This window comes from Solanum verrucosum, unplaced genomic scaffold (assembly GCF_900185275.1).
Source record: "Solanum verrucosum unplaced genomic scaffold, falcon-dt-bn FXZP01000012.1, whole genome shotgun sequence".
Taxonomy (NCBI): Eukaryota; Viridiplantae; Streptophyta; class Magnoliopsida; order Solanales; family Solanaceae; genus Solanum; species Solanum verrucosum.
In genome coordinates, this window is record NW_026020063.1 from 2,621,495 (window position 1) to 2,693,583 (window position 72,089).

At 34.3% G+C, this 72,089-nt stretch overlaps 2 protein-coding genes across 2 annotated transcripts; both read left to right on the forward strand.

Annotated features, from left to right (window-relative positions):
• The first annotated feature begins 14,494 nt into the window (after positions 1-14,494).
• LOC125823480 (uncharacterized) lies at positions 14,495-17,705 on the forward strand. The gene is made up of 3 exons (XM_049502857.1): positions 14,495-14,647; positions 14,820-15,232; positions 15,353-17,705. Exons 1-3 carry the CDS (start codon positions 14,495-14,497, stop codon positions 17,703-17,705), a joined length of 2,919 nt encoding a protein of 972 aa, XP_049358814.1.
• Positions 17,706-31,733: 14,028 nt separating this feature from the next.
• LOC125823444 (integrin-linked protein kinase 1-like) lies at positions 31,734-38,422 on the forward strand. The gene is made up of 11 exons (XM_049502828.1): positions 31,734-32,183; positions 34,131-34,205; positions 34,284-34,388; positions 34,635-34,720; positions 35,069-35,189; positions 35,452-35,531; positions 35,682-35,744; positions 35,854-35,972; positions 36,214-36,299; positions 37,414-37,535; positions 38,287-38,422. Exons 1-11 carry the CDS (start codon positions 31,770-31,772, stop codon positions 38,420-38,422), a joined length of 1,407 nt encoding a protein of 468 aa, XP_049358785.1. The 5' UTR covers positions 31,734-31,769.
• Positions 38,423-72,089: the final 33,667 nt, after the last annotated feature.

The following is a 72,089-nucleotide window of genomic DNA, read 5'->3' on the forward strand; positions in this document are numbered from 1 at the left end:
TTGGGTGTGGGTTCCATGAGAGGACCATTGAATTGGGTTCCGTGAGAGGACCATTGAATTATGTTGTGTATCTACTTGTGATGATTACGGTCATATCTAATGATGATTGATATTGGAAGACTGTATGTTGCTTTAAATTGATAACCAATGTGTATTATTGTGAACGTGTGATGCTACATTGATCTTGGAAATATGACTAATATTGTATATGTTTGGTATATGACTGTTTTATAATGTTGTGGTTACTTGCATGTGTTTCACTTATTGGGATAGCCGCGTGATCCTACCAGTACACTGTGGTTGTGTACTAATATTGCGCTTGTTTGTTCTTTGTTGAGTACATGACATCTTCAGGCGGCTATTGATAGACCTCAACTAGGTGGCTATTGAGCGTGACCAGATTCAAGGGTGAGCCAGTTCTTCCAAGCTGTCATGGATCTTTCTTGTTTAAGTCCACTCTTTTCGGACTCAGACTATTTGTTTAAGGTGTTGTTTAGTTTCGGGGTCGTATCCCTTGTTCTTAGACTTGTCGTTCATAGAGTTTTGGTACAATGACTTTCAGGTTCTAGGGGTTGTTCTTCTGCATTAGTTTGGTTAGTTGTTTGTTAAAACCTTGGAGTTATGGGGACTCCATTTTTATAGTCATTTAAACCTGCTTTTGTATCTTTAAATGTCTTAGTTTTCATAAAATTTGTTTGTTTGGGTTGTAGTAATGGTTCTCCCACCGGAGGATTGTGTGGGTGCCAATCATGACGGTCTAGGTCGTGACAAAGATAAACCTAATGGGGAAAAAAACGAGGGATACCACATTGGTTATTGAATATTGGCTATTCTTTTGTTTTTTTTCTCATGTTTCAAGTATTACAACAGTTATATTGATGCGGCGAAATATTGTATTTTGATATTAAGTTTTCAACTTCTTAAATCTAAACTTATCTAATTTTTCATCCAAATTTGTTATTTTAAATATTTTTATTTTATAGTTGTATTATTTTATTTATTATTATTTGTTAAAATTTATGTATCTCATTATTGGTTATGTTATCAATTGAAAAAAAAAATTATTAGAAGAATTGGCTATAAAAGAACTATTAGTCAACAAAAAGCTAAAATAAAATAAGCTCAAGGTAAATTATATTAAAATTTCTTTTAAGTTCCCCAAATTGATTTTTGACTTTAGACCGACGAACCTTCTTGAGCCGCCCCATATTGACCCCCCCTCTCTTTCTCTCTCGGTCTCTTTTGCTATTTTAAGTAGGGAAAAGGCAAAAAATGTCGTTAAACTATGTGAAATGAACAAAAATATACTCTGTTTATGGCTTGGTCCAAAAATGTCTTTGTCGTCAATATTTCGGTCCAAAAATGTCCGTATTGTTATTTAATGGGTAATAAATGTTCATTTTTTCTTTTTAACACATTCGTTTTCTAATAATATTTTTTTTAATTACCAAATGTTTATCCTACTTCAATTCAGAAAAAAAAAATTCTTATTTTATTATAATTATTTTTTTGTCATTATATAAATAAAAATTAATGATAGATGTACTATGATCTTATATTTATGACATATATTATCCGTCGAAAGGGTACATAAAGTTATTCTATTTTAATTGATAAAATGAGATTAAGAAGAAAAAATTTATTTCCTACATTTTTATTTGTTAAAGTGATTTTAAAAGAATGAAAACAAAAATAGGGTTCTTTAATAATATTTTAATAGGGAAGAAGATATGTTTAAAAAGAAAAAGAAATAATATATTATTCGGAAAATGGAACTTTTGACTCATTTAGTAACTATAGGGCATTCATGGACCAAATATTGACTGCAAGGACATTTTTACACCAAAATATTGAAGACAAAGACATTTTTTAGCCAAATATAAACAAAATGCATTTTTGTTCATTTCAAATAGTTTAATAACATTTTTGACTCGTTTTGTCTTTTTAAGGGCCCATTTGGCCATGCGATATGGAATCATGATATGATATCATAATATGAAATCAAAAGATGAAGTTGAAGTTTTGTTTGGACATACGATATGAAATTTTTTGTGTTGTATTTTTTCTCATAAACATAAGAATTTCATAAGTTGTAAAACTATTAAAATAGCCTCAATTGTTTATTCAATCTTGTCAAATAAACAAAAAATAAAATAAAATCGCATAATAAATTATTACAAAGCTATTTGCTCTCCACTGTATTAATTGTTTCATCTAACTTTAATTAATTAAACTTTAATTCAATAAAAAAAATTGAACATAAATTGTAGTGTACTAGTCTTTAATATAATCCTCTTGCATAGTACGGACAATCTTCTCACGTTGAACTTATATTTTTTGATCATATGACCGAGAAGACAAACCAACATTGTTACTTTGACTCATTTGTTGGTCAATATTATTCGCAACTATATTTTCATGCTCATAAACCATAAATATTTCATTACTCCTTTGGTATTCTCGCAAATAATTATGTAACAATGTACAAGTTATGGCAATTTTCACTTGTGTGTCACTATCATATGATTCATGCCTTGTTTCACTTGTGTACAATTGCATATTTTCAGTGCATTAATTTCGTGCTAAAAATCAAATATATTGGAAGTAGTGATTATCAAACATACCTCACCAATTTTGTCTTTTTTTCATATTAAATTGCTTTAAACATTTTCATATGTAGCCGAAAGAGACGTTTTTTTTATTATGAAAAGTCAAAAAAGTATTACTCTCTCCGTTCTTATTTATATTCACCAAATCAATTTATACTTTATCATTTATATTCACCAAATTTAAAATAATAATAAATGTTATGTTGATGAGAATAATAGATTTTAAAAAGTAATGATGTGAATATAACTTTATTTACCTATGAAATAAATGGTTACTAGATATAAATGTGGGGTTATTTGAACAAAATATAAACCTGTGAGTCAATTTTTATATTTAAAAATCTCAAATCTTGATATGAAATTGCCATATCATGATTTTTGGAGAATATGAAATTTCATCTCATGATATGAAATCATGAGATGGAATAAGTGTGAAATTGCATGTCCAAACGTTGATTAAGTATACCTTTTTTAACGAGCATGATTAGTAATGGTCAACCGTGAGATTTAATTGTTGTGGGGCAAAGCCACTACCCACTAGGTAGTAGGTAGTTGGTAGAGTTAATATCTTTAAAGGTCATTGAACTATGAAAATTTATCTAGTAAAGTCATTAAACTTTATTTTATATCAATAAAATCACTCAACTTAAAGTTTTTATCTTCAAAAATCGCTCAACTACATTTTTCATTAAAATAAATTTAACAAGACAAAATAAGATACTTTATAAGTCATGTAAAACTCCAGAAATAAATAAAATTTCAAATATCATATTATGCATTTTCTCTTTTTTTTTAAAAAAAAAAAATTATCGTCAAAATAAGTTTAACATGACATATAAATTATTTTACATATCACATAAATATGAATTTCAGAAGTCAAAATCTTATATTCAACCTCCGGATAAACCCACATTTCCCACGTTGCTTCAATTTTCATTTTCTACATTTTGTGCCACTATTCGTAAAAGGTTTTTTTTTTTTTCTGAAGTAATTATTATCTATTGGTTACTTTGGTTAGATACTCCAGAGTCCAGTCTCCATATACAAATGTATTAATGATTAATATAAATAAATGAGTAATAGTGTATAAACCAAAACAATTAATGAGTAATAACGTGCGGTTTCTCTTTTCAATTCCTTGATGTGATTTATAAAATTTCATTACATTTATGTTGCTAGGCGCTAGCTGGTTGTAATGTGATTGGATCTCTTATGAATATGTATTTTACACCCAAAATTTAATTATTTTCATTTCTGATTGGACAAAGAACTGAATCATTGACAAACAGGAAAAATGGTTTTAAAAATAATTTATTTTGTTAAATTAAAGTTATTTTAATGATAAATGTAGTTGAACGATTTTTTTTAGATAAATGTCTTAAGTTGAGTGATTTTATTGATATAAAACAAAGTTCAATGACCTTGCTAGATAAATTCTCATAGTTCAATAACCTTTTAAGATATTAACTCGTGGTTGGTACTATCCACTTGCACTAATAAGGCATCTTTTAGTAAAAAGCATGTCGACATACAAAAAAATTCAAGTTTAACGTCCATTCTGTCTCTCAATTGTCAAATTCAATCTTTCATTTTCAACTCTTGTAATGTCTTTCTACTCCTTTTATCAACAGTAAATTAAGTAAACAACCCCTTTCATGTTTTTTTTTTTCATTTTTTTTTGTTTTTCTCGAATTGGCGGGTATGTTTTTTTTTTTTAAGATTTGGGAATTCTGAGTTTTTCAATCATGTGTTAATTTCTGGGTAAATTAGAAGTAGATTTCTAATTTGTATTCAGATATACATTTCTGCTACAGTAGAATTGAATTGGTCAAATTCTTAAATCACATACTAATTGTCTATGTTATCCAGTCTGAATCGTCTATGAAGTATTTGAAATGGAGCAGTTAAAGAGAGGAATATCGAGGCAATTCTCAACAGAGCTGTTTGGAACTACTCTTAGTATATATCGTCCCAAATGATGGTCAAGCTAACTTAAAGTGAAAGGAGCTACTCTTAGTATATATCTGACTGCTGAACTTGCCTACTAACATATATGAAAATAATTCATACTAGGAGTTTGGAACTCACTAGGGCACATAAGGCACGAATGTTCAGATAAGATTATACGAAAAGGGGCCTAAAATACCCTTAAACTATCAGATTTGGTACAAAAATATCATTCGTTTGCCTTTCGGCATTTTCGAACCGAAAGGTAAACGAAGGGTATTTTTATACCAAATTCAAAGTTTAAAGGTAGTTTAGACTCTTTTTTTCCGAAGATTATAAGATTACAAATCATGGCATGAAATTTCTAAGAATCGTCATATGAAGGAGACTATTGCCTCAAACATTTTTATCATATGGATAACTTACACTACTAAAAAACGACGGACAACATCTCTTAGTCCGTCACTTTTTTTCGCGGATTTTTGCGCCTAATATATATATAATTAATGTCGTTTAGTCCGTCGCTTTTTGGTCAAAATGAGGTCAAACATTTTTTAAAAAGCGACGGACAAAGAGACGTTGTCCGTCGCTTTTTGTTTAATTATATATGTTACAGCAGTGACAGGTTTTCCCCCAAATTTCCCATCTCTCTTTCTCTCTTTTCTCTCCCTTCTCTCCCTTCTCTCTAAGGATTCCGCCCGCCGCACCACCACCTGTCGCCGCCACCACCGTCCGTTACTGCCGCCATCTTCCTCGCTCTGTTGTAGGCCAAGGGAGTCTCCCATCACCCAAAAGAAATCCTTAACTGCCCCTCCTTCTTGTTATAAGGTTAAGGTTTAATTTTAGTTTTTTTTTTTCAATTCTTGTAATTATATTTGATTTCTTAGTTTGTATATTGTTTTAGTTTGTCGAATTGTGTTATTCAATTGTTAATTTATACATTTGAGTATTGTTAGTTAGGGAGAGTATTGAGGATTTTAGATTTTAGGGTTAGTTTTCTTTTAAATTGGGGATTTTTAAATATGATTGTAAATTATGTATTAGAAGTTAGAACTAAACAAATAATTAGAGATTAGATTAGTTGAATTTTTCCATTTGCCATTGTATTTGTGCTTATATATTATAATGTTGATGAAAATTGGGTTACTTGAATTATATTCTTGAACTTAGAAATTCTTGAACTTGGAAATTCTTGAACTTATTAGAAATTCTAGAAATTAGATATGAACTTTAAGTTGTGAACTTTAGAGAACTTGAATTTTTAATTTGTAGTATTTTAAAACTTTAGGTTGTGAAACGTTAGAAATCTTGAATTATTGTTAATTTGAAGTTAGAAGTTAGTAATTGATGAAGTTTGATGACTTTAGAACTTGAACTTGAACTTGAAATTAGAACTTGAACTTAAATATAACTAATTTTGTATTAGAAGTTTATGTATAACTAATTTTAGAGATTATATGAACTTGAATATAACTAATTCTTGGATTAGAAGTTTATATATAACTAAGTTTATAAATTAGATATATATGAACTTGAATTTAGAACTTGAACTTATAATTAGAAGTACTTGAATATAACTAATTTTAGAACCTTGATATGAACTTGACTTAGAACTTGAACTTGAACTTAGAACTTGAACTTGAAATTATAACTTGAACTTGAATTTAGAACTTTAACTTGAACTTGAATATAACTAATTCTTGATGACCTTAATTAATTAGAACTTAATAATTGAACTTGATTAGAACTTTGAACTTAATTTGTAACAACTTGAACTTAATTAGAATTAATATAATTAATTATTTGAAATCTTAAACTTAATTAAAATTTATGAATGAATTAAGCTTGAACTTTGTAGATCTTGAAATGTAGTATTTATGAACTAATTAATTAGATATATAAGTTATTATAAATATATATTAACAATATAAATTAGTTTAATGTAGTAAAATTATTATTGAATTTAATTTATAATATAATTGAATATCTGTATTTTTGTAGATAGATCATCGTTTGTGGATGTATAATATGCATTATGAAACTGGTGCTGGTTTGAAACCTGAGTTTATTGACGGGGTTAGAGACTTTATTGAACATACAATGACACTTGACATTTTCAAGAATAATGGATTGGTTAGGTGTCCTTGTAGTGCATGTAGGTGCTTAAAATCTTTTGAACTAGATATAGTTATGGTTCATTTGTACCATAATGGTTTTAAGGCTAGATATTTTGTATGGATTGATCATGGAGAAAGAGATGGATTGAATGGTATGTTTTATAATTCGATGCATGTGGATGAATATAATATACTTGCACCACATGACCAAATTAGGGTTGAACATGATAGGGTTCATGAAATGATCAATTATGCGTTCGGGGTTCAGGTGGGATGTAACCCGAACAATATTTTGATGAAGTTCCTAATGAAGAAGCAAGACGCTTCTATGATCAATTAGAAGAGGCTAGTCGTCCACTATGTGAAAGGAGTCCGCATTCTGCCTTGTCAGTTGCGGTAAGATTAATGAATATTAAATCAGATTGGAATGTTCCTAATGCGGCTATGGACTCAACGGTTGATCTTTTGGGTGAACTAGTTAATTCGGAGTTAACATACCTAAAAACGTCTATCAGGCAAAGTGTTTGGTTTCCAAGTTAGGATTGACTTATGATAGAATTCATTGTTGTGTTAATGCTGCATGTTGTTTTACAAGACTGATAGTGAATTAGAAAATTGTAAGTTTTGTGGACATGTTTGTTATAAGAGGACTTCGGCTAGAAAGATGGTCCCAGTTAAGGCGATGCATTATCTACCTCTTATTCCTAGGTTAAATTTGTTGTATGCATCGATGAGGTTTGTCCCACATATGAGATGGCATCATGAATATAGAAGGTCGTCGGGTGTCTTGTCTCATCCATCTGATGGTGAAACATGGAAGCATTTCGATAATGTATATCCTAATTTTGCTAGTGAACCAAGAAATGTTAGATTGGGGTTGTGTGCAGATGGCTTCACACCATTCTCTAATGCTGCTTCGCCTTATTCTTGCTGGCCGGTATTTCTTACTCCGTATAATCTTCATCCTGAAATGTGCATGACCAGTCCCTACAACTTTCTAAGTTGTGTTATTACTGGTCCCCGTAATCCAAAAAGTTTGATTGATGTCTATCTGCAACCATTGATAGATGAGCTCAAACAATTGTGGTTTGAAGGCGTTTTGACTTATGATATATCAACTAACAAGAATTTTATTATGCGTGTTTCTTTAATGTGGACTATTAATGATTTTCCTGCATACATGATGTTGCCTGGTTGAATGACAGCTGGAAAGCTAGCATGTTCGTATTGCATGGAAAGTAGTAAGACATTCACTTTAAAGCATTGCTGAAAAAATACATGATTTGATTGTCATCGCCAGTTCTTGCCAATGGACCATGAGTTTAGAAAGATGAAAAATGCATTCAGGAAAAATAAGAATGAAAGTGACCCCCCACCTCCATTACTCACAAGGCATCAACTTTGGGAGAGAGTTTCTCAATTACCTAAAGTTACAGATGTTGACACCCAATTTTGGTTCTCCACATTTAACTATAGTTATAATTATAATAATAATAATAAAATATATATGTTATGAAATTTTTTCATAGGAATACAAAAATTTTAATTACTTATTTGACATGATAAATTTATTTCTTAAATGTTATCTCTTATAAAAATTAAATATATTATATTACTACTTACTTTCTCATTTTTTTTTAAAATAAATGTTGTTCTTCTTAAGAATTGAATCTATTTTGATTCAAATATAATTCCTTTTGTCGCAATAGATATTTTTCGTACATTTATTAAAATTAGAAAGCTTAGTTAATTGATGATTTATTAATTTATATTAATTTAATTTTAAGAGTGACTAATTTTATCAAATAAGCTAATCTTGCAAAATAATTATCTCTTATGGCTATTTAATAAAGAAAGTAGTTATAATTTAAATAAATTTAATTTGAACAAATTTGGCAATCCAAGTCTCCTTAAACCGGCCAATCCGTGTATGCCACGTAGGCGAGCACATGGATTGTGCTTCTTTAGCTTAAATCTTGACCCTACGATTAAATCTAACAGTCCTAGTTAATTGAGCTTTTACCATTATTTAACATATATATATATATATATATATATATATATATATATATATATATATATATAACTTTTCCTTTTAATTTTCTGATTTATTTAACCGTCCGATCAAACGATCGGACGGCCCAAATTAATAAGACCTTTTTCTTTTCCCAAAATAGTACAATCCCAATGCCTCTATTCTTCTTTCTTTTCCCAGATACACACCGCTTCATCTCCCATCAACCTTTCTCCTCCTCTGCCAAACGTTTCTACCTACAGACCACCGAAAAATGGCAATTTTCGGTGGTTTTCAATATATCTCCTTATCCTCTATCAATCATAGCCTCCTCATGTCAACTTTACATCCCTTCCATAATATTTTCCTGAATCGAAACAGACCTCAAAAGCCACATCACCGCCGCTGCCGCCGCTGCCACCACTGCCCTGGGAGCTTCATTACACAGTGTTAGGACAACTAGGATCTTTGTTTAAATTAAGAAAATGGTGAGAGTATTTGTATCATTCTGTTCATTGATTTAATTTAAGGTTGTGCTAATTTTTATCTTATTTTTTTTTGCACATGTACACTCGGGAGCGCATTTGGAGTTGTGATACAACTCCGTTCATCTGTCCCAAATCAGATTTGTGCTCATCGATACATTATAAGCTCGTGTCTAGCAGCCTTTATCGCATCAATAGTGTCCAACGCTTCCTTCTCGCTTCCTTCTCGTTTCAAAGTTTCATGTGCCTTATATACATACATGTGTTGCTATTTGTGACTAACATTTTCCATATTTTCGTATTTATGTTTATGCTTGCTTTTATTTTGTTTGGTTTGGAACAACTAACATCGATGGTGAAGTATAGTCGCTCACCTCGCATCCCTTTAGACATTGGTGTTCATTATAGTTATTTAGCTTATAACAATATTTTCCAACTTAGTTTTATTTGTTACTTGACGCTTTGTGGTCACAAAAGCATGTCTTTTCAAAGGGAGGAACTAGGGAATAATCTTTTCAAAATGTTAACTTCCTATTTCAGATTTGTGTTTGATAAACTAAGTGCTTAAAGTGTGACTTTGGGTGGCCCAAAGTGCGGATTTTAGTAGCCTAAAGTGCAAATTTTGGTGGTTCAAAGTGCCGATTTTAAGGTTGAGGGAAGTGCAGATTTTTATGATTAAATAAATCACTTTCTTAACAGCTTAAGAGTGGTATATTTAGTCTAAAAAAATGCAGCTTTTTGGGCTCAAAAGGGTGCAGATTTTGAGCTCAAAATGTGCATAGTTTGAGTGTAAAAAACTACAGGTTTTGAAGCTCAAAACACTGCCCTTTTGTGGGCTTTGAGGTGCAAAATTCAAGCTTCAAAAAATACAGATTTTAAGAGATAAAAACTGCAGTTTTTATAACAACTTCATTTTATGGATTTTTTGTGCCATTTTTCTTAGTTTGAAACCTATCTCTCTTAGGACCTAAAAGTGCATATTTTGAAACTAAAACATTATAGTTTGAGAGGTTAAAAGTGCACTATTTCTAAGAGCGCAGAACAACTATTATAGTTTGTTAGAATTGTTGTTCTTTTAGTCTTAAAAAGAATGCGTGGCTTAAATTGTTTGTTCCAAGTAAGACCAAATACTTTAAATTTGAATTTGCAAAAAAATATATTTCCTTTTTCCTTCTTATCCATATAAATTTATCACTACCCTTTTATAAATCTACTAGCTTCTTATCTTTTAGAGCTTATGAACGAATTTATTCATTTTTGCTATCTTGTTAGCCTAAGTTTGACAATAACCATTCTAGTGGCTCCTTAAAGGATGCTTAACGCTTTCTTTATGATAATAAAATTTCTTACCTAAAATTACACGAGTTAAATATACCATTAATAAGGGTTAATCTTAGAATTATTTAGTTCAATATTTAGATTTTTTTTTTACCTTTGAAATAATTAGACGTCAATTTTAAACCTTAAAAGCTAGAGGTAGAACAACCTTGAGTTGGATTACCTCAATAACTAGATAAATTTTTATATTCTTTAAATCACCCTTTTATAAAGAAATTATGTTTACTATTATCATTATTGTTATTTCCAGATATTGCTAAAATATTTTAATATCTTAACATGTCATTTCAAGATTTTAGATATGCAAACAGGTTCAAATACAGGGTACACATATATATGTCACACATATATATGTCGTACATATAAAGGTATATACTCTATATTTTCTTCACATAACCTAGTATTATCTACTATCTCTTTTACTAATGTTATTTATTTATTTTTATAATTTATAAATGCCTACACCTAAATATACATATTACTTTATTACACATAATTTATCATCAACTTATCCCTACATGTAAAAAGAATGATAAACATTCATATGTTTTGAACAACTTATATGTATATATTACACTTCATAATAAATATATTTAAAATCACAAGCCTTTATATAATATTTTGACATTAGTATCATTTATTTTATTTTATTTTAGAAAATTCCAATTTGTATATTTTCATTCAAATTACACATCACATATTACTATGTATTCACACCCAACTACTATCTTATTTTATTACGTCTTAATTCTATTTATAAATAAAACGACAAAATTTACATCCTTTAAACTCCACAATTATACATCTAAGTTAAGTTCAAATAAGATACATCTATTTTTTACATATAAATTTATCATACATTTAAGTACATTTATTTATTTTTACAATATGATAAAATACTACCATTAAATCTATTTTATAAGACTAATATATGTCGTACCTTGTATTGTACTCTTTTCTTAAATATAATAAAATTTACTTATCATTGATTTTAAAACAAATAAATAAACACGTTTTCCTAATTATATTTTCCTAAATTGAGTTTAAGGACTATCTTCGGATAGGCTCTGAGGGGTGCTTAACACCTTCCCCTCGAGTAATCAAAACCCTTACTCAGAATCTCACTGGTTTCGCAAATCAAAACAGAGTTTACATTTACATATTTAAAAAATGGTTTTCCTAATATTTTCCTTAAAATTTAGGTGGCGACTCTAAAACAAACAAAGCAATTTTTCCAAAATCAAAGTGTCAGCCACATTATGTTGTGAACTGTTTCGGCCGGTTCGAAATAGGGTGCGACAGCGTGGCGACTCTGCTGGGGACTTACTTAGGTTTTAACCTTAGAAAAACTCAATTTAGGAGCAACATTTGTGATTACGTGTTTATTTTTTCAGCTTGCTATTTATATATTGTTTTGACTAAAAGGTCGCAAGTGAAATCCAAGCTTGTGTTCCTTATTTGTTTTAAGACACTACTTGTTACTGTTTTCCCTACATTGTCATTTGCACATTATATCGAGTTTTGGCCGTACACGCACACACTGTACACTCGAGGGGGTGTTCCTACACTCCTCCGAAACTCTCTTTGGATTCCTTAGTTTCAGAGTTGGTGCAGTTAAGATAGTGCACCTTCTCGCAATTACTCAGTCCACTCTCAATCATCTAGGAACATAATCTTACTCTTAGAATAGGTCATGTTGCATAACCTTAGGCAAGACAGTATACGGTATTGTCGTTGCATTTAGGAAACCACCCAAATGTTAATGAGTTTCTTCTTTAAAACTCGAGACATAAACTTTGTGTGAAATTGATATAAATTATCCAAACTTAAACACTTAACAGATTTGGAGCAAATAAGCTCATCATACCCTTTACCCTTTCTTTCAAATGCAAATCAACCAAAACCTTCCTGATATCAGGATGATGACTGAGGTCCCCCCGAACTTTGAAAGAGTGGTGGGGAAACATCCGAGTGGCCTACATAAATGAGATTATGCTACACTTAGGGTCGTTAACTGATCTGCTGAATGTGGAGGCAAACAAGTCACTCATTACTCTAATGATTGAATTCTGGCAACCAACAACGGTGACCTTTCAGTTCGCAGATTTTGAAATCACACCAACATTGGAAGAGATAAGTCAAATTGTTGACTTACCGTTGGCTGGCAGAGTACCTTTGGTCCTGCACACTACGTTAGGAATCAATTTTCTCCAGTCTTTGGGTTTGAGGGTAGGCTAATATTTGCGAAGAGTTGATGAAGGATGGGTCAAGTTGGATTATCTGTTTAAAAGGTTCGGTCGTCGAGATAGCTATGATAGGTTCCATCGAGAATTCTTCATCTCCAGGGTTGATTGGGAAAGACTCAGGGCTATTGTCTTCGTGACGACCTTTTTGGGTATTATGATTTTCCCAAAGAAAAAAGGGTGTGTCGACATCAACCTACTGCCTATGATCATCTTCATGTTTAGGAGACCTATTAGAGTGACCATCGTACCCATGATCTTGGTAGAAATATTTCGATCATTATCCCTTTGCTCTAGAGGATATGATCACTTTAAGGGAAGTAACTTGTTACTTCAGATTTGGGTGTTGGAACACTTTTATCAAAGACATGCAGAAAATGGCGTTGAAGCAGACTTACGCAACAAAATCAAAAGCCATGCAACCAGATTGAGCATGTGGGATGCCCCGAATGATGAAGATGGTTGGCGCCTTTTCCTGACCCACGTCACAGGGAACCGCATTCAGTGGCGACTACTTTGGGTCCATGGCCGAGCTTTGTTGAGAACTAACCAGGCTTATTTTATTGAGTTGATTGGGTTGGAAGGCTTCCAGCCCTACGCACCTTTAAGAGTCCTACGACAGTTTGGGATTACCCAAGACGTTCCTCTATGGTCAAATATGGCATTGATAGAGGTCAATTATGAAGGAAGAATTTCGATCGAAAGGATCGCTGTTTTGGTACAAGGATAGTGCGGTATTCTTGACTCAAACATGAGGGTTGAATCGTGGTGCACTCCTGAATATTATACTTGGTTTATGATAGGAGGAATTCTCGCTAGGCCTAGCTATGAGGGAATATTGGGGTTCACGGACACTCAAAGGTCAAATCAAATTGGCATGGAGCTATTAAACCTCATACACATCACTACGACCATGTATCAGCAAGTGACCCCATGGTCTATCGACCATCTCATACAAGCAGTTGATGATGAACCATATGAAGAGATGGAGGAAGACCCAGAAGAAGATCCTAGAGAGCCAACTGAGGAGATGGAAAAGGATCTAGAAGAATACTCAGAGCATGACCCTAATTTGTATGACCTTAGAGATGGAGGAGTGATGCATATAGAGGATGAACATGTTCCAACAGTAGAAGACGCTCACTCAGAATATGATTCCATAGGGTTTGATGAAAGGGAAGATTCAAACAACTGGGAATGGAAAATCGACCAATCTCCAGAGTATCACCCGGGTCCTTACTATGATGTGGACGATGATGATAATGATGATGATGATGCTCCAACTTGGTCGTAGATCATCTTTCTTCTTTGAATTCCCTCACAAGTTTCTCAAAAGGCCGTATGACCTATCCCTCTTGTATGCCTTATGGCCACCCTTGTACTTTCATTTCTTCGGCTTCTGACCGCCTACATCGTTGTAATAGCCAAACCGTAATCAATGAAGTTATGTTTGCTCCAAATCTAAAATGTGTTTAAATGGATCATTTATTATCAAACTAATTGCAACGTAGGCTTACCTCAGGCAAAAAGAGGTTCTTTATTAAGTTGCGCTTTGAATGTCACCGAATTGGCGTATATATGTGTTACATCTACTTATTTGTTACGGCTTTCAATATTTCCCACACTAACATAGTTTTATTTTTCTTTGTTTTCCTTTCTTTATTTATCTCCAAAAGTACGTTGATTTGTGTTGACTTGCAAACTGGCTGACTCACGATACAACCTTCGATCAAAAAGAAAGATGACTGATAAAGACGACTTCAACGCTGCTGCAAACATAATGATACCTATTGAGAACCCCGAAGGTTCTCGAAACATGATGGACATCCAAAATGAAGAGAAAATGGCTCACATGGAGCAAGAACTCGAGATCTTAAGGGAAGAATTACGCCAAGTGCGAGACTTGGCCAAACTATCGGCTACCACTTTCCCTACTTCAAGACGCTTATCTACTTCGCAAAAGATGACTTGCCAAATCAGCCAGAACAAACTCAATGCGCTCCTACTCACGGTCAAGTACCACCAGCTTCTCCAACCGCGACCCTACCATACCTACAATGCAACAGATACTTGGGGCACATGTCGCCGCTCCGTATGAGCCACATGTTCCACCTGTATATGCCGCTGGGGCTCCAACCTTTACTATGCCAGCTGTGGTTAATGTCCCATACGAGGTCGATCAATATGAAGAAATGGAGAAAGATGCTCGGTTGAAACAAGACGCGTCGATAAATGCCCAGCTTCAGGGTCTGAGAAAAGCCTTGAAAAGCTTTCAAGTCTCTAGGGGGACAGAGAGTCTGGATTATGATGACTTGTGCATCCATCCAGACATTGACATGCCAGTAGGGTATAAACCACTGAAGTTTGACATGTTCGATGGAAATGGCGACCCTCACGCACATTTAAGGGCATACTGTGACAAGTTAGTCGGTGTAGGGAGAAATGAGAAGTTGAGGATGAAGTTGTTCATTCAGAGTCTGTCTGGAAAAGCATTAACCTGGTATACCCGCCAAGACCCTTGCAAATGGCGTGACTGGCAGGAAATGGCCGAGGACTTCATGACTCGTTTCAGATTCAATACTTAAATTACTGCTGACAGATTCTCATTGGCCAATATACAGAAGAAGCCATCTGAGAATTTCCAGGAATATGCACGACGTTGGAGAACTGAGGCCGCGAGGGTGCAACCACCACTAGATGAGAGTGAGCTCTCGAAGTACTTTATTCGAGCTCAAGAAGGTATCTACTTTGACAAGATGATGTCAATGATGGGTCAGAAGTTTGCAGAATTGGTCAAGATGGGAGACTTTATAGAGGAGGGTGTTAAATCTGGGAAGATTCAGTCTATGGTCGCATTGCAAGCTGCAAGTAGGGCTATACAATCAGGTTCCATTGGCGGCATAAAAAAGAAAAGGGAGGATGTTTCAGCTGTCACTTACCAACCAGGAGGACCATATCACCGATACCCCAATAATCCCCAAATCGTTGCGCATACTTCATACGTCCCAGTGTATAATACCCAACCACACTATAAACCACCCCGAGCACCAGCATACCAAAACCCTTCAAGACCATATGTCCCTATCCAAGCACCAATTCACCAAAATAGACCAGCATATGCACCGAGACCACGTCCAAATCCTGAAGCTAGAAATGCTCGTGCTTACACACCGATTGCTGAACCCTATGCTCAATTGTTTGAGAGGTTGAGGACAGCGGGAGTGCTGCAACCAGTTGAAGGAAAACTTCCTGATCCAATCCCTCGTAATTTTGATGGGAACAAGAGATGTGCTTACCACTCGGGAGTCCAGGGACACGACACAGAAGATTGTTATGGTTTGAAGAACCAGATCGAGTCTTTGATTAGGAGAGGAGTAATCAAATGCACTCTAGCACCTCCCAATGTGAATAACAATCCCTTGCCAAACCATGAGAATCGGGAAGTGAACATGGTTACTCTAGATGACGAATATGGGTCCTCCGACTATCCAAACATAGATGAAACTGATGCCATGACATCTTCGGCGCAACCTGTTATCACTGTTCAACTAAGGGAACCTCTGACTGTCCAAACATATCTTCCAAGAGTTGTAGTGACCACTCTAATTGCCAAGAAGCCTGAGTATGACACCAAAGCAGTCCCTTGGAACTATCGAGCAAGTGCCAAGGGCAAGATGATCGACACTGCCGTGGCTCAAGGGATGACTAGGTCGGGGAGGTGTTATGCCCCAGAGGACCTAAATCAAAGAGTTCTCGGAAAAGAACAGAATCCAAAGAAGAATATTACCGATACTGAAGCCGCAGAGTTTTGGAAAAAGATGCAGTCTAAAGACTATTCGGTTGAAGAACAGTTGAAGAAGACGCCAGCCCACATATCTATTTGGTCTTTGCTTATGAGTTATGAAGCTCATAGGAATGCTTTGATGAAGGTGTTAAGCGGAGTGATAATTCTAAAAGAGACCACAAGTGAGACCTTAGCTGCAACGATTGGAAGAATAGTGGAAGCTAACAAGATTTCTTTCCATGATAATGAGTTGCCCGCAGAAGGGGCTGGGCACAACAAAGCGCTTCACATCGCAGTCAAATGTTGTGATAAGATTGTGACTCGAGTTTTGATGGATGGTGGCTCTGGATGCAATATTTGTCCTTTCACCACTCTGAGAAATTTAGGTGTTAATATGGGAGAGAGAAAGGAAAGTCGTGTGAAAGTTAGAGCCTTTGATGGAGCACAAAGAAGTGTCATCGGAGAAATCTATCTCACATTGCAGGTGGGGCCGGCTGAATTCCCCATTTTATTTCAAGTGATGGATGTATCATCCAACTACAATCTGTTGTTGGGAAGACCATGGGTTCACATGGCAAGAGCGGTTCCTTCCACTCTTCATCAATGTGTAAAGTTTGAGTGGGGTCACACAGAAGTTACCATCCACGGAGAACTCAGTCACCCCATTCATTCTGTTAATTCTATACCAGTCACCGACGAGTTAGACGGAGCCACTTTTCACACTTTGGAAATCATGCAAGCTATAAGGGTCAATGAGGGAGCAGAGCCCGAAGATACCAAGTTGTCAAGTGCAGCGAAAATGGTTGCGTCAGAAATGTTGAAGTATGGATATCAGCCTAAGAATGGACTTGGACCTAAGTCCAATGGCATAATTGAGCCGATCCAGTTGAGGCATCAGAGAGGCACCAACGGACTAGGATATGAGCCTGCCTCGGGAAGAGACTGTCACGGGTCAAGCGATACAATCTTTGTACCAGAACAATCTTCTATTCTAGATCAAGCTGGCGTTGATGACATCATAGAAGGATTAGGCAATCTGTTCGTGGCCATGGCCGGAGAAGAGGAAGGGATAAATCTCTACAAGTTGACCATTCGTGATGCCAAACCTGGAGAAATCTTGCAGAATCGGATTCGGTCCCTTGCATTTTTACTTTTCTATTGTATTTGAACTACGTCCTGACCTGATTCCGCTTGGATACGTAGGCAGCCTGAGTCAGGCCCGGTCATTGCATTCTATATTTTCCACTTTCCTTTTGTATTCGAACTACGTCCTGACCTGATTCCGCTTGGATACGTAGGCAGCCTGAGTCAGGCCCGGTCATTGCATTCCATTCCATATTTTTCACTTTCCTTTTGTATTCGAACTACGTTACGATCTGATTCCTATCTTGGGGATACATAGGCAGCCTGAGTCAGGCTCGATCGATGCATTTTTATTTATTTATTTATTCTTCTTTACTTACCCTTAGGAAACACTTCCTCATAGTTAGCGTAACCTCAGAATGCCGAAGAATATTGATCGTCGCAGTGTCTGCAAAAGAGCTAGGAAAGCTTCATCAGAAGGATAAAAGCTATAGGAGGACTATGTTGGATATAGTCAACAAAATGGAAAGCGCGATGGACTTCGGAACATGTCATAATCTAAAACGCTGGAGAATTACTATATATATATATATATATATATATATATATATATATATATATATATATACCTAATATATACGTAGTATACTTATTTTTCTAGAAAAACAAGCTAATTCTCTTCAAAAAAAAATATTTTTTTTTCTACTCATCCACCTACCAAGTCTCTAGGTTAAGAAACTATGTGCGGTACTGACAAGGTGTCGAAGGATTCTAGTGACGAGGCTTCAGTCCATAAGTCGATGCAAATCAACACCCCCTCCCAAACTAAAATTTTCTTTGAGTGCAGGAACACAGGAATCAAGAAAATAACATCAAGTTTTGGGGCATGACCAGACAATCCATTCGACTTCTCACAATCATGAGCCAGAATACTCTTTCCCTACTTTATTTCCCCGAAGTACTTCAACTTGCATCTTATGTCTTAGAATATTTCATTTAAATTTTTGCAGGTACGCTCAAGATCCGGATCAAGTGCTGAAGAAAAGAGGATCCTCATAGGAAAATAAGATAGTTAGGTTTCTTTCAGAATAACTCCACCAACTGGAGATTGTAATCTAACCTCATCAACAACTCCGCCAATCGGAGACCACCGTCTAACAACGTCAAACTCCGCCACTTGGAGGCTGTACATAACAAACATCATCAAACTCCGCCAATTGGAGGCTGTACATAGCAAACATTGACCGAACTCCGCCGATCGGAGCCTGTATATAAGCAAAGAAGCAACACTCCGACAATCGAAGACTAACATTGTAGCGACGTCACCGAGGCTCCACCGACCGGGGGCATGCAAGCATAGCGACACTGTCATACGCTAACAATAATATTTTACATTACAAGCTTTACACAGCCGGATACAGGCTTTACATTACAACAACCCCGCCAGCCGGAGGCCTTACATTACAAGTTTTACACAACCGGATACAGGCTTTACATTACAACAGCCCCGCCAGCCGGAGCCTTACATTACAAGTTTTACACAGCCGGATACAGGCTTTACATTACAACAGCCCCGCCAGCCGGAGGCTTCACATTACAAGCTTTACACAGCCGGATATAGGCTTTTACATTACAACAGCCCCGCTAGCCGGAGGCTTTACATTACAAGTTTTACATAGCCAGATGCAGGCTTTTACATTACAACAGCCCCGCTAGTCGAGGGCCTCTACATTACAAGTTACTTTGCCTACATTACACTCACAACACAAAAAGAGGCGTCAACAGTCGTCTGAACATCTACACTCTGCTTTTTACATTACTATTTCAATTTATAATTCTTGAACCGCAACAGGTACTTTTCACCCTTTTACATGTTTTGCAGGACAAAGCATTACAACGAGGAACTCCCTCTAAGCAGCAAACTAGGGCAAGTTAGTGCAATGTCAAGCATCACTAGCTACGTCAAAGATTCACTTTCAAAACTCGACTCAACTCGATTTTCAGAAGTTCAGATTTAAATTTCACTTATAGCTCTTTCATGTCTCAGTTCATTGTAACTCGACACCGGGCATTCTTTTTAAAATTCATCTACCATGAGTCTTTAGTAGAAATTGCTACGGAGCATCTCTCATACAAGTTTCTTTAGAACTGTATCTCATCCCTCTATTCGTGCAAATCTCTTCATACCTCACCACCGAAAGATTTCAGTATTATCATAATTCAATACTGGGGCAAATTTTTAATAAAAATTTGCTATGTTCTCGAACTACATGTGGCCTGATTTCTCATGAAACCTGAGATATGTACGAAGCTCGGAAGCCAGAGTTCGGCCATAACTCCATAAACATTCTTGTCAAGTTATTGCTCAAAGTGTATTTCGTGGGTCGCCTAAAATTGGATTGTGTCAATATTTCTTTGCCCACGTCTTCTTTACTCTCTTCCATGGACAAAGAAAGGGGCAAGCTGTTGACACCCAATTTTGGCTCTCCACATTTAACTATAGTTATAATTATAATAATAATAATAAAATATATATGTTATGAAATTTTTTCATAGGAATACAAAAATTTTAATTACTTATTTGACTTGATAAATTTATTTCTTAAATGTTATCTCTTATAAAAATTATATATATTATATTACTACTTACTTTCTCATTTTTTTTAAATAAATGTTGTTCTTCTTAAGAATTGAATCTATTTTGATTCAAATATAATTCCTTTTGTCGCAATAGATATTTTTCGTACATTTATTAAAATTAGAAAGCTTAGTTAATTGATGATTTATTAATTTATATTAATTTAATTTTAAGAGTGACTAATTTTATCAAATAAGCTAATCTTGCAAAATAATTATCTCTTATGGCTATTTAATAAAGAAAGTAGTTATAATTTAAATGAATTTAATTTGAACAAATTTGGCAATCCAAGTCTCCTTAAACCGGCCAATCCGTGTATGCCACGTAAGTGAGCACATGGATTGTGCTTCTTTAGCTTAAATCTTGACCCTACGATTAAATCTAACAGTCCTAGTTAATTGAGCTTTTACCATTATTTAACATATATATATATATAACTTTTCCTTTTAATTTTCTGATTTATTTTAACCGTCCGATCGTTTAAATTAATAAGACCTTTTTCTTTTCCCAAAATAGTACAATCCCAATGCCTCTGTTCTTCTTTCTTTTCCCAGATACACACCACTTCATCTCCCATCAACCTTTCTCCTCCTCTGCCAAACGTTTCTACCTACAGACCACCGGAAAATGGCAATTTTCGGTGGTTTTCAATATATCTCCCTATCCTCTATCAATCATAGCCTCCTCATGTCAACTTTACATCCCTTCCATAATATTTTCCTGAATCGAAACAGACCTCAAAAGCCACACCATCGCCGCTGCCACCACTGAAAAGGTGGAGAACGTGAAGGACCATCGGATTTGGGATCGTTATCCTTTTAATCCGATGGTTGTGAGATTGGAACCCCCAATCCGTCACTCATTCTTTCTAATCAATCTGAAAAGAGGTTGATAATACTTTCTTCCCCTTCATCATTATTCCTTTAGATTTGGCTTCCCTAGAGTTCAAAAAAAATTTGAATTCTTGAGGCCCAAATGAAGTTTACGATTTGTCTATAAAAGGAGCCATTTGGTTCCATTCGGAAAAAAAAAATGGATAGGAACGAGATCGGAGAACAAATAGAAAAGAGGGAGAAGACATACTTCAAGCATTAGGTTTCATAAAATTTTTGTATTCTTTCATCTTTTCGTTTTCGATTTTGAATTCGAGTTCGAGGAATTTAGAAGTTGAATCTTGACGTCAAATCTCTAGTTTGTTGCTCAACATAAGGTAAAATTATTTTCAAATCTTGATTTAGTCTTAAGTAATGCATTTTATCGATAAAAACTAGTTGCACTTTATTTTCTCTTTTGTAAATATTGTTCTTTACAGTGTCTTTTCTTGCTTCCAATATATGGTATTTGCTTTAGTTGTTGTGATTAGGTAGTAAGGATGTTGCTGACCTTATGTTAAGAATTGCAATTTTTGAGTTTTGTTATTTTTATTGTCTTACTTCATCTGTGCTTTCTGCGTTCACTTTTAGCTAAAAATCTTCAAGTTAAATAGATTGAAATGTGATAGTTGTCCATATACATGTATGTCAAATGCCTTTTGAAGTGGTTTGATGAATATTTGAATATTGAAAATATCTCCTTCGATCACTCAAATTCTGGGAGTAGTAAGTATTCGCCCTGTTTTAGTTTTGAAATGGTAGCATGTCACTTTCGTTATCGTTTTGTTTTGAATCTACCAGATTGCTTTAAATATGAATTAATTCCTAAATGACTAAGTCGGTTGTTCGATTCTATGTCTCTGTTTTGTTTGGGACTTGTGGGTTTTAAGGTTAGTGATGAATAAAAGAAATTTTAATTATGCTCAGTACATGTGAAATAGTTCACAACCAGTAGCCTTTTTTTTTTTCTTTTTTTTCTTTTTCTCTTTGTCTATTTGGTGTATGCTCAGTTAGTAATGGTCCTTGTTCGTTGTCCCGTGACGCTTTCATGATGCTTCTCTTATATATTAAAAACAAGCATGTCTAAATTATGCTAGATATTGGCGGTTTAGATATCTGGATATATGATAGAACAGGGACAATTTCATCAAGTGATTGCCTCATTTTTTTCATTTTTAGACTAAAGTGCACCATTTACTTTGCTGAAAATTCTGGGGATTTCAGTTTGTACGTAGTCGATGTGTCATCTTATTACGAATTAGATAGATTAAGTTGCTTTGAGCTCTACTTAAATAACTAAATCAAGGGACCAATATATATTTGTCTTCCATCTCTCACTTGATAAGCAAATATTTTGTAAAGTAAAAAAAAAAGAGATAAACATCCTTACCCTAATGTTTGTTAACTGTCATTGAACTTATATGCTAAATTGATTTTGAAATCATGTTCTATGTAGTTTTGTAAATTTGATGTATCCTGGAGTGATTACACATGAAGTTCTTTGTCCTCTACGTAGTTAGACAACTGGATGATTCATTTTTTTTGATAGGCATTAGACAATTTTGATTTATCTTAATGCGTCGAAATTTGGTTGAATCACATCACATCTTATTTCTAATTTCATTTTAGTCTTTTGCTAAAAAAAAGACTTAATCAAAACTCTAAAAGTTTGAGTTCATACCTAATCATGGCTTACTCCTTTCATTGTGTTCCGTGGATGTCGTCTTAGTCGACTAAGCCAATTCACGAACTGCTCAAGCCGGAAACAATATGGTTAATTTACTTTCATATTCGCCTCTTGTTTGGACCATGAAATGCCTAAAAGAGGAAGAAGAATGAAGTGTGTTAGACAATTAGTATTCTGCTAGCTAGGAATTAGGAGGTACTATTTTATGACTTACTATTGATATTCTTACATATTTAGTGAGTCATAAAAAATTAAAGAGTAGATTCGTTGGACAGCTACTCCCCTGGCAGCTTCATTACACAGTGTTAGGACAGTTAGGATCTTTGTTTAAATTAAGAAAATGGTGAGAGTATTTGTATCATTCTGTTCATTGATTTAATTTAAGGTTGTGCTAATTTTTATCTTTTTTTTTTTTGCACATGTACACACGGGAGCGCATTTGGAGTTGTGATACAACTCCGTTCATCTGTCCCAAATCAGATTTGTGCTCATCGATACATTATAAGCTCGTGTCTAGCAGCCTTTATCACATCAATAGTGTCCAACGCTTCCTTCTCGCTTCCTTCTCGTTTCAAAATTTCATGTGCCTTATATACATACCTAACATTTTCCATATTTTCGTATTTATGTTTATGCTTGCTTTTATTTTGTTTGGTTTGGAACAACTAAGATCGATGGTGAAGTATAGTCGCTCACCTCGCATCCCTTTAGACATTGGTGTTCATTATAGTTATTTAGCTTATAACAATATTTTCCAACTTAGTTTTATTTGTTACTTGACGCTTTGTGGTCACAAAAGCATGTCTTTTCAAAGGGAGGAACTAGGGAATAATCTTTTCAAAATGTTAACTTCCTATTTCAGATTTGTGTTTGATAAACTAAGTGCTTAAAGTGTGACTTTGGGTGGCCCAAAGTGCGGATTTTAGTAGCCTAAAGTGCAAATTTTGGTGGTTCAAAGTGCCGATTTTAAGGTTGAGGGAAGTGCAGATTTTTATGATTAAATAAATCACTTTCTTGACAGCTTAAGAGTGGTATATTTAGTCTAAAAAAATGCAGCTTTTTGGGCTCAAAAGGGTGCAGATTTTGAGCTCAAAATGTGCATAGTTGAGTGTAAAAACTACAGGTTTTGAAACTCAAAACACTGCCCTTTTGTGGGCTTTGAGGTGCAAAATTCAAGCTTCAAAAAATACAAATTTTAAGAGATAAAAACTGCAGTTTTTTATAACAACTTCATTTTATGGATTTTTTGTGCCATTTTTCTTAGTTTGAAACCTATCTCTCTTATGACCTAAAAGTGCATATTTTGAAACTAAAACATTATAGTTTGAGAGGTTAAAAGTGCACTATTTCTAAGAGCGCAGAACAAGTATTATAGTTTGTTAGAATTGTTGTTCTTTTAGTCTTAAAAAGAATGCGTGGCTTAAATTGTTTGTTCCAAGTAAGACCAAATACTTTAAATTTGAATTTGCAAAAAAATATATTTCCTTTTTCCTTCTTATCCATACATATTTATCACTACCCTTTTATAAATCTACTAGCTTCTTATCTTTTAGAGCTTATGAACGAATTTATTCATTTTTGCTATCTTGTTAGCCTAAGTTTGACAATAACCATTCTAGTGGCTCCTTAAAGGATGTTTAACGCTTTCTTTATGATAATAAAATTTCTTACCTAAAATTACACGAGTTAAATATACCATTAATAAGGGTTAATCTTAGAATTATTTAGTTCAATATTTAGATTTTTTTTTTACCTTTGAAATAATTAGACATCAATTTTAAACCTTAAAAGCTAGAGGTAGAACAACCTTGAGTTGGATTACCTCAATAACTAGATCAATTTTTATATTCTTTAAATCACCCTTTTATAAAGAAATTATGTTTACTATTATCATTATTGTTATTTTCAGATATTGCTAAAATATTTTAATCTCTTAACATGTCATTTCAAGATTTTAGATATGCAAACAGGTTCAAATACAAGGTACACATATATATGTCGTACATATAAAGGTATATACTCTATATTTTCTTCACATAACCTAGTATTATCTACTATCTCTTTTACTAATGTTATTTATTTATTTTTATAATTTATAAATGCCTACACCTAAATATACATATTACTTTATTACACATAATTTATCATCAACTTATCCCTACATGTAAAAAGAATGATAAACATTCATATGTTTTGAACAACTTATATGTATATATTACACTTCATAATAAATACATTTAAAATCACAAGCCTTTATATGATATTTTGACATTTAGTATCATTTATTTTATTTTATTTTAGAAAATTCCAATTTGTATATTTTCATTCAAATTACACATCACATATTACTATGTATTCACACCCAACTGCTATATAATTTATTACGTCTTAATTCTATGTATAAATAAAATGACAAAATTTACATCCTTTAAACTCCACAATTATACATCTAAGTTAAGTTCAAATAAGATACATCTATTTTTACATATAAATTTATCATACATTTAAGTACATTTATTTATTTTTACAATATGATAAAATACTACCATTAAATCTATTTTATAAGACTAATATATGCCGTACCTTGTATTGTACTCTTTTCTTAAATATAATAAAATTTACTTATCATTGATTTTAAAACAAATAAATAAACACGTTTTCCTAATTATATTTTCCTAAATTGAGTTTAAGGACTATCTTCGGATAGGCTCTGAGGGGTGCTTAACACCTTCCCCAAGAGTAATCAAAACCTTTACTCAGAATCTCACTGGTTTCGCAAATCAAAACAGAGTTTACATTTACATATTTAAAAAATGGTTTTCCTAATATTTTCCTTAAAATTTAGGTGGCGACTCTAAAACAAACAAAGCAATTTTTCCAAAATCAGAGTGTCAGCCACATTATGTTGTGAACTGTTTCGGCTGGTTCGAAATAGGGTGCGACAACAGAAGCTTCACCTTCTATGCTTCCTGGATATGTTGTTGAATATAATTGGACCAAACAAAGCATATTTTGGGAGTTAAGGGCAAGACAAAAGACAATCCAAAAGCTAGAATGGATATAAAGGAATATTGTAGGAGAAAAGAGTTATGGCTGTAGGAATTACAAAATGATAAAATAGTTAAGCCTAAAGCCAGTTTTTCATTCACATTAGATGAGAAATGTGAAATTTGTTAGTGGGTAAAAAATTGAGGATGCAGGATATCTATGCTTCGAATTTAGGAAAACGGGCAGATATGAATGAAGGAAAATTGATAGGTATGAAAAGTCATGATTGTCATGTATTCATGGAAACTTTAGTTCCTATCACTTTTAGACATCTACCTGAAAGGATATGGAAACCAATCATAGAGGTAAGTCTTTTCTTTAAAGATTTGTGTTTTGGAAAGTTGTTGGAGAGTAGTTTGAATAGGATGCCTGTTAGAAAATCTTTCCATGTGATTTCTTTGATGTGATGGAGCATTTTCAAATTCACCTTGTACAAGAGGCCCATCTCAAAGGTCCAGTTCAAACAAAATGGATGTATCCATTTGAGAGGTAACTATCATTGAAATATTCTCTAAGTAAAATAGTTAACCATTAATTTTTTTTTTCCTTTTTTAGCATATATAGATATATACATGCAGAAAAATTCGCAGTTCCAAGCAAACAATTAAGCAAAGGGGAAAGATTGAAGGATCACTTGTTCAAAGTCATATTGGTAGAGAAATTGGTGATTCTTATTCTTATTACTTTGGGACTGATGAGTCACTTAGGAGAAACATGCCCAATCGCAATGATGAAGGTGATATTGACCTTTATTTCCACCGATATCAATTTTTAATCAAAATGGTCGAGGATCTAAAAAAGGTGGAAAGTGAAGCTTCACTAGTATGGAAATGCAATCAGCTGTGACACATATTTTGCTTAATTGTCCAGAGATTCAACCATATCTCAAGTAAGTGTTAAAAATATATTATCAAATTACATACATACAAATAAGTGTTCATTAACTAACGAAATATCTGAATGTACAATGATCAGCTTGTTCGTAAACACATGGGGTAATGAAGCCATCTATACGGAATTTTCCAAATGGCTAACAGAATATGTAAGTGTGCAAGCTTACACTAAATCAATAAGTATTTAATAATGTATTCATATTATACTAAATTATATTATTTTAAACAACAATATATAGGTTTACGATGAATACTCAAATGTCAAACATTTGCAATTAGTGAAAGAAGTTGCACTTGGACCTGAATCTCAAATTTCAGACAATGAACAAGTATTGTGTCAATGGTTTTAAGTTTCAAACTGAAGAAGTTTCTAGGAATAAGAAAACAAATAATAGTGGTGTCTTCATACAAGGTGATGTTGATGGTACTGGCCAAACTATTGAATATTATGGTATCATTCATGAGATTATTGAAGTAAGGTATTTATGTTGGCCTAAAAAGAAGATTGTATTATTTCGGTGTAAGTGGTTTGACCCATCACACAGAGGCACAAGAGTAGACCAACAACATAATATAATTAAAGTTAAGCACACCAGAAAATACAAAAGTTATGATCTTTTCATCATTGCACAAAATGCTAAACAAGTGTATTATGCTCCATATCCATTGCGTAGAGACAAAGCTGATTGGTGGGTTGTTATAAAGACTAAACATGTGGGAAGAATTGAAATTGACAATGTCTTAGATGTGGCGTACCAAAATGAGGTTGCAATTGTTCAGCAACAAGTTGATGTTGAATTGGAAACCACACTAGAGCATCCTCAACACATATTAGAAGAAGTATCTGATGATGAGATAATGATAAATATTTAGGAAATGAGGATGGGGAAAATGATTCATTTGATAACGAAGAATATGACAATGAAAATGAAACAACTGAGGAGGAAGAATATGAGAGTGATGGAAATGAAACAAGCGAGAAGGAATAAAAGTAGAATGATAGACTATATAGCTAGTATGTAAGTTATTTATTTTCCTAATACTAATTTTATTTAATTTATGAATTTTACATATTATCCATGTAAATTTGCGTACATATGTCATCGGGGGGTGAGGGTGATAGATCTCGCAAGCATCTTAGAGTTAGTCAGCCTAATAAGATAACAAGAAGAAGTCTAGGTGACTTATAGATTCTAAGGATATTACAGGATTTCTGCCTCTGCGCCAGAGCGCATTACTCGTGATACTCATTTATTTGTTGTTCCATTTGGTACGGCGGATCCTCGACAATATTATCCTAATTACCTTCGACCAGCCGGTGCTTCTTCTTCTTCACAATCATTGCCTCCACGGCGCTACGAGGACCTACCTTTACAAGCTATTCATCGAGCACGATTCTTATCGGCTGGCCATACTCCATCTCCCTCTCCATCTCCATCTCCCACAAGTACATCTCCTTAGCTATCTGCCATGAAGATTAAAGATTCTAGTAGTGAGCAATCAAATGTTGTAGCTGGCACACTTCCATTGACTCAGCATTATGTGTATCATGGTGTATCACCTACACCTACACCAGACATCTGCTCTAGCACCGAGATAGAGGGACAGGATCGGTAGAGTCATGATTGAGCCAGATGGGTCATTGTAAGTTTGTTTTGTTATCTATTTGTTACTTTACTATACTTATTTGAGCATCTTTGATATATTATTAAGGAAATAACATGTTTATTATGTGTTTTGCAGGTGGTATCCTGCAAAGGATGCTGCCCGGGCTTTAAAAGACTTTGTGAGAAGGATTTTTACACAGACTTATCACTCATGGAGTGAGATCCCAAACAATAAACGTCGGGCGATGTTTAATAATTTAAGGTGAATATTTATTTAGTTAAGTTTATTAATTTTAGTATCCTTTACTTTTTTTTTAATTATCTAACGTTATTCATTTTTTCTAGACTATGTGTACTTGGAAACCAAAGTTTAATATGGTCATTGCGACCACATTTAAGAGGAGGGCATTCACAAGACTGTCTAGCTGGCTAAAGAAAGCCCGGGATACTGATCAGTGTACGGATTGGATGTTGCCTCATGTGATGGATGGATTGCGCCAATATTGGAACACATATAAGTTCAAGGCGATGTCCGAACAAGCCAAAAAGGCTAGAGACAGTCTTAACGGTGGCTCATTGCACACTGGAGGTGCAAAGAGCATTGAAACAATTACAAGAGAGATGATAAGTTCTAATTCAAACTTTTAAATAGATAATTAGTTGATTAATATCGTTATAATATAAATTTCATTTTTATTTATAGGAAAAAGAAATGGGGTGCACTCCCCTTGTACCAAAGGTTTTCAAGAAGACTCATGTGAAGAAGAAAGAAAATGAGTCAGATCCGGATGTGTGGATGGTGGAAAGGGCCGAACGAACTTTTGTAAGTTATTTAATTTAATACGAACAATATATATTAATAGTGAATATATTTATGATATGTATATATATTGATGTCAATTTTTATATTTAATATGCAGAATGAGTTTCATCAGTACGTCAATGAAAATCTAGATAGTTCGGTCCAACTGACACCCGAGTTGTCCAGCCAAATTTGGATAGAAAAAGTGGTAGGGGCACAGGAGGGTAGAGTGTATGGTCGAGGCTCTCAAAATGATGTAAGACGACTCCAGTAAAGCTTACAAGGTATTGGATCATCACGTCAAGCCGAGGCACTTGACGGTGTTCAGATTGCTGCTATGTCGGCTCAAATAGCATAGCTTACATGGGGCACTGGTAAAGTCTGAGCGGAGAAGAGTAGCTAAACAACAAAGCATGAGTGCGACCGTTCAGCAAATCAAAGAACAAGTGCTGAACCTCGCTCGTCGACCTACTACATCTTCGGCTCCCGAGGACAACGACGATGACAGTGATGAGGAGGAGGAGGATTTTGTAGATCGCACTCCCTAGTTTAGGTCTCTTTGATGAACTTTTATTTTGAAACGAATTTTGAAAGACTTTATAAGTCTTTAAATTGTGATTTAGATATTTTTGAATGTTAATTTAAGTTTGTTGTTTTATGTTTTGTGTAGCTTCTTTATAATGTTGTGTGTTTCATTGGGGCTGGATTGAATTGAATTGCATTTGCAGGTGCGCAGCAGAAACTAGAAACTACCAGTTTCTGTTGTAAAATTTTTTGCAGAAAAAGTGACGGACAGGGTGGTTTTGTCCGTCACTTTTCTGAGAATTTCAAAAAATTAATTTCCAGAAAAGCGACGGACAGTGTCCTTTAGTCCATCACTTTTCTGGGATTTTCAAAATATAAATTTTCAGAAAAGCGATGGACTGCGTAGCTTTTTGTAAATAAAAAAATATAAAAAAAGCGACGGAGTCCGTCGCTTTTTAAAAAGCATCGAGCCAAAAAGCGACAAACATGATTGCGTCGCTTTTCCGTTGATTTTGACCAAAAAAGCGATGCAGTTTGTCGCTTTTGGCCATTGTTTTTCGGCAGTTTTTTAGTAGTGTTATCCCACGATAAAATAGCCAAAATGGTAAAAATATCCCCTCAAACCTTTTCTTTTTACATCTTTTTTCACATCATTTATACTTATGGAAGATATTTTTATAAATAAACAACTTATTCTTAGAAAATTATGCAATGTATATTATTTTTAGTACAATAAATTAAACATTCACAAATATATAATATCAAGATAACTAATCCAAACATAACTAATCATAACATAATCAATGCCAACATATCTATCTAATCCATCATAACTTGTCTTCAAACAAACGATCCCTAAGAGTTGAAGAATGTGATGGCCAATGAACAAAGTAAACCTAATGGAAAAAAACGAGGGCTACCGCATTGGTTATTGAATACTCCCTCTGTTCCTAATTAGTTGTCCACTTTTCCTTTTATAGTTGTCCCTAATTACTTGTCCATTTTGACAAATCAAGAAAGAACAATTTTTTTTTACTTATTATACCCTTAATTAAATGACTAATTACTTTGAAAAATACAGAACTTTTCATCCACTTCATAATTAATAGGGGTAAAATGATAAACTCACTATGTCAATAATTGATTTCTTAATAGGTGTGTCAATTCAAAATTGGACAAGTAATTAGAAACAAAGGGAGTATTAACTATTCTTTTGATTTTTTTTTTCTCATGTTTCAAGTATTACAACAATTATATTGAAGCAGCGAAATATTATATTTTGATATTAAGTTTTCAACTTCTAAAATTTAAGCTTATCTAAATTTTCATCCAAATTTGTTATTTTGAATATTTTTATTTTATAGGTGTATTATTTTATTTATTATTATTTGTTAAAATTTATTAATCTGACGAAAAGCTTAAAAAAATAAACTTCAAAATAAATTATATAAAATTTTCTAAAATTAATTTTTAACTTTAGGTGCCAAACTTTTTTGAACCCCCATATTGATCCCGTCTCTTTCTCTGTCGATCTCTTTTGCTATTTTAAGTATACCCATATTTTATGAGCATGGTTAGTAATGGTCAACTTTGAGCTTTGATTGTTGTGGGGCAAAGCCACTGCCACTAGGTAGTAGGTACTATCCACTTGCACTAATAATGCATCTTTTGGTAAACGCATGCCGACATACAAAAAAATATATTCAAGTTTAACGTCCATTCTGTCTCTCAATTGTCAAATTCAATCTTTCATTTTCAACTTTTGTAATGTCTTTCTACTCCATTTATCAACAGTAAATAATTCTAAACAACCCCTTTTTATGTTCTTTTTGTACATTTACCTTTCTTGATTTTGTTTTTGTTTTTCGAATTGGCGGGTGTATATGTTTTTTCAAGATTTGGGATTTCTGAGTTTTTCAATCATGTGTTAATTTCTGGGGGATTTCTAATTTGTATTGAGATATACATATCTGCTACAGTAGAATTGAATTGGTCAAATAATCTCTATCAAATGTATCAGTCTATCCTATCCGTAGTATAACAAATAGATTTTTGTTTGCTGGAGATAAGTGTTGAAATGGAGCAGTTAAAGAGAGGAATATCAAGGCAATTCTCAACAGAGCTGTTTAGGAAGAGTGGAAAATTCAGTTTCAAGAGGCAGAGTTCATTGGATCCAAGGAGGAACAATTTGAGGTTCAGTTTTGGGAGGCAGTCATCGCTTGACCCGCTTCAAAGGAGCCCTTCGATTGAAAATGCTGGGAGAACTGTGCCAGAGAATCTTGATTCGACGATGCAGCTGTTATTCATGGCGTGTAAAGGGGATGTGAAGGGAGTTCAGGACTTGTTGGATGAAGGTATTGATGTGAATAACATCGATTTGGATGGAAGGACTGCTCTTCATATTGCTGCCTGTGAAGGCCATGTGGAAGTTGCCAAGCTATTGTTGAGTAGGAAGGCTAATATGAATGCGCGTGATCGGTGGGGTAGCACGGTATAAATTTTATTATTTTGATTCCTTTGGTAATTATTTTGAAAGCAGCGTCTTTTTCCTTTTGTTCTTTGGTAACATGTTGTAGGATGTGTGTAATGAAACTGTTGTTTTGAATTTCAAACTGTAGTTTCTTGAATAGCGCAGGCAAGGCAGGTATGGAGTGGTTGACTGAGTTGTTTGATGTAGTTTTTAAGAAGGTGAAATTGCCTGAACAATAAGGAGGAGTACAATACTTGCGTTGTACAAGAATAAGGACGGCATCTAAAAATGCAACAATTATAAGGGTATCAGGAGTCTTGTGTTATAAGAAGATGCCACCAAAACTTAAAGACAAACTCTACAGTGTAGTGGTTGGACCTACTATATCGTATGAGGCGGATTGTTGGCCAGTGAAAAAATCTCACTTTCAGAAAATGAATGAGGATGCTACGATGGATATATGGTCATACTAGGAGTGATAGGATTAGAAATGGAGATATACAGGACAAGTGGGAGTGATCTTGGTGGAGGACAAGATTTGGAAAGCAAGATTGAGATGATTTGGGCATATGAAGAAGAGATGCACGGATGCTCCAATACGTAGTTGTGAGGGGTTGACTATGGATGGTTTCAGCAGAGCTTGATGTAGGCCAAAGAAGTATTGGAAAGAGGTAATTAGACATGATATGATGCAGTTTCAGCTTATCAGGGACATGCCGTTAAATAGGAGGTTGTGGAGGAGATGGTTTAGGGTGGAAAGTTAGTAGGTAGTAGAGCATTGTCTCGCTTATCTTTCCTTGCCAATTGTCGTAGTATTACTCAGGGAGTTTCTTGTCCTTTGATGTTTACTGCCTGTTGTTTTTGCAGTTCAATTAGCGTATTATTTTGTTGTAGTTACCTTTCTTTTTTCAGCATGCCTTTGACATGCTCTCTATAATAATTTTTCATGACTTCTTTACTCTTGTTAATTCTTTTTTCTTGAGCCGAGGGTCTATCGAAAATAATATTTCTACCTCCTAAGGTAGGGGTAAGATGTGCATACACTTTACTCTTCCTAGACCCCACTTGTGGGATTACACTGGGTATGTTGTAGTTGTAAGATCTCTACCTCCCAAACTAGGGGATAAAAATAACATTTGATGATAGCTCAAGTATGAAACTCAAAAAATTGGAATACTTTATGTGTGTATTTGACCCTCAACTCTAGTAGAAAACTATAAGCAGATAGGTTGGCCTCCCAAGTTAAAACTCCTGAGAACTTTGTTGCATGAACTTGTTACTTATAAATAGGGTTAGAGAAAGAACAGATCACAAATATAAAACGAGAAAGAACTCTATAAATGGGAATAAGTCAATCTTGTAACTTAGCGAGAAAGAACTTGGTAAAAATGAAGAAGCATTGTTTTGCTTTCTTCTTCCTCCTTTCTTCCATCATATCCAAATACTTTACAGTTGGATGCTCATCTTTGAGAAAATATTTACATCTTGCTTGTTATTCTTATGATGAACAAGATTTTGTACGAGCATTTCCTTCTCATGTACAATCAGATTTAGATCCTTGAATGTGCAAAATGCTATCATAAACTATGGACAAGAAACCAACCACAAAAGCAATTAATGAGTCTGGCTTTAGTAGTAATGAATATCTAAATGTAAATCTTGATGTTGTATGCTCTCCGAACTCATTAGCTTAAGTAACTATGGTTCTTCCTTTTCTTTTTCTTTCCCTAAATACACTATTTTCTTTGTCTATTCCTTCTATATTCACAGAAATGGCCAATAAAGAAAAGAAAAAGAAATTGCTGTTATTTTAGTTAATTTTTGAATTAATGTAATTTCATCAAAAAAATTTAATTGAAATATAATGATAATTAGAGATTAAGGCCCTAAACTGTGTATTTTAGCAGAAAATGTTTAAAGCTTTTTCCCTTATCTTCAACCTTTGACTGTTATAAGAGGCTGTGACAGGCGGCAGCTGATGCCAAACACTATGGTAATGCTGAAGTTTACGAAATGTTGAAGGCCCGTGGAGCCAAAGTTCCGGTAAGTGGGTAGAAAGTCCTAATTAGCCTGAGGTTCCTTATGTTTTGACACTCATAGATGTATCTGTTATGTTGGTAGAAAGTCAGAAAGACGCCAATGGCTGTAGCAAATCCACGAGAAGTTCCAGAATATGAACTTAACCCTCTGGAGCTTCAAATCCGCAAAAGTGATGGAATCTCCAAGGCAAGTGTTCTATGTTTTGTTACTCAGCACTGTGATGTTTCAATTATGATTGAGTGATGAAAGCACTATCGGCCTTAAATTGAAATACTTACCTTCCGCTTTAACCATTGTATTTCTTTCTTAGCTTCCTGAATGAAGCCTGAGACACCAGGCCCACTTTCATTTCATGTGATGCTTTTGGGTGCCTAAACTTTTTGAATTTATCCCAAGAATTTGTCTATAATTTTCCTTTTTAACTTTTGACAGGGTTCATATCAAGTTGCCAAATGGAATGGAACGAAAGTTTCGGTAAAAATACTTGACAAGGATAGCTATAAAGATCCTGAAAGCATGTATGTTTTAGCTGCTCTGCGACTCTCATTTCACATGTGATGCTTATTGGCTTTTGTAGATACTCTGTATTTTTTCTTGTGTCCTGTATCATGAGGGGCCTCGTATCAAAATGTTTATTGGATTATGCAATCTACAAGGCAAAGACCCTTCTGGCAATTTAATATGGACTTGTTGTTTGGATCCTCTAACCTGCTTAAAGTCTGTTTGAATGTGGCCTTCCTTGGTTTACTTAAGCAGATGATTAATAATTTTTTCCTCTTAACAAGTAATTTGCGAAATATATGGGTCCATAAATTAGACTTTGGATTTAATATCTAACTTTGCGTTGTTTCCACGATTGGATGCAGAAACGCTTTCAAACATGAATTAACTTTGCTAGAAAAAGTGCGGCATCCAAATGTAGTTCAGTTTGTTGGAGCAGTTACACAAAATATACCGATGATGATAGTCTCAGAGTATCATCCAAGGGTAGGCTCTGTCAATCTTTCCACACTGCCTATCACACAACAATGTAGCTTGTTCACCTTTTTTATCAATTCAACTTATGTTAATATTCCTTATTATAATGGACACTCAACATTGGTTAAAACTTTAGCTAGCGTTGGCAGTAGATTCAACTTCTTTGTTGTAGAGATCTTGATGCTTATGGATTTTGTATGTCGTTGGTCTCAATTCTTACCTTAGCCTTGCAATTATGACATTTGACATTAAATGCTTTGCAATTTTTCAGGGTGATCTAGGTAGCTATCTTCAGAAAAAGGGACGTATATCTCCTTCTAAGGCGCTTAAATATGCTCTTGATGTTGCTAGGCAAGTCGTTCTTTGTCATAAAAGTGAAATGATCTCTCATGCTTGAATCTGTCCTTCGTCAATTCCTCTACTCTTTGGTGACTTGTGATTGTTTCAGTTACTTCTTTTATCTAAACATATCTATGTTGTATCATGTTGGTTGATTTTCAGGGGTATGAACTACCTTCACGAATGCAAACCAGACCCAATTATACATTGTAATCTAAATCCAAAGTAAGACAACTATATGCTTTAGTTCTCTAATGCTGTTAATTGATCATTTTGACTGTACTCATTGGGATTTCCTAGTGTTTTTAATATTCGGAATTTGGTAAGGTGCCAGGAATATTTTGCTTGACAATGGAGATCACCTGAAAGTTGCCGGATTTGGTCTGATTAAATTGTCAAAAATTTCACCTGACAAAGCAAAGTTGGTGCAGCCGGAGGGTTTTGATCGTTCAAGTAAGTTTTTCAAACTTTGAGTAATAAACGCTAAATCATAATATTTCCTACTCTGAAAGAAATCAATTCTCATGTGGTAGTAATTTTTGATAGATCAGAAGCTTCTGGTATGTTACCAGTTTCAAAAACAAAAAAGAAACTTCTGGTGATGAGCTGGAGTATATTGTTTGCCGATTGCATGAAAGGATTCACCTTTATGTGTTTATGTTTATTACTTTACTCATTTGCTTTTCACTTGTAGGTCCCTATGTGGCACCTGAGATTTATAAAGATGAAATATTTGACCGGAATGCGGACATATATTCATTTGGCATTTTACTATATGAGGTATGATTTCTTTTTGTCAGATACTTCATTTAATGCTGTAGCTTAATTCAAAAATAGTGTAGACTTCTTGATTTCCCATTCCGGTGCAATACTTTTCTAGAAACTGGTAATTTTGTATTCCTCAGCATTGAGGACATGCTGGACACCATCAAAAAGTGTTAAAAAACAAATAGAAAAAAAAATACTTACCGAGATCTTAATAAATCTACAGAATGATCTATATCCTCTAAATCTACTTCTTTACACCAAAATAGAAAGATACTATACAATTCCATTTAATTTTCTGAATGGAATTGGATATATCTTCAAAACACCTCCCAATTCTCTCTCTCCAAACTGTCCAACTCCACCAGATGCATTGTCGTATGATCCTCCACCACTTCATTTAACTTTTGCTACCTCCTCTTTTCATCCAACGGCTAAGCAAATCTGTAGTATGCTTAGGCATAGTCCACCTTGTCTTTGTTATGTCGAGAAATAGAGACCAAAGTTGTGCTGTAAAGGTGCAGTGTAAAAACAGATGACTATTTGTTTCATCTGTCTCATTGCATATGAAGCACCTGGAAACTATGATGGCCCCCTTTTTCTTCAAAACTTCTTGTGTCAGGCATGCTCTTTTAACCACTAACCGAGTAAGCATTTTATAATATCACCAATAAGGGTTGTGGTGGAGTGGTAAGTGCTCCTTTATCCTTAACCAGTGGTCTCAGGTTCGAGTCGCCTTTGTTAAGGAGCGCTTAACTCCCCAATGTGGGACTTTTAGGCGCGAATTCGGATTTAGTCGGACTCCGATGTGGGTACCGGGCGCCAGATGGGAAACCAAAAAAAAAAAAAGAGTAAAGCATTTTATCTTGGTTGGAGCTGAACTCTTCCACAAGTTTCTCCATACTTTTGGTTGCCCTCTGTAGTATACCCTTCCTTCCATTCTATAAACCCTTTTAATAGAGAATTGCGCATCAATAATTTATGATACTTGGATGATCTTATCTTCTTAATATGCAATTCTGTCCTCTATTTATCCTGTTTATCGGCCTATCAGCATTCTAGAAGCGTGAATAATTTATGGCTCTTTTCTTTCTGCTCTATGCAATTTATTTTACTTTGTTGGGCTCAGATGCTGGAGGGAACACCACCTTTTAATACCAAGTCTCCTGAAGAGGCTACCAGATTGATGTGCTTAGAAGGCCAAAGACCAGCATTCAAATCGAAATCCAAATATCCTCCAGAGCTTAGAGAGTATGTTTGTTATCATTCCTTGCGGGTATAATCACATGTTGTGCAGTTCATATGCGCTTATATATTAGCTACATATTTTGTCAGTTTAGCATGATGTTCTATTCTTTACTGCCAGCCATTGAAGTGCATCATGAATTCTTTTTGAAATGCCTCAGAGATGATTTCCATTCTGCTTCTTTGGTTTTCTTATGCTTTCAATTTCTTCAGCTATAGGCTTTTTCTTGGCTTGGTGATTTAGTACAAACTCTAGCCATGTGAAACTCAACTTGCATGTTGTTAAGCTCATGTTATTTCCTACAATTTCTAGTACCCTTTTTGTCAGATCCTTCTAGACCTTGAGCATTTAATGCTCGTCTTTTGATGTCCATCTCTAAAGGCAGCCTGGTGCATAAAGCATCTCGCATTAGCAGGGTCTGGGGAAGGGCGGCTGCACCCCAAGGGTGTGACGTAGACAATCTACCTAAATGCAAGCATTAGTGGCTGCTTCCACGGCTCGAATCCATGATCTATAGGCCACACAGAGACTTTGTTGTGTGCATGACCTCATTTATGCTCAACTTAAGAGTTCCGTAATTAGCTTTTGATAATTGACATTCGGTAATTGGAGTATACTCCAGATGAGTGTACCACCTCCAGGCCCCTCAGGCAGGACTAGATGGCTCTCCTATTGCACCATTACCTTATTAGGTTTGCATTCAATATCAATACTTGTGTTCCCTCTTGACTTCTGCTCAATGTATTGTATTTCTAGGTTGATTGAAGAATGTTGGGTTCCAGAACCTTTTGTACGGCCAACATTTTCTGAGGTCATTGTGCGGATGAATAAAATATTTGCTAACTCCTCGAAACAAGGATGGTTGAAAGATACTTTTAAACTTCCTTGGTAATGATTCTACTGCACTATTCATTGTCTATTTTAGAAATTCAACATTTGTTTATTTATTATGAATAAGAGCCTTGAACTAAGGGGAAAAATTGTCTTCTCCTTGGCACAATATCAACTATGTTGATGGGCCAGTAAACATATGTTACAAGATTGGTTTGCCATTGCTGGGATCATTTGGAAGATGAATTTATAAGTTTATCAAGTTGGTCCATGTCTGCTAATGCAACAGATCTTTGGTGCAGGTTGTAAGTGTGCATGAAAGTGTCAAGAACATGGACAATAATTGGAGTCAACGGAGTTTATCAGCAGAAGATTCTTGTGGAGCTTTTCATTTATGATAAACCTAATAGGCAAACTTGTATTTACAAGATTCGTTGAAAGCTTTATATTGTTGTTAACCAAATAAAAGGCAGATTTGCTGGGTGAATAAACAATTAAATGTTGGCTTTATAGTAAGTTTGAACTCCATTATATGTAATGTGAAGTGTGTTTATTAGGTCTATAGTATTTGAACCAAATGTATTTTGTTTTACAAGGGGGAAAACAAAAGGTTATATAAGAAAGGACTGGATATCAATCTATATAGTGTTATTATACAATAATATACTACTTAAGACTTTAATTAACAATATATACACATACTTCTATTTAATTACAAATATAGTTTTTAAATTATATACATAGGAGATTAATTAATTTTCTAATTTAAGTTATTTTTTATTTTCTTCTTTTCTACTTTTTGGATTATGTGCCTTTTTTGTGGAGATGATAATTATGGTACAAAGTTTTGTCAATTTTTATCTCTCCTAGTACATTTTAAACTATACACGTTTCTTACCTTTTATTCTCTCATCTTTTATGTTAAACGTTTAAACGTTTAAACTTTACTAGATTTTATTTTCTTCCTTTTTGATACAATCCATGTAAAAGTAAAACTTTTTATGTTACCAACAAGTTGCCCATAGTTACTCCCTATGTGGTTCATAGTTTCTAGGTAATTTAATTTTTTCTCTTCCCTTCCTTCAAACTAATTCTTCACCTTTCATCTTCTTTCGTCCAAATCGCCTCTTGCATCAGAACCTGAAAAGCCATTTTGTTCATACATTTCACCATTCCTTCACCATTTTGTTCACCATTGTTAGCCCCTTTCTTGAGTTCAATGGATAGGACGCTGCGGAAAAGCCCTAGATTTAATAAATCTTGATATAAAGTTATTACATATTCTTTTAAGTCAATATAAGTATTGGTTGTAGCAATTTGTGAAAGTACAAAGTTTTGTTTTATTTAAACATGATAATTTTATAACTGCATTTATATTGTTTATTAGTATGACCTATAAATATTATATTTTTAATTATTGGTACACATTCTGATTTGTGTTGTAAGTTAGTTTAAATCAGTATTTTAGCACTTGGTGAAGGTACAAAAGTTTTGTTTGTATTTTGATATTCAAAATGTCAGCCTTCAATCTTATATTGTTTTTTTATATAGCTTTGTTCTTAAGTACTTTACTGCCTTATTTATTTATTTATTTGGTTAAACTCTTATCATGTTATCTATATTTATGTATTTTATTTAGTGTGTTGGCTCATAGAATAATAGTGCATTAAATTTTAGTATAAAGTTATTACATAATCTTTTAAGTCAAATAAATATTGGTTGTAGCAATTTGTGAAAGTACAAAATTTTGTTTCATTTAAACATGATAATTTTGTAGCTGCCTTTTATATTGTTTATTTGTATGATCTATAAATATCATATTTTTAATTGTTGATACGCATTTTGATTTGTATTGTAAGTTAGTTTAAATAATTATTTTAACACTTGCTAAAGGTGCAAAAGTTTTGTTTGTATTTTGTTATTCAAAATGCCAGCCTTCAATCTTATATTGTTCTTTTACATAGCTCCGTTTTTAACATGTTTTTGTGGTATCAGTCAAACATAGTGTGTTTGATCTCAAAATTTCTTGCCTTGTTGATTGGACACCAGTTTGGTATTCAATGGATTACATAGCTCTATCCACACATGTTACACATAAGAGATATTTTGAAAAGAAATCAGAATTGCATTTTTTTTATCTAAACAAACTTGGACAACCATATCGTTATGAATCTTCATTGGTGGAGATGGACCACTAACGACATACTTGAGTTCTAAATGAAAAATGGTTGTGTCCACACCCAATTGGGAAGATATAGTAATAATTAAGTCTTCGTATTTAGTGTATGCATCATACATCACCCCTTCAATATTGTAATCCACGTAATTACATGTGTTAGAGTACAACTTATTAATCAATTTCCAAAATAAACAGAATGGTATTCCTTCTGTAATTAAATTACACAGTTTGGTATACAAAATGTCTATATATAGATAAAATGATAATCATGTTGGTATACAAAATGGTTGCTGACCTAAATTAGTTTTGTAGACAATCATTTTAACCAAAACATTTACCAAAAAACATATCAGCAATTTTGTTATATTTAAACACCCCAAAACACACTACATAATACACTTGACGTTCCCAAAAAAAGATCACCAAAGTTGTTTTTTCAATATGACCTAATATATAACATTCACACTAAAAATAAACTATGAATTCTGGTGTTTATAAAAACAAAATACACAATACCAATTACACCAAATCATCTACACCATATACACTACCAATTACACCTAATAATATACCATCACAAATCAATAATAATTATAACCAATTTAATATTTATTCAATTTTGTTATCTAAAAACAAGACTATTGAAAGTTGGTGTTTATATAAGGTCTAGAAGATACCAATTACACCAGATCATTGATATATGTGAATTTACGATATTTTTGATACATTTCACTTAAGAGTTGTGTGTGTCAAGGGCCATTTTGTACTAGAAATAATGTGTTTTGTTTCATGTTTGCAGGAAATAGGCTTGGATGCGGTTGAGTGAGATGGCAACTGAAATTCTGCAGAAGTGGCCACCCACGGATGTGACCTACGGACCGTAGGTCCTATGTTGGTCCGTCGAAGGGTAGGCGTAGATAGGAGCATCAGGGAAGTCTGACCAAGTGTGGAACTACAAATCGAATCACGGACCGTAGGTCGACCCACGGGCCGTCAGCACATCCGTCGAAGGTGTTCAGAGAGTTGAAGTTCCTGTACCTGATGAAATTCCTAAGTATGGAGCCACAGAAGAGGACCCATGGACCGTAGGTCCACCTATGGTCCATCCTGCGCGTCCGTTGTTGGTGATCAGAGAATGATGGTTCTAGGCGTTGAAGAAAAAGTCTAAGTGTTGACAGACTATGGACCGTAGGTCGACCCACGGTGCGTAGGTCAAGTCGTCGATCAAAGCCGTGTCCCTGAAGTTTATTTCCTTATTTTTGGTTTCCTTTTTGTTTCGGACATGTTTTTCTATAAATAGGGTATGTAAACCTCATTTTTGGGGGTGATACATTATTGTTTACTTTTAGTTCTTGGTATTTTTCTTTGGGAATTAACTTGCAAACTTTAGCAATTTGATTTCTGAATTTTGGTTTATACAATTTTGGCTTTGTAATTCAATTGGAGATTTCAGATTTCTTCTACTCTAATTGTAAGTTCATGAATTCTTTTTACCAAAATATGAATTGTGTTCTTTCAAGCATGAGTAACTACATCCACAACTAGGGTTGAGTGAACCATGATCACTTAACAACGTATAAATAATAACTAAGTAATTCTTGAATAGTGTTGATGCACGTATTGGTAATTCTTTCGCTTAGAAGTCTTTTTAACGAGTGCATGCATTAGAACTCGCCTTGTTGCTACTTGCCGGACCAAGGAGGTAGTTAATACGAAAAGAAACAGAGATTTAGTGTGATACTATCTAATAGTCTAATGTCAATTGGTGCGAGGGTGAAAACTAAGCCATACATTGATGTGATGTCTAATCTGAGGTAAAGGTAAATATTAGTAGATTATACACACGTAACCGGACCAAGGTGCGGGGTGAAATTCTCTATTTGGAGGACCAATCACTTAGGGATACCTAACTTACTAACTTTGCATGTAAAACACTAGGAAAGGATTACTATTATTAGGATTACCGCGTTAAGAGCTTATGGGGAACCCATACACCCTAGTTTCTCTCTCATATTTATAACTCAAAGTTTGAATCTTGCTCACTTGTTACTTAAACAACAATCGGTTATTTGCTTACACAAACCCCCCTCCCCCTTTAATTACTTGTTTCAGAAATAACTTGACTAAACAGATATAATAATGAGTTAAGTTTAAGTCTGAACTATATTCCTCGTGGAATCAACCCCAACCTACAAGTTAGGTTCTTTATTTGACGACGATCGCTTATACTTCTTTAGGGAAGTGTAATTTGAGCGTATCAAATTTTGGCGTCGTTGCCGGGGAATAAGACTTTTGGATCAAGTTTAACTACATTATTGAACTTTAGTCAATTATTTCCTAATTTTACATTTTCTTTTATTTTTATTTTCTACAGGTTTCTACTCTAGTGTATGCCAAGTACACGGAGAAGAGGCGAACCATTGACCCCATACGACCCTGAACTCAGTAAGACTTTGAGAAAAATGGCAAATCAAGGGGCAATAATAACCCAATCATAGAGGAGCATGAGGAAGGAGTGAATGATGAGAATGCTCAGGTTCCTAGTGGTAATCTACTTGGAGGTGCATTGAGGGTGCAACATCTACCAGAACCGTGGCTGCGTAATAACTACAGGGTCGCCTTCAATATGGTTGAATCTAAACACTCAAAACTATGTTCTCCGTCCTCTACCTCTAAGGCAGACATTTGTGGTGACTAGCAGTCTGATGCAAATGCTTACAACAAGGGGGTTGTTCTCTGGTATGGCTTCGGAAGATCCGCATGGGCATATGGCCAAGTTGAAAAGTGTTTGCAAGAGTTGTGTGGGTTGACCGGAGTTGGACATGAACATCATATGTTTGAGAGCCTTCCCTCTATGTTTGACATGAGATGCTACGATGTGGTTTTTTGATCTTCCGTACAACTTGATTCATACATGGGACCAATTGCACAAGGTGTTCATGGCAAAGTATTTTCCATTGTCCAAAAAGCTGAATCACAAGGACCAACTGAACAACTTTGTAGCACTACCTGGAGATTTTGTGAGCAGTTCATGGGATAGGTTCATTGCATTTATAAGAAGTGTTCTGAATCACCGCATTGATGATGAGTCACTGAAGGAGTGCTTCTACAGAGGTCAGGATGACAATGGTAAGGCCTTGCTGGATACTATTGCTGGATGATCATATGGTAATATGAATACTTAAAATACTTGTCAAGGTGGTATTTGTTCTTGTGAAAATGATGAATTTTAGAAATTGCAATCTTAATTTGAAGATTTGAATATCAACACTAATGTCATAGAACTTTTGAAAGAAGTTACTGATAATAATCTTCGTGAAAAAATTATTCAATTAGCTGTTAATATTAATGCTAGTTCTTCGAAAAATTCAGAAAAACAAAAGAATGATTTTGAATATGAATATCTTGCTCCTTATTCCTTGTCTGAAATTAATAACAGACTTTATAAATAGATTGTTTCTACAAGAGACCCATCTTTTGTTGATTTAAAAAATGATATTGAAAATTTGAAAAATTAGATTAAATCTGACTGTACCACCATCTCAAAGCCAAGTCAAAAAACCATATATAAATTAATAATGATTTTGCGTAATGAGTGATATTGAGGAGTAGATTCCTCCTGACTTCGTCTAAATAATTATTAATCAATTCGTCTTTATTTTCCTCTTGATTGGAAATTCATTTGGCCATATGCTTAACGGAGTTATCCGCAATTATCCCCTTGTGAGGAGAAGTGCCATATTCTTGGATTTTCTGGGTAATATGGTCCAGAAGTTCTTACCCATAAAAGGACTTTGTCTTGGGATCCTTCTTCATCAACTTGTCCCAAATGTTATTATATTAAGTTTGATATAAACAAGGAATTTGTTCCTCAGTAAAACCTACTTCCGGGGTCCATTTATGAATCCAGGGAATAGAGAACTCTATAAATAAATATATTTGTTCAATTTGTTCCATATAACAGATATGTTCTTGGTGATATAAGTTGTTAAGATCAGGAGAAACTTTAACCCATTCTTTGTATAACTTTAGAAATGGGTCAGGCAAAATCTTTGTCGTTGGACTGTGGTATGACCACCAGTTTAAGAACCAATTAGGGATTGGGTTGACAAATATCTTTGCACAAACTTTAATAAACCAAGTATGCTTATACCTCTCATTATTGTAGTAGAGGACTTTATTAAAAGCATTAATATAATCCCAATAGGTGAAGTTCGTAGGGACTTTGTTTAGGCTGATCTTCCTTTCTTTCATTGAGGAAATACCCCAATCTTCGATAGGAATAATCTGCTTTATAATCATTTTGGAGAAGTTATAAACGTTCTCGCTGGTGTTATATACTGAGAAGTGCTGAAATTCAACACTATCGATGTTCATCAATATGGTCTCATAATAGGAGCGGGTTTTGTATGACTGACCCGGGAAATATAATCCGTTAATCAAGCATCGCTGGAATATCTTCTAGGGTTCTTCTTTTCTCTGTATTTCAGAGTTTTCCAAAAGAAATATTACTTCTTTCTTTGCTACCTTTCCGTACGATTTGATATCATCAATATCGTGTTTAGATATAGAGGCAAAGGTATCGCTTTGCTTCTAGGAAAATATGCTTGTAGCTATGCATATAGAGGGCTATCTTCTGGAATATCTTTCAGATGTACTGATGATCCCGCAGTTTGACATATTTTTAAGTTTATAAACCTCATTCCTCCTCGCTGCAAAATTGGGGAGTTGGACGAGGATCCGTATGACGATCCTGATGATGATCCTGCAGATGATCTTCCCCTTCCTCGTGGGCCAATACTAAGTGTTATAAGTGTGGCAATTTCGGTCATATAGCACCCAACTGCAAGCTTGAAAAGCAGAAGACTTTGGAGTTAGATGAAGAAATTCATGACAAGGTTTATAGTTTCTTATACACCTATGGTTCTGAGTCCGATTATGATTCAGATTCTAGTTCTGAGGAAGAAATTGATTTGCCTAATTTATCCGATAATAATCAGCATGTTGATATGAATGCTTGCACTAAATGTCGTGGTGATATTTGTTGCTGTGAAAATGATGAATTTTATAAAATGCAATCACAGTTTGAAGATTTAAACATAAATACTATTACTTCTAATAATGTGATAGAACTTTTAAAAGAAGCTACTGATAATAATCTTCGTGAAAAAATTATTCAATTAGCTGCTCATAATACAGCCAGTTCAAGTTCTTCAAAAATTCATGAAAAAAAGGATGATTTTGAATTTGAATATTCTGCTCCTTATTCTTTATCCGAAGTTAGTAACAGATTTTCTAAAAAACTATTTCTACACGAGATACTTCTTTTGATGATTTAAAAAATGACGTTAAGAATTTAAAGGAGATTAAATCTCTTAAACAAAATCAAATGATTTGTGATCATCGTCTTACTCAGATTGAGACTGCTAATAGCAAAGGTAAGAATATTGCTGAAGAAAATACTCTTGCAAAACCTTTTAATCTTGATCCTAGACAAGGTATGTTTTTAGGAATGATGCAAATTGTTACTGCTCATAAATGATATGTTAAATGTACCATATTGATTGATAGTAGTTTTTCTATAACTAATGTTGCTATGATTGATAGTGGGGTTGATGTTAGTTGCATTCAAGGTCTTTTAATCACTAAATATTTTGAAAAAACTACTCATATGGTTAAATCCGCCTCTGGTCATGCTTTAGATATAAAGTATAAATTGCCTAATACTCGCATTTTCCAAAATAAAGTTTGCATTCCGCATTTCTTTTTCTTGGTTAAAAATTAGTTATACCCTCCAATTATACTTGGAACTCCTTTTATAAATGCCATTTATCCGTTTACTAGTATAAATGCTAAAGATTTTTCGGCAACTTATGAAGGTAGGGATATTAGTTATACTTTTATCACCGACCCTGTTTCACGTGATGATATGAAGCAAAAGCATGTTGATTCTCTGCAACTTGAAATGTGTAGCATAAATATATTTGACACTCTAAAATCCCCTAAAGTACAGGAAAAAATTAAATTAATTTTCGAACAAATTGTTGTTGATATTTGTGCTGATCATCCTAGTGCTTTTTGGAATCGGAAAAAGCATGTTGTTACCCTGCCTTTTGAAGATGATTTCTTTGAAAATGATATTCCTTCGAAATCTCATCCTTGTTAGATGAATGCTGAATTGGTTGAATTCTGCAAAAAGGAAATTGATGATTTGCTGCAAAAAGATTTGATAAAACCTTCGAAATCGCCTTGGTCTTGCACTGCATTTTATGTGAAAAATGCTGCTGAAAGGGAACATGGTGTTCCTAGATTGGTTATCAACTATAAACCTTTAAATAAATATTTAAAGTTGATTAGGTATCCTATTCCCAACAAAAAGGATTTGTTGTCTAGATTATATGATACCAATATATTTTCAAAATTTGATTTCAAATTAGGATATTGGCAGATCCAAATATTTAAAGAGCATGCTTATAGAACTTCTTTCAATGTCCCGTTTGGACAATACAAATGGAACGTAATGTCATTTTGCTTGAAAAATGCACCTTCTGAATTTCAGAAAATAATGAATGATATTTTCAACCCATATTTGGACGTTATCATTGTTTATATTGATGATATTTTGATATTTTCAAAAACATTTGAAATACATATTAAGCATCTTGACATTTTCAAGAAGATTGTTATACAAAATGGTTTGGTTATTTCTAAACCAAAAATGAGTTTATTTCAGACTAAAGTTCTTTCCTCGGCCATTATATTTGTCAGGGAAAAGTTACCCTGATTCAAAGGTCAATTGACTTTGTTTCAAACTTTTCGGATGTTATTACCGACAAGACTCAATTACAAAGAATTTTGGGAAGTTTAAATTACATATCCCCCTTTTATAAAAATTTATCTCATGATTTGGCCCTGTTATATGACAGGCTTAAAAAGGACTATAAATATCCTTGGACTGATAGTTATACAACTTTGTGAAAAATATTAAACTGCGTGTGCAATCTTTGCCTTGTCTAACTCTTGCTAACCCTGCGTGGCAAAGAATATTGAGACTGATGTGTCTAACATTGGCTATGGTGGAATTCTCAAAAAAATTAATCCCAATGATAAAACTGAATATTTGATCAGATTTCACTCTGGGAAATGGAGCGAAGCCCAGAAAAAATATACTACGGTGGCTCATGAAATGCTAACCATCGTTAAATGTGTACTAAAGTTTCAGGACGATTTATATAATCAAAAGTTTTTGATAAAAATAGACGCTCAATCGGTGAAGTATATGTTCAATAAAGATTTTAAACATGATGCTTCAAAATTGATTTTTGCTAGGTGGCAGGCCTAGCTGGCTCCTTTTGATTTTGAAATACAATATAAAAAAGGAGTCGATAACTCGTTACCGAATTTCTCATCCCGTGAATAAGATGTTTTTCTTAACTTTCTTAAATGAAGAAACCCTCGTTACTATTCTCAGGGCTCTTTCTTTACCACCGTTATTTCCTAGAGATCTGAAAGATCTTATCCTTAAAAAGGTTATGGATGATATTTTGAGAGAAGATTTCTCTCATATTCTTATAGAATATTACTCAGATGAAGGATATTACTCCGATGAAGGTTATTAATCCGAATAAAACAAAGTGTTTTGTGTAAAGGATGGACCTTCCTTGGGTGACCAAGGGTCGAGGCAAGGGAAATAATCCGTGAGGAAGGGGAAGATCATCCCCAGGATCATCATCATGATCGTCATACGGATCCTTGTCCAACTCCCCAATTTTGCAACGATGAGGAATGAGTTTGATAAACTCAAAAATATCTCAAACTGCGGTATCATCAATACATCTGGAAGATATTTCGGAAGATAGCCCACTATATGCGCAGCTACAAGCATATTTATCCCAAAAGCAAAGTGATACCTTTACCTCTATAGCTAAAGACGATATTGATGGTATCAAATTGTACGAAAAGGTAGCAAAGAAAGAAGTAATATTCTTTTGGAAAACTCTGAAATACAGAGAAAAGAAGAACCCTGGAAGATATTCCAGCGATACTTGATTAACAGATTATATCTCCCGGGTGAGTCATACAAAACCCACTCCTATTATGAGACCATATTTATGAACACTGGTAGTGTTGAATTTCAACACTTCTCAGTATATAACACCAGCGAGAACGTTTATAACTTCTCCAAAATGATTATAAAGCATATTATTCCTATTGAAGATTGGGGTATTTCCACAATGAAAGAAAGGCAGATCAGCCTGAACAAAGTCCCTACAAACTTCACCTATTGGGATTATATTAATGCTTTTAATAAAGTCCTCTACTACAATAATGAGAGGCATAAGCACACTTGGTTTATTAAAGTTTGTGCAAAGATATTTGTCAACCCAATCCCTAATTGGTTCTTGAACTGGTGGTCATACCTTAGTCCAACGACAAAGATTTTGCCTGACCCATTTCTAAAGTTATACAAAGAATGGGTTAAAGTTTCTCCAAATCTTCACAACTTATATCACCAAGAACATATATGTTATATGGAACAAATTGAACAAATATATTTCTTTATAGAGTTCTCTATTCCCTGGATTCATAAATGGACCCCGAAAGTAGGTTTAACCGAGGAACAAATTCCTTGTTTAAATCGAACTTATTATAATAACATTTGGGACAAGTTGATGAAGAAGGATCCCAAGACAAAGTCCTTATATGGGCAAGAACTTCTAGACCTTATTACCCAAAAAATCCAAGAATATGGTACTTCTCCTCACAAGGGGATTATCGCGGAAAACTCCGTTAAGCATATGGCCAGAAGAATTTTCAATCAAGAGGGAAATAAAGACGAAATGATTAATAATTTTTTAGACGAAGTCAGGAGGAATCTACTCCTCAATATCACTCAATACGCAAAATCAGACACGTCTATGCGGAGTGAAACGAGTGATGATACTCAAGAGGCTCAACCTTGTGAGTTAAACGAAGCAACTTTAGAAGATGCGCTGAAGAAGGTGGAAGATTTCCTCCCTGAAATAAGAAAGAAAGACAAGATGTGAAAATTATCTTGAACAGTAAAAGTCACTATCAACAGTAGAAACTTTGTTGAGCAACAGTAGATACACTGTTACTGTACATATGGGACCCACTATTTAGGTCCCACTTCTGTTGTACAAAGATTCTTTTTTGTTCTATAAATTATTTTGTTTTCTTTTAGTGGATGGCAGGTTCCAAAAAACACAGCTCTCTCTACTTTCTCTCTCTATTGTAAATCTCTCTCAGTTTGTAAAGTGTTCAGTTTACCAAAGTTCTATCGGAAGTAAATAAATTGTGGATAGTTCTCTCATAGGCCCTGGTGTTGGCCATAGTTACAAGGTACTTTTACTCTTCCTTCTTTATATTTCTCTTTCTCCAATCTAGAGTCGTGACTATGTCCGACTAAAGGATTCATATCTATATCGGATATCTAACTTCACTTTTATATTTAACATGAAAGATCTAGACTTTATCTAAGTATAAATAAATTTATATATGGCTTATTGACTTGGTTCCGAGATGGTGGTACAGTCCGATTTAATACAAGAAGTTATTGGCTTTGTCTTAGTGACTCCATCTAGCCAGCCGTGGTTTTTAGCCCGTTAATGAGTTGAAAAGGGCGCTCCATACACGGTTAGAATTGCTAGACCCATGGGCTTAATAACAATACGTATTGAATCTTGACAAACCTTTTGCTCGGGTAAAAAGGATTAGATCCTTCCATACAACCATTAAACTATATAAAAATTTGTATATATTTCGATTCGGATTTACTCCTTGAATTCGGATGTTAACAAGCTAGATTGAAGATGGCCGCGCAGACTACCCCCCGTCTTCTGAGATCCTGTTACGTTATACTGTCTAAGGCATGACAAAATTATTTTAATGTAGTATTTTGATAATTTTCGACATGTTGTTTGTATGTATATGTTTATTATTACACTTATCATGTTCCTATATACCGTTTCAATACATGGTGTTGAGGTGTTCTATTCTTTCCTATGAGTATGAGGTAACCGATTAATATTCGATGCGTGCGTTGGTCAGCTGAATTTGTAAGGTTGTTGTAGCCAGGAGGATGTTTAGACCTATGGATGGTGGTCCCGTAGCTAAGATGATTCTAGGAAAAGATGTGATGTAAAACCAACAGACCCTCACTTAGAAACTCTATTTGGATCTTTGATATGTGCTTTAATATTCAGTATATACTTACTAGCATGTTGATTATTGTTGTTATACTTGTTAGAATATATTTTGTACTGTAAGTCCATTAGACAGTATATATACTTAGTTGCTCATATTAAGTACGTATACTGCCAAATTGGCTCTGATACCATTAAAATGTTCTTAAGTAATGTGGAGGTAAGATAAAGAATACTTACAAGAAACTGACGTTTATTGCATAACTTCAAACATGGAAATAGATTACAAAGGAGGTTTTCAGAGAGTATAGAAATATATCCGATATTTTCTGATGCCTCTAAACATTAATGAAGGCTTCCTTATATAGGAGAGGGAGTAGTTGCCTTTACATCTTACGCATACAAGTGGACGACTAAGATACTTCCGACAATAATGGAGGGTCCTACTTCTTTTGATAAAATATGGATAATGGAGAATATATTTTTTCTAGTGGAAACATCTGGGCCTACTTCTTTTGACAAAATGGCTTAAGGGGAAATCTTTTTTTGAGAATGGAGATGTCTTCTTCTTGTCTTCTGAGATAATGGAAACATCATTTTCAAAGGTGTTTTGTCTTGTAGCTTCTCATTGGATGTCAATTTGGAATAGTGAAATGCCACTAATGGAAAAGTAATTCCGGCTTTGCCTCTACTTTTCCGCAAGGGTCCTTTTCCTATTCGTAATCGAGGTCCACGTAAGCCAAAGCCAATCCTTTAGGGTTACACATGTCACCGTTATCTTCATTGCTGCTTTCGGTGGACGCGGCATCTTCGATCATTTTCATGATCTATTTTTCATCGTATTTTTCTAAATTATCCAATGCATCCTTCAATTTCTTTTTGAGCGCTGCTTTGGATGAATTCTTCGACGATGAAATTGCCCTGTCTTGTGATTGGAATTTAGTGTTAGGTTGTTTGGAAATCCAACCTTTGTCATGAATTTGCTTACACAAATATTGAATTCGATCAATATCATTCTTGGCGAAACTCCAAGTAATAATATAGGATACCTTTTTTTGGATATAATATTTGTATAATTTGATATGCTCTGGTAGTGTAATAATTTCTTCTTTGACTTGAAACTCTTCAAATCGTTTGAGAATTTGTTGGGGAAGAACTTCTTTATTTCCTCCCAAAAGGTTCCACCATTCATAGAACCATCTTGGAATAATGGCCTTGGTGATGCCATGACTATATTTCACAATCCAAGTGTGTCTTGGCTTCAAGTAAAGGAAATTTATCCATGCTGACTTGTAGTCATACCAGTTGTAGGTTTGTGGCCTACGTGTCACCGATAGTGCAATAGGAGTATGTAAATGGTCTGTAAACCATTCAAATGGATCCAATATCTTCTTACTAGTAAACCTTGAATATTTAATAATAGCAGGGTTGTTCTCATCCCTGGAGTGTTCAATCTCTATTGAATCGGTATCAATAAGAATGACTTCATAAAATCGTCTTCTCTTAAGTGGATTGTCAGTATCCACCAAATTGGAATCTGTGTAGCAAGTTCTGATCAGATGTCTTGTATCAAAATTGCCAAATTCTTTGTTAAGTGCCATGATAGGCAAAACCTATGAAACAACAAAATCAAAAGTTTCTTCTTTTCGATTAGGAGCTGGAGTTTGAGGGATGGTTTTTGTTAACTCTGGGTTAACGTCTTGGGCGAAAAACTCAGGGGTTTTCATGGAATAGCTTTCCTTGGTTTGAATAGAGGAGCTTGAGGATGCTCCTTTGTCAAACAATTTTGTTGGTCTTAGGTTGATCAACTTTGGTTGAGGGGAACAAGGCAGCTTTGGGGGTTGTGATTGTAATGGACAAGGTAGCCTTGGATATTCGGCTAGGGCTGTGAACTTATTTTGGAAAGGTAGTTCAGGCCTCTGTGGAGCTTCAGCTTTTGCTGGGGCTAGTGGAGGACGGATAAATGGTCTAGCCATTTTTGCTTTGGGAAGGTTGTTTCCTTTGGAAGGAGTGATAGGTTTAAACGGCCTGATGCTTTCCCTGCAAGAATTCACAAGTTAGGAAATCTGGTAGAGAATTATCTTCTCCTTTGATAAAATCATTTTTGAAATTAAAGCTAGATAGTAAAACTTGCCATCTAGCAAATATTTGTTTTGAAACAAGGTTTTTAACATCTTTTTGCAAGATTTCTTTAGCAGATTTACAATCTACTCTTAATAAAATTTCTTTATTGATAAGGTCGTCTTGAAACTTAGTGATACTTAGCACTATAGACAAAACTTCCTTTTTAACTGTTGAATAAGTTTTTTGAGCGAAATTTCAGATTCCTGATGTAAAACGAACAAGTTGCTCTGTAGATTCAAGATCTACTTTTTGTTTAAGGATTCTTCCATAACCTGTATTAGACGCATCAGTCTCAACAATCATAAATGCATCAGGGTTGGGGATTCCTAGATATGGAATATTTTGGGCTAAAGCCTTAACACGAATGACAACCTAAGTTTGTTCAGAACTCCAAGGAACAGGGTTTTTTCTAAGTCTTTTATATAAAGACACACAAATATGTCTGACTTTAGGAATGAAATCAACAACATAATTCAAGCTTCCTAAGAACCTTTGAAGTTGGGTTTTATCAAGAATTTCATCAGGAAATTTGGGCGAGAACTCAATGGCACTACAAATAGGTTTGTAAGACCCTGATAAAGGTCATGTCCCAAAAACCTGATAGTAGTTTGAAAGAGTACCATTTTCTTGGCACTGACAACTAACCCATTGTTTTTAACAATTTTGAAGAAAGTATTTAGATGTTTAAAATGAGAATCAATGTTCTCAGAGAAAATCAGCACATCATCTATATAGACAATAGACATGTAAGAATAATCATTAAAATTGGAATTCATAATATTTTGGAATTCCGAAGGGGCGTTCTTAAGCCCAAAAGGCATTACATTCCATTCGTACTGTCCAAAAGGGACGTTTAAAGCAGTTTTATATTTATATTTTTCTGAAATCTGAATTTGCCAAAAACCCAATTTCATATCAAACTTGCTATAAACATTATCTTTGAAGGTCCTTTTCAAAAGGTCTCTTTTGTTAGGTATTGGATACCTCATCCATTTCAAAACGGAGTTTAATGGTTTATAATTGATTGCTAGTCTTGGTGCTCCTCTTTGTTTCTCTGCGTTTTTATTAACGTAGAAAGCAGAACAACTCCAAGGTGATTTAGAAACCCTGTAATCTTGTTTTTTTTAAAAGAGTTGCAATCTCTTTCTTACAAAACTCCATTATTTTGTGATTCATCTGTATGGGCCTTGACTTAATGGTAATAGCATGTTCATTGAATCCTTCAATGTATGGTAATTCAACAATATGTTTTTTGTGTTCCCAAAAAGCATTTGTCAAATCAGAACATATTTCTTGTTCAAATCTTTTTTGAAGACCGGCTATCTTAGTAACCATCTCCGGGGTTTTCAAAATCTGTTCGATTTTCTTCACACGAATTTCATCTTTTAAAAAGGTGATATGTTGTGAAAGATTATTAATACGGAAAATTGTATTTTCCCTGACGAAATTACTTTCATCCTGTGAAAGGGTTTTAACAAAAGGAAAATGTAAATCTTTTCCAAGTATAGATGTATTAATACCGTTTAAAATTAGTAAAATATGATTTTATCTGAATGATAAAAGGTATTCCAAGGATTGTATCTTCGTTGATATCTTCAGTAATCACAAAATCATTTGTTAAACAAATTCCATTATTGCAAATATGAGCTTTAGAAAGCTTATAAATAATTTTTACAAGTTCTTCTGTTGCGGAGTAAAATTTTGAAGTACTCTTTTGCAAATACTTTGTAGGAACAATACGTTTTACTATGCAGTTACGATCTACACCACTGTCAAGCAAAACAATTTTGTTAATCACAAAATGTTTATTAACAACAATCTTAACGGGAATATGATGACTCTGAGGTCTAATAGAAGAGACTACCGTTACTCCTGGAGCTACCGAGGTAGTGGGATTATTACCGGTATTAGTGACTATTGTTTCAACCAAATGATCGTTGTTGATCGAGTCAACTTCATTATCTTGCGTAGATTCATGATCTGAATCTGGTTCTTGTAGAGTGGTTGTTAAGCCTTTGTTTAGAAAAGGACTTGATATTCTTGTTTGTGTCATCCTTCAAGATGGCAGATTTTTGAATTTTGATGATTCACTGTTAGGAGTTTTGCAAATTAACCTTGCTGATGGGCCAGTTTACTTTAATTGTTATCCCAACTTTTCTCTTGACAGTAATGATCCTAATGTCATGGATTCTTTGACCCTTAATATCAAAACCAAAAATCTGAACAGCAAAATCAATACTCGCGAGATAGCCATTATTTATCGCATTTAATATAGGCTTATGAAAACAACTCTTGCTCCTAAAACTTGTATTGAGAGTAAGAAAGGTGAGACTATGTTTATGGAAGCCAACCATGAACATAGTTCTATCTTTGTTCCTCGCCTCCTCAAATGGAAAGATATACTCTCCAGTAATGATTGGCGTTTTGAAGCCATTACTCAACCTTTTGCATCTCATTCTAAAAGATCGCAGATTGAAAGAGTCGTTCAGTTTCCAGATGGGTCAATAAAACTCAAATTTCTTGAAAATTGTGTTAGGAGATCTTCCTCGTATCGAAAGTCATCCTGGTCTAGTCCTTCTACTTCGTGTCCCTCGAGACCTATTCCCAGGCAACATTCTTCTTCAAAAACCCTGGAGGAAGCAGAGAAGGATGAAAGTATTTCTGTTATTGACAACAACAAGGGTAAAGTCATAGGTGTAGATTTTTCAGGAGACATTCCTAAAGTCTTTTATCAAGATCCTCCTGGCAGTCCCTTAGCAAGTGAGATGGAACCACCAGAAGAAAAACCTGAATGGCTTGGAATGCTTAAGAAAGGTAAAGTCTTTGAGCCTAATCCAGACATATTGCATGAGCAATGGACTTATCCGGATAATCATGTAAAGAGAAACTGGTATGTTGCTACCTTTACCCTTCCTCAAAGAGAATCCTTTAGATATTTGTGGATGGCTGATATGACAAGAATCAGTTGTGAAATCGAATTCTTTAAATGGTTTGAAATGACTGGTAGGATTGAAAATTCAACTGAGTCATTACAGGTTATCATTAATAAATGGTACACAACCTCTAATAAGGTTGTTGAATATATTACTCCTCCTCTTGAAGGAATTAACATCCCTGGAACAGTAATCAAAGCTTCTCCTTTTAAAGAAAAAAGTGATAAGACTAGCGCTTTACTCACTGCTGCAGACATTGACAGAGTAGTAGAACAAAATAACTACTCAAACCAAATTCTTCATGTCATGTCCAGACAAATAGAAGTTACAAAACCTACCATTACTATAAGACCAACTTCGGCTTCTAATTCATCCAACCATAATATTGAACCCAACCCAGGATTCAAACTCCCTGAATTTTCGAAAGAAAAATTCCCTAAATTATCTGACACCGTTGAAGTCACCGGAAATATCATTGATAAAATCAATAAACAAATTACCAATTTCAATGTTTCCAAAAAAGATGGAAAACCCCCAAAAAAGATTTCTACCCTTTAGGAGAAATCTATCCTACTTCAAAAGCTATCCAATGGTCGTTTTCATAACATGAAAAATTACCATAACAAACCCTCTTTCCCAGACTTGCAGTATGACGAAAACGTATTCTTATCCACTTCTTCTCATGAAGGAAGAAGCATTACTAAATGGAACATTGATGGCCTAGCTGAACATCAAATCTACAATAAGATCCATGAGATGGGAGTTGCCATCACCACTTATAAATGAGAGGATCTGCAGACAGGGAAGCTGCTACTATGATTTATGTAGGTTTCACTGGAATGTTGAAACATTGGTGGGACAATTATTGTAACAATGAGACTAAACATCTCATCGTAAATGCCACAGCAATGGACACAGTTGTTAAAACTGAAGGAAGCACTCAGTCAACTTCTCAGGTTACTAGGGAAGATGCATGTGCCACTCTACTTTATCATATCGCTAAGCATTTCAATGGCAAACCAAAGCTATTTCAGGATAGGAGTCTTCAGATCTTGAATAATCTGAGTTGTCCAAATCTAGACAGCTTTATTCACTACAAACACGCCTTTCTCAGCAAGGCCATGATTCGTCCAGATTGTCATTTGTATTTTTGGAAGGAACGCTTCATCAGCGGTTTACCTCCCCTTTTTGTTGATAAGGTAAGGACAAAGATTCAAGATCGCAATGATGGTCGTATTCCTTACAACAATCTGACTTATGGTGATTTGGTAACCACCATCAACATTGTAGGACTCGAACTCTGCACAGACATCAAACTTAAGCACCAACTTAAGAAAGAACAATCTTCCTCTAGGAGAGAACTTGGAAGTTTTTGTCGAAACTTTGGCTTTTTCACTCCCCCTAATAAAGTAAGAAAAGACAAAAAAGAGAAGAAATCTAGGAGAAGAGATTATTATACCAGACCCAGGAGAAAGAAATCTAGGTCCAAGAGACCTAGAGATGCCAAGACTGATGTTTGTTGGACATGTGGCAAGACTAGCCATAAAGCTAATGAATGTTGTTCTAAAACCAAGAAGAAGAAGATCAACCCTCTTAACAGTGATAAGGAAACCAAGGGTAAACTCCTTACTATTCTTGATGAACCTTTTTCTGAATCTTCAGGTACATCTCATGAATACAACGATGATGAAAATATTGATCTGGATTATGAATCAGGTGACAACCAATCAGGAAAAGATTGTACCTGTACTGAAGCATTTTGTTCTTCTGACAGTACTTCTCAGAATATTAGAGTTCTTTTCGATCACTCGAAATAAGCTCTTTTTGATGTTATTCATCATATAGATGATGATGAGGCTAGGAATCGTTTTCTCCTAGAACTCAAAAATCTCATTCTCAACACGGACAAGCCAAAATCCCGTCCAGTTGTTGAATCTTTCAGCACGAAACAAATCATGAACCGCTCAAACAGCCATTATGAACCTTCCATTTCAGACCTTCGTCATGAAGTTTCAAGTGTCAAAGAAGAGATTAAAGATATCAAATCGCGACTAGGAAAAGTTGAAATGGATGTTCTCACAGACCAGGTCCTCAAAAAGACCACTCTATAGGAACCGGATTCAGATCATGAATCTACTCAAGATAATGAAGTTGACTCGATCAACAATGATCATTTGGTTGAACCAATAGTCACTAATACTGGTAATAATCCCACTACCTCGGTAGCTCCAAGAGTAACGGTAGTCTCTTCGATTAGACCTCAGAGTCATCATATTCCCGTTAAGATTGTTGTTAATAAACATTTTGTGATTAACAAAATTGCTTTGCTTGATAGTGGTGCAGATCGTAACTGCATTGTAAAAGGTATTGTTCCTACAAAGTATTTGCACAGAAGTACTTCAAAATTATACTCCGCTACAGGAGAACTTTTAAAAATTAATTATAAGCTTTCTAAAGCTCATATTTGTAATAATGGAATTTGTTTAACAAATGATTTTGTGATTACTGAAGATATCAATGAAGATATCATCCTTGGAATACCTTTTATCACTCAGAAAAAACCATATTTTACTGATTTAAACAGTATTAATACTTCTATACTTGGAAAAGATTTACATTTTCCTTTTGTTAAAACCCTTTCACAGGATGAAAGTAATTTCGTCAAGGAAAATACAGTTTTCCGTATTAATAACCTTTCACAACATATCACCTTTTTAAAAGACGAAATTCATGTGAAGAAAATCGAACAGATTTAAAAACCCCGGAGATGGTTACTAAGATAGCCAGTCTTTAAAAAAGATTTGAACAGGAAATATGTTCTGATTTTCCAAATGCTTTTTGGGGACGCAAAAAACATATTGTTGACTTACCATACATTGAAGGATTCAATGAACATGCTATTACCACTAAGGCAAGGCCCATTCAGATGAATCACGGGATAATAGAGTTTTGTAAGAAAGAGATTGAAACTCTTTTAAAAAATAAGATTATCAGGCTTTCTAAATCACCTTGGAGTTGTTCTGCTTTCTACATTAATAAAAACGCGGAGAAAGAAAGAGGAGCACCAAGACTGGTAATCAATTATAAATATTTAAACTCCATTTTAAAATGGATCAGGTATCCAATACCTAACAAAAGAGACCTTTTGAAAAGGACCTTCAAAGCTAATGTTTATAACAAGTTTGATATGAAATTGGATTTTCGGTAAATTCAGATTCAGAAAAAGATAAATATAAAACTGCTTTCAACGTCCCTTTTGGACAGTATGAATGGAATGTAATCCCTTTTGGGCTTAAGAACGCCCCTTCAGAATTCCAAAATATTATGAATTCCATTTTTAATAATTATTCTTACATGTCTATTGTCTATATAGATGATGTGTTGATTTTCTCTGAGAACATTGATTCTCATTTTAAACATCTAATTACTCTCTTCAAAATTGTTAAAAACAATGGGTTAGTTGTCAGTGGCAAGAAAATGGTACTCTTTCAAACTACTATCAGGTTTCTGGGACATGACCTTTATTAGGGTTCTTACAAACCTATTTGCAGGGCCATTGAGTTCTCGTCCAAATTTCCTGATCAAATTCTTGATAAAACCCAACTTCAAAGGTTCTTAGGAAGCCTGAATTATGTTGCTGATTTCATTCCTAAAGTCAGACATATTTGTGAGCCTTTATATAAAAGACTTAGAAAAAACCCTTTCCTTGAAGTTCTGAACAAACTTAGGTTGTCATTCGTGTCAAGGCTTTGGTCCAAAATATTCCATGTCCAGGAATCCCCAACCCTGATATATTTATGATTGTTCAGACTGATGCGTCTGATGCAAGTTATGGAGGAATCCTTAAACAAAAAGTAGATCTTGAATCTACAGAGCAACTTGTTCGTTTTACATTCGGAATCTGGAATTTCGCTCAAAAAAATTATTCAGCAGTTAAAAAGAAATTTTTGTCTATAGTGCAATGTATCACTAAGTTTCAAGACGAACTTATCAATAAAGAATTTTTATTAAGAGTAGATTGTAAATTTGCTAAAAAAATCTTGCAAAAAGATGTTAAAAACCTTGTTTCAAAACAAATACTTGCTAGATGGCAAGCTCTACTATCTAGCTTTAATTTCAAAATTGATTTTATCAAAGGAGAAGATAATTCTCTACTAGATTTCCTAACTCGTGAATTCTGATCAGACCTTGCTACACGGATTCTAATTTCGTGGATACTGACAATCCACTTAAGACAAGACGGTTTTATGAAGCCATTCTCATTGATACTGATTCAATAGAGATTGAACACTCCATGGATGAGAACAACCTTGCTATTATTAACTATTCAAGGTTTACTATTAAGAAGATCTTGGATCCATTTCAATGGTTTGTAGACCATTTACATACTCCTAATGCACTATCGGTGACAAATAGGCCACAAACCTACAATTGGTATGACTACAAGTCAGAATGGATGAATTTCCTTTACTTGAAGCCAAGACACACTTGGTTTATGAAAGATAGTCCAGGCATCACCAAGGCCATTATTCCAAGATGGTTCTATGAATGGTGGAACCTTTTCGGAGGAAATAAAGAAGTTCTTCCCTAACAATTTCTCAAACGATGTGAAGAGTTTCAGGTCAAAGAAGAAATCACTACATTGCCAAAGCATATCAAATTATGCAAATATTATATCCAAAAAAAGATATCCTATATTATTACTTGGAATTTCTCCAAGAATGATATTTATCGAATTCAATATTTGTGTAAGCAAATTCAAGTCAAATGTTGGATTCCCAAACAACCTAACACTAAAATCCAGTCACAAGACAGGGCAATCTCATTGTCAAAGAATTCATCCAAAGCAGCGCTCAAAAAGAAATTGAAGGATGCATTGGATAATTTAGAAAAATACGACGAGAAACAGATCATGAAAATGATCAAAGATGTCGCTTCCACCAAAAGCATCAATGAAGATAACGGTGGCATGTGTAGCCCCAAAGAATTGGCTTTGGCTTACATGGAGCTCGATTACGAATAGGAAAAGGACCCTTGTGTAAAAGTAGAGCCAAAGCCGGAATTACTTTTCCATTAGTGGCATTTCACTATTCCAAATTGGAATCCAATGAGAAGCTACAAGACAAAACACCTTTGAAAAAAATGTTTCCATTTTCTCATAATATAAGAAGCAGACGTCTCCATTCTCAAAAGAAGATTCCCCCTAAAGCCACTTTGTCAAAAGAAGTAGGCCCAGGTGTTTCCACTAGAGAAAAGATATTCTCCATTATCTCTACTTTATCAAAAGAAGTAGGACCCTCTATTATTGTCGGAAATATCTTAGCCGTCCACTTGTATGCCTAAGATGTAAAGGCAACTACTCCCTTTCCTATATAAGGAAGCCTTCATTAATGTTTATAGGCATTAGAAAATATCGGATATATTTCTATACTCCTGAAAACCTCATTTGTAATCTATTTCCATGTTTGAAGTTATGCAATAAACGTCAGTTTCTTGTAAGTTTTGTTTATCTAACCTCTGCATTACTTAAGAACATTTTAATGGTATTAATTTCTTCCTCAGAACTAGAATCTGAATCATAATCGGACTCAGAACCAGAGGTGTATAAGAAACTATAAACCTTGTCATGAATTTCTTCATCTAACTCCAAGTCTTCTGCTTTTCAAGCTTGCAATTGGGTGCTATATGACCGAAATTGCCACACTTATAACACTTAGTATTGGTGAGTTCTCGCTTAGACCTATTCTTGGTAAATCTAGTAGACTTACGAGAGGCTTTCCTAGCATCCCACTCTTTCTTAGATCTATGTCTAGACCTTCTCTTCCTATAGGGTTTAGCTGGATCTCTAGCATCTCTAGAGTTTCTATGCTTCTTTTTCTTGTTATTTGCCGAAACATCAGGTAAACTAAACTAGGTACAAAAGTCTCCTATCAGAGATCTTTCCTTGAGCTTATAAATCTTAAGTTGTCTAGAGAGCTTCAATTCATTGTACAAATTTATACCTTCTTGTGTGCAAACTCCTATCAACTTACCATAAGTATAACTGTTATAAGGAATTTCTCCAATCGCATTCATTAGAGTTTTCTTAACTCTTTCGGCGAATAAAGGAGGAAGGTCATCTATAAACTTAGCTTTCCAATGATCATAACCGTTTTTGGGTAATTCCATAACCCTACTCATGTAAGTATCTTTATACCATCGGAATTCTCCCTAGGTTCTACAATGAATACTATTCAACAATGTACGAACAGTCTCATGCTGATTGGTAAATCTACCATTAAAATGCTCCAAAATGGTCAAGACCAAAGTATAAACCGCATCTTCTCTATTTTTTACTAGAGTCATACCCATGTTATTAACACCTTCAGTATCAGAAGTAGCTTTAATCACCGCTGCTTTAGCTTTGATGCTCATGTAATTATCCCACCAACCTCGAAGTTGGCCAGTAAAGCCTGCAATAATCATCTTGCAAATATTTCTATCTGTGTTTTTAACACTTCTACAGATAGTTACATACATAAGTATTCTATACACAAGAATAGTTAATTGACGATCAGTCAAACCATCAAGATTCCATTCATAAATTTCAAACCCACTATAAGAGGTATTTGTCTGATTCCAGTCTCATTTCTCTGTCTCGTTCCTCTATAAGCACATCTTGAGGAGTTGGTCTGGAATAATAACAAGTTTGCATTCTAGATTTATGAGCAAATTTACCACTATTCTTCTTGGGATAGCCACGAAGTTTAGTAAACTCCAAAGAAACATGATCTTCAAAATCAAAGGTGTTTTCCATTTCATCATCAAAAGTTTCTGACAAATCCATAGGTTTAGCACCAAATTCAGACAAATTATTATCAAGAAGTTCTTCTAAATCATAAAATTGTTTAAATTTAAAATCCAGAATCTCGGGGGCTCCCTGCACAGGACAAGCAATAGTCTGAGCTTCAGAAGTTTTTGAAGTAGAAGTCGTTTTAGACATTTTTAAATCATTCTTTATTTGAATTATCAAAGAAGTTAATTCATCCAATTTCTTATCAAGAGAACTAATATGTTCTCCCAAAACTTTAACATAAAGACCCAAATAATTGTTTGGAGAAATCAAATTATTAATTTCAGTGATGCTGATTGCCGCAACATCTTCTTCAACAAATTTTTTAAACACAATAAAAGTAATACCAGTATTATTTGGTAAAATAAAAAGTCACTGAGGTGGATACACAACCTTAATAATATTACCAGATCCGTCTTTATAAGATCGTTCAAGCACGTTGACGAATAAAGGCAAATAAGTGGTTCTAAACCAAGGTACAAAAGACATAATTTGATTATGTAAAGCACAAGTTTCATAAAACTCTTAAGAGATATTATTTAAATCCTTAGTGCTATAAGAGTAAAAAAACCAAGTTTTAAACTGGTTCCAGTTACCACTTAAAAATTCATTTTGAATGTACTTTCTTGCCAGTGAACTTGGACTAAAATCTATTTGGTGTACATTCACCATCAAGTATTGTTAAGAATAAAATCCATCTTGGATGCAGAAGGAATATCCTTATCAGAAACATCAGAAAAATTATCATGAGCTTGCACAAAAAATCCTTTAGCCGAACATAGTCACGGCTTTAGATCGGAGAAAGAGAAAGATAAAGAAGGAAGAGTAAAAATACCTTGTAACTATGGCCAACACTAGGGCCTATGAGAGAACTATCCACAATTTATTTACTTCCAGCAGAACTCTAGTAAACTAAACACTTTACAAACTAAGAGAGATTTACAATAGAGAGAGAAAGTAAAGAGAGCTGTGTGTTTTGGAACTGCCCTCCACTAAAAGAAAACAAACTAATTTATAGAACAAAAAAGAATCTTTGTACAGTAGAAGTGGTCCCTTAACAATGGGTCTCATATGTATAGTAACAGTGTATCTACTGTTGCTCAACAGTGTTTCTACTGTTGATAGTGACTTTTACTAGTTCAAGATAATTTTCACATCTTGTCCTTCTTTCTTATCTCACGGAGGAAATCTTCCGCCTTCTTCAGAGCATCTTCTGAAGCTTGTTCATTTAACTCACAAGGTTGAGCCTCTTGTGTATCATCACTCGTTTCACTCTGCATAGACGTGTCAGATTTTACGTAATGAGTGATATTGAGGAGTAGATTCCTCCTGACTTCGTCTAAATAATTATTAATGATTTTGTCTTTACTTCCCTCTTGATTGGAAATTCATTTGGCCATATGCTTAACGAAGTTGTCCGCGATTATCCCGTTGTGAGGAAAAGTACCATATTCTTGGATATTCTAGGTAATAAGGTCCAGAACTTCTTGCCCATAGAAGGACTTTGTCTTGGGATCCTTCTTTATCAACTTGTCCCAAAAGTTATTATAACAAGTTCGATATAAACAAGAAATTTGTTCCTCGGTAAAACCTACTTCCGGGGTCTATTTATGAATCCAGGGAATAGAGAACTCTATAAAGAAATATATTTGTTCAATTTTTTCCATATAACAGATATGTTCTTGGTGATAGAAGTTGTAAAGATCTGGAGAGACTTTAACCCATTCTTTGTATAACTTTAGAAAGGGGTCAGGCAAAATCTTTGTCGTTGGACCGTGGTATGACCAGCAGTTCAAGAACCAATTAGGGATTGGGTTGAAAAATATCTTTGCACAAACTTTAATAAACCAAGTATGCTTATGCCTCTCATTATTGTAGTAAAGGACTTTATTAGAAGCATTAATATAATCCCAATAGGTGAAGTTCGTAGGGACTTTGTTCAGGTTGATCTGCCTTTCATTCATTGAGAAAATACCCCAATTTTCGATAGGAATAATATGTTTTATAATCATTTTAGAGAAGTTATAAACGTTCTCACTGGTGTTATATATTGAGAAGTGTTGAAATTCAACACTACCGTGTTCATCAATATGGTCTCATAATAGGAGCAGGTTTTGTATAACTCACCCGGGAAATATAATCCGTTAATCAAGTATCTCTGAAATATCTTCCAGGGTTCTTCTTTTCTCTGTATTTCAGAGTTTTCCAAAAGAAATATTACTTCTTTCTTTGCTACATTTTCGTACGATTTGATACATCAATATCGTCTTTAGCTCTAGAGGCAAAGGTATCGCTTTGCTTCTGGGATAAATATGTTTGTAGATGCGCATATAGCGGGCTATCTTCCAGAATATCTTCCAGATGTACTGATGATGCCGCAGTTTGAGATATTTTTGAGTTTATCAAACTCATTCCTCTTCGCTGCAAAATTGGGGAGTTGGACGAGGATCCGTATGACGATCCTAATGATGATCCTGGGGATGATCTTCCCTTTCCTCGTGGGTTATTTCCCTTGCCTAGACCCTTGGTCACCCAAGGAGGGTCCATCCTGTTTATTCGGAGTAATAACCTTCATCGGAGTATCTGAGTAATATTCTATAAGAATATGAGAGAAATCTTCTTCTCTTAAAATATCATACATAACCTTTTTAAGGATAAGATCTTTCAGATCTCTTAGGTAATAACAGTGGTAAAGAAAGAGCCCTGAGTATAGTAACGAGTGTTTCTTCATTTACGAGAGTTAAGAAAAACATCTTATTGAAGGTATTCGCTGGATAAGAAATTCGGTAACAAATTATCAACTCATTTTTTATATTGTATTTCAAAATCAAAAGGAGCCAGTTGGGCCTGCCACCTAGCAAAAATCAATTTTGAAGCATCACGTTTAAAATCTTTATTGAACATATACTTCACCGATTGAGCATCTGTTTTTATCAAAAACTTTTGAATATATAAATCGTCCTGAAACTTCAGTACACATTTAACGATGGTTAGCATTTCATGAGCCACCGTAGCATATTTTTTTTGGGCTTCGCTCCATTTCCCAGAATGAAATCTGATCAAATATTCAGTTTTATCATTGAGATTAATTTTTTTGAGAATCCCACCATAGCCAATGTTAGACGCATCAATCTCAATAATCTTTTGCCACGCAGGGTTAGCAAGATTTAGACAAGGCAAAGATTGCACACGTAGTTTAATATTTTTCACCAAAGTTGTATGACTATCAGTCCAAGGAGATTTATAGTCCTTTTTAAGCCTGTCATATAACGGGGCCAAATCACGAGATATTTTTTGTAAAAGAGGGAAATGTAATTTAAACTTCCCAAAAATCTTTATAATTAAGTCCTGTCGGTAATAACATCCGGAAATTTTGAAGCAAAGTCAATTGACCTCTGAACGGGGTAACTTTCCCCTGACAAATATAGTGGCCAAAGAAACGAACATTAGTCTGAAATAAACTCATTTTTGGTTTAGAAATAACCAAACTATTTTGTATAACAATCTTCTTGAAAATGTCAAGATGCTTAATATGTATTTCAAATGTTTTTGAAAATAACAAAATATCATCAATATAAACAATGATAAAGTCCAAATATGGGTTGAAAATATCATTCATTATTTTTTGAAATTTAGAAGGTGCATTTTTCAAGCCAAATGGCATTACGTTCCATTCGTATTGTCCAAACGGGACATTGAAAGCAGTTCTATAAGCATGCTCTTTAAATATTTGGATCTGCTAATATCCTGATTTTAAATCAAATTTTGAAAATATATTGGCATCATATAATCTAGACAAAAAATCCTTTTTGTTGGGAATAGGATACCTAATCCACTTTAAATATTTATTTAAAGGTTTATAGTTGATAACCAATCTAGGAACACCACGTTCCCTTTCAGCAGCATTGTTCACATAAAATGTAGTGCATGACCAAGGCGATTTCGAAGGTTTTCTCAAACCCTTTATTATTATTATTATTGTTGTTGTTAATGTTATGGTTATGGTTATTGTTAATGTTAATGTTATTGTTATTGTTATTGTTATGGTTATGGTTATGGTTATGGTTGTTCTTATTCTTATTCTTATTTTTCTTGTTATTGTTGTTGTTCTTGTTGTTCTTGTTGTTCTAGTTTTTGTTATTGTTGTTGTTGTTGTTGTTATTGTTATTGGTATTGTTATTGCTATTGCTATTGCTATTGCTGTTGCTATTGTTATTGTTGTTGTTGTTGTTGTCATTGTTATTGTTATTTTTTTTTTTAATAGTACATTTCTTCTTTATTATAGTCATAAAAACAAATTGTGTTGAACTATAACACCTATTGCTACTATAAGTCCATGGCTCTAATATCATATTTCAATGGATTCAGACTATGAGGAACCTTTATGAACATAGACTAATCCTAGCAAGAGTATATGAAAGCCCTTACTATTCGGGTCCGCCCACCACATGGGTAATCCAACGGGTAATCCAACGTATATCTTCAGCGACCTTTCATAACTATGTCTGGGTAATCTATGTATGACCTATTCTGACTGTTCAAGCTATCTCCATAATAGCAGCTCACACCATTTATTATAGTAACTTAGTATGACAAAGCTCAACACAAACAGTTTAGCCCATCATTTGGGCTCAACACATAAAAATAAATAAATAAGAAAAGTACCTTAAGACGAACTCCACACTAGAAGATGCACCAAATTACAAACTTTTATTCAAAACCTTAGAAAATATTACAAAAAAAGATATTTATAGAAAGAAAGAGAGGGGGTTCTAAAACCTGCCTCTAACTAAACACACTTCACCCTCTTATATAGCTCTGAGGGGAATCTAAAAAGACAAAATATAATGGCCCACACTTTAACAATGGCCACTAATAAAATGATAAGGCCAACAAACTAGTATGGCCTTCCATTAATTTTACTAGCCGACAATACTTTCGGCTCTCACTAACTTTACGTTATAAAAGTATATTGGCCTTATTAGATGTGGCCGACAACCTTTATTAATGTATTCCATTATGCTATCTGAGGGGTCTTTATAGTTTGTTTTCCCTTTGACAGTTGTATTGTTACTAGAAGATTCTTCTATCTACTGCTGATAATTTTGTAAAAGAGTCTCGATGTCGATCTTTTCATTGCTATCAGCATCTTATCCTTCACCATACATGCATGCACCATCCTCATCATCATTAGTATGGCTAGTTGATGACATGGAGATATCATCCTTGATTTCAATATCAAGATGTCTCATTAAATCTTTTTTCACCTCTTCCATATACAAGGCTATTGCTTCTGATTTAGAGATAAGTCCTTTCTTCATTTGAAGCTTCCTTGTAATCTTCTTAAATGGAATAAGATCATCTACCATTTGTGGTTCTGATGTAGCAATATCATAATATTTGCTAATTTTATCATTTATTAAATCAAGAGTTTCTTGACCATGGACTTTGCCTTCAGGGTTCTTTTGTAATAACTTACTCCATAACTTTGTATAAAATGTTCTTTGTAAGCATGGAAATCCTTCAGAAGTAGTATTAACTTCCACTGACCATTTCATGATCCATGGGATAGAAAATTCAATAAAGAAATACATTACCGACATTCCTTCAAAGAATATATTTTCCTCCTGCAAACTTATAATTTTTGGAGAGATATCTACCCATTCTGAATATAATTTTTTATATGATTCAGGTAAAAATTTTACCGAAGGATCGTATAACATCCACCATCTGCAAAACCAATTTGGTATGTGCCTTTCAAACACATTAAGACATATTTTGATAAACCACAAATGCTTTTTATTAACATTCTCATATAACAATGTTTTATTAAAGCCATCAATGTAATCCCAGTAATTATATTTGACTACAACCTTCTATTCAGGATGGATATAATCCAATTCCTTTAACAGGGTCATACCCCATTCTTCTGGTGCTAAGATCTTTTTTATAATCATCTTAGAAAAGTTATAAACTTTTTTTGTATTAGCAAGGTAAAAGTGTTGGAACTCACATGACCCTGTGGCTGAGAGTATTATCTCATAATGTATCCTGTATTTATAAACAGTGGTGGTATAAGATATTGTATCTAGATATCTGGACATTACCTACCATAGTTCGTTTTTCCATTTAAGGTCACTATTTTCAAGTAGAAGTATAACTTCTCTTTTGTCATGTACATCGAATATTTATGTGTTTTCATCATCCATAAGGATAGTGGAATATGTTGGTGGATTATTATTCGATTCCTTTTTGGATTTCATAAAATCCATGAATTCTTTATACATTGTGTGGTCTCTATAAATACCACTTGTTGAACCGCTACTATTAGCTGCTATCAACTGCTTATTTCCGTGCTGAACGAGGATATGACCTCCTCTTCTTGAATTGGTTCTTCCTCCTCTTCCCCTTCTTGAAGTTTCCTGATATAATTACTGATAGGACGCAACTACAACGTTTTTTGGGAAGTTTGAATTATATTTCTCCCTTTTACAAGAACTTGTCTCACGATCTAGCTCCGTTATACGACAGGCTGAAAAAGGAGCATAAGAAACCTTGCTTTGATAGTCTCACAAATCTTGTTAAAGCAATCAAAGAAAGAGTTAAGTCTTTACCTTGCTTAACCCTTGTCAATCCTGCTTGGCCTAAAATAGTAGAGACAGATGCGTCCAACATGGGTTATGGTGGAATTCTAAAACAAATTAACCCTCATGATAAGCACGAATACCTTATTCATTTTCATTCCGGAAAATGGAGCGATGCTCAACGAAAGTATGCAACGGTAGCTCATGAAATGTTAACCATCGTTAAATGTGTTTTAAAATTTCAAGATGATATATACAACCAGAAGTTTTTGATAAAAACAGACGCTCAATCAGTCAAGTATATGTTTGACAAAGATTTTAAACATGACGCGTCAAAATTAATGTTTGCAAGGTGGCAAGCACAATTAGTACCTTTTGATTTTGAAATTCTATATAAGAAAGGTAGTGATAACTCCCTCCCCGACTTCTTATCAAGAGAATACATTCAAAATGAGTGAATATAGTAGCTTTTCAGAAAGAGATAATGATATTCCCATCTCTATGTTTTTTACTGAAAAAAGATTGATTATTATTCTAAAGGTTCTTCCTTTTAATCAAGATATAAAGGAACTTATTTGCTGGAAAATTATAGATGGAATGTTGATAGATCTATTCCAATCAATAGAAGAATCAAGCACTTATTATGACACGAATTGGGTTTAAAACTCATTGTTTTATTTGCAGAATGGAACACCCTTGGATGACTAAGGGTAGAGGCAGAGGAAGATCATCCTCAGTCTCATCAAGATCGTCATACGGATCTTCTTCATCATCTAGCACTCCTGTTATACAGAGAGGATGAATGAGTTTAGTTAAACTAAATTCAAAAACACAAGAGAAAACCTCTTAGTCAATACATCTTGAAGATATTCCAGAAAGCGACCCGTTATATGCTAAGTTACAAGAATATATAAACCAAAAGCAAAGTAATACTTTTGCTTCAATAGCCAAAGAAGATAATATTGATGATGTGAAAACCTATGAAAAGGTAGAGAAAAGAGAAATGATATTTCTCTTAGAAAATGCTGATATACAAAGGAGAGAAGAACCTTGGAAGATATTCCAGAGGTACTTACTTAATTGGCTATACTTCCCGGGTGAGTCATACAAAACTCGGAAGTACTATGAAACTTTGCTGATAAGCACGGGTGTTGAATTCCAACACTTTGCAGGATACAATACAGGTGAGAATGTTTATAACTTCTCTAAAATGATTGTTAAACAAATCATTCACATTGAAGATTGGGGTATTTCCTCAATGACCAAAAGACAGATCAGTCTTAACAATGTTAAAATGAGTTTCACATATTGGGATTATGTCCAGGCCTTCGATAAAGTCCTTTGTTATAACAATGAGAGACATAAACATACTTGGTTCATAAAAGTATGTGCAAAGATATTTGCTAATCCTATACCTAATTGGTTTTTAAATTGGTGATCATACCACGGGCCAACAATAAAAATATTGCCCGAACCATTTCTTAAGTTATACAAAGAATGGGTAAAGATTTCCCCAGATCTTAATATATTATATCAGCAAGAACATATTTCTTATTTACACCAGATTGAACAGATATGTTTTTTCATAGAATTCTCTGTTCCATGGATCAACAAATGGGTTCCAGAGGTAGATTTTACAGAAGAACAAATCCCCTGTTTATATCGCACTTATTATAATAACTTTTGGGATAAGTTAATGAAAAACGATTCGCAAACAAAGTCAATAAATGGACAAGAACTGTTGGATCAAATTTTAGCGACTATTAAAGAATATAAATCGATTCCTAATAAAGGAATTGTAACTGATGAGTCAACTTCAACTTTGGTGAAGCATATGGCTCGAAGAATTTCTAATCATGATGAAGAAGAGTAAAATAAAATGATATTGGATTACCTAGAAAAGGTAAAAAAAGACTCTTCTTTCAAATTTAAATTAGTATGCAAAATCAGATTCCTCTATGCGTAGTGAAGCTAGTGAAGATATGCACGAAGCCCAACAGATTGAAGAAAAAGAACCAGCAGATACGCTGAAAAGGGCTGAAGAACTTTTGGCAAAGCTAAGAGACAAAACTTAGTGGATGAAAGCACTATCAGACACTACCAACAGTGGATGTACTGTTCAGTGAGATAAGCACTACCAAAAGTGAATGTAATGTTTAGGCCCCACATAAGGGACCCTTTTTTATTATTAGTAGATGCCTTTTTCTATCTATAAATAAGGGCATTTTGTTTTTGTTAGAAGGCAGGTTTTAGAAACCAACTCTTCTCTCTACTTTCTCTCTCTCTCTCCTTTGTAAAGTTTGAAGTGTTTGTGAGTTTGCCGGACTTTAGCTGGAAAATAAAAGTGTGTTGTTTGTTCCTAAGGTAATCTCTCTTAATTATCTTTTTTATTTCTTTAATAATCTCCTATTTAAGCTGTGACTATGTCCGGCTAAAGACTTATATCTATGCCGGATAACTAACTTCGCTTTTATATCTACCATGAAAGATCTAGACTTTATCTAAATATGCATATTTAGATCTAAATATGATAAAGATCTCTTAATCATCATGATTAGAAATTCTTCGAGCCATATGCTTTATCGAAGTTGAAGTTGACTCATCAGTTACAATTCTTTTATTAGGAATCGATTTATATTCTTTAATAGTCGCTGCAATTTGATCCAACAGTTCTTGTCCATATATTGACTTTGTTTGCGGACCCTTTTTCATTAACTTATCCCAAAAGTTATTATAATAAGTGCGATATAAACAGGGGATTTGTTCTTCTGTAAAATCTACCTCTGGAACCTATTTGTGGATCCATGGAACAGAGAATTCTATGAAAAAACATATCTGTTCAATCTGGTGTAAATACGAAATATGTTCTTGATGATATAATCTATTAAGATCTGGGGAAATCTTTACCCA

Coding starts and splice junctions, on each gene's coding strand:
- LOC125823480 (XM_049502857.1), top strand. CDS start 14,495: ATGACTGATAAAGACGACTTCAACGCTGCTGCAAACATAATGATACCT. Junction 14,648..14,819: donor TAAGGGAAGAATTACGCCAA/GTGCGAGACTTG, acceptor ACAATGCAACAG/ATACTTGGGGCACATGTCGC. Junction 15,233..15,352: donor AAGTTGTTCATTCAGAGTCT/GTCTGGAAAAGC, acceptor TACTGCTGACAG/ATTCTCATTGGCCAATATAC.
- LOC125823444 (XM_049502828.1), top strand. CDS start 31,770: ATGGAGCAGTTAAAGAGAGGAATATCAAGGCAATTCTCAACAGAGCTG. Junction 32,184..34,130: donor GTGATCGGTGGGGTAGCACG/GTATAAATTTTA, acceptor AGGCTGTGACAG/GCGGCAGCTGATGCCAAACA. Junction 36,300..37,413: donor TTGGCATTTTACTATATGAG/GTATGATTTCTT, acceptor TGTTGGGCTCAG/ATGCTGGAGGGAACACCACC.